Here is a 72089-nt window from a genome sequence, read left to right on the forward strand (position 1 = left end):
TATGTGCCTATGTATCAGCAAGATTTTGTGGCGACCCTTAGCGGCGCATGCATGGAGATGGAGGCTTGGCATACGCACAAGCCGACTAACCGAGAGAGGAGGAGAGGTGGACGATTGATCTGGCGGCGGAGAGCGCGGCCTTCTTCCCGGCATCGGGGACGAGGACGGGCGACGCTCCGAAAAGGAATGATAGGCGCGTGGGCAGCAGCTTCTCCTCGCGATCTGCAGCAAGATGAGAAGGATCTCTTTCTCTTAGAAAGTGCAAGAGCAGAAGGATGGGAGACGGGGGGGAGGAAGAGAGGGATGACCTCGTTTATCATGGAATTTGTCTTGGGCGAGCTTGTAGGCGGCGAGGATATGCGGGTTGGCGCGCATGTCTACCTCCTTGGGGAGGTAGGGCTCGCGGAGCGGAGACGAGATCTCCAACTCCTCGTCGCCACCGTTGCCGTCGTCTTCCTCCGTCGCCAGAGTGGTCCTCATCTTCTTGGCGTCCCTCTCCTCGTCCTGCACGTCGGCACCACCGGTGGTCTTGGATCGCTCCTCCGGCGATCGGGTCGCAGCAGCCGTGTCCGCCGCCATCGCTAAGAGCAGATCGAGCAGTAGTCGGCAGCCGCGATCGAGGATGGTGATCGATTAGATTGAGTCAACAGCTAACCGACCACTAGCCTGGGAACCAATCAATCAGGAAGAGCAATAACCGGGATCCGTAACTGATTAATTTGGTGGGTCATACTATATGTTTGTGATTTCGGGTCCACATGCATATGCATGCACGACGTAGCAACACACATCGGACCAGGACTAGCTCCAGCTCGACATGTTCAGTTTACTTTCACGGTGCATTTTCCAGATGATTTTTCACTCTGAATTCGGGTCTGCAATGAAAAGTTCACCTCTTCCACTATCATGGTTTCCTGGCAGTGCATCCAGCTTTTCTTTGTTGAATCCCATGCAGAAGAAGCGCCACCAGCATAGGTGGAAACACACGCAAACAAAGTAATATATGCACATTACGTGGTATTCTTTTTTAACTAACACCTATACTAATGTTTCCCTAATTATTAATTAATATTAATAATTAATAATTTTTTAAATAAAGGAGCTATCGCTTCTGCCCGCCCGCTCACCGTCCTAATACGCTTCCCGTACCTAAATATCGTTCGTAATACGTTTCGTACCTAAAAATCGCTTCGTTCAGTGTTTCTACCGATACAAGAACGACTCGCTTGGTTTGTTTTACGTTACTAGGCCAGGACTCTTATGGGCCAAACAGCCCAACCGCAGCTAAGGGAAAAAGTCTGAGCCCTGGGACTCTTACGGGGTCACTCTCGATCTCTCCCTCTCCCGAATGACCCCGGCCGGTAACCTCCCCATCTGCTCTGTTATTCTCAGAACTTTCTCGCCGGATCCGCTCGTCGGCGTGGCTGCCATCAGAACTTCTTCCTCATATCACGATTTCATGCGCTATGCATCCTGCTTGCCCATAGCAACAGCAACACCATCACCTTTGATTGGAATTACCTTATTAGTGAATTTGGTTTGATTGGAATTACCTTATTTGTGCAATTTGGTCAAGCGTGTTCACGTATGATGCCACTGAGCCTGGGAATGAGGTGGATTGATCCTGCCTAGGCACCAGCTCCTGTGATTAGATGGAAATCAGAGTGTATGATTTATTCTTACAGAAAACTTTTCATGCAAACTGGATGTCCACATGTGTCCTTTCAGTACCATGATTGCAATTCATTTCAGCAAATTATGTAAGGGCCAAAAACAGACATGCTGCTGCAGATGTACTACTTCTTCAGTTACATGAATATATAGAGCTAAAAATATAGTATTCTATAACTGATTTTGGAGTGTCGCACTGTCAATTTCAATAAATCTGCATTACAAGCTAAAGGTGTGCTATCTAATACAGATCAATGAACAGATCCTTCAAAGTACCAGTTGTAATGCAGCAGCCGGCCATATATTGGTACAAAGAAACCATATAAACTGGATTCAGTCACAAAAAAGATCATGTCCATATAAGTTCTCTTATCTCTTGGTGTGGATTTTCTTTACGAACTTACTTGGTGTGAAATTACGTTCCTGCTTTAATAGCCAAATCAATATCAACAGCTATATATTCCAGTATTTACTCCTTTCCACTTCTGTTCTACTAATGTGTGCCTACTTTTGTACAATGCTTTTAACTGAAATTGGTTGGTCATGCAGACGGTAGGTGCACGAGCCCATGGCCGGTTGCACCGGCAATCGGGTTGGAGCGCACAATAGTGACATCAACCTGACTGCTGGCTGTTAAGCATCGTCTTCGACGTCCATACTACCACACATCTTATTTAGTTTGACCTTCCCTGAGGATGAGGGCTTCGTGTCTCACATGATAGTGTTCTCTCCCAATCTCATGAGGCTACCACAATCATAAGCCATCATGTTCATTAGGGAAATAGAGGTTCAGAAAAAGAAGATGGTTTGGGGAAACGCGAATATGTTGGAGGCATAGTAAAGCTGCAGATCTAAATGCGTGGAAGATATCTCCTGCAGTTTTGATTCATTTTTATTCAGGTAACTGCTCCAGGTGAGAATGATATGCTGCTGGTCATGCCAAAGGGTGTGATACATTTTTTTGATGATAGTATGAATTGATTGATGATGCATCACAAGTAGCACAAGTTCTGCAGTATCCATTTCAGTAAGAAGTTTGCATTGAGTAATTATTTTCAAGAAGAAGCTTACCATGCACAACTAGCTAGCGAATACTTTCATTCTTCGGTGGAAGATATAGCATATAATTACCTTGAGCACATCCATACAAGATTTTCTAGCATCAAGTATTGTTCATGGTTCACTCATAATGTGTGTTCTGTCCACTTTTCAACTTAATTTTATTAAAATTTCTTGTTATCACTGCAGGAGGTGCACCAGAGTCAACGAGGGAAGTCTGCATTGCAGACTGTGTTAACTGTTCCAGATTTTATCAACATTAAATTGTGCATTGCCATTGCCATTGCCATTTCTTGCATCACCTACCTTGAAGTTGAGAGGATTGATTTTTCTGCAATTGTTCGATTGGAAGTAAAAAAATCAACTCTGCATGCTTACATGAAGCTAGATTCCTGAAAATTAGCTGTTTTCACACAGTATATCAGTATTTTGTTTCCCGATCTAACAAAAGATGTGTCTGAGCCTGACACAAGAGTTTGGCTAATATGCAGTATGACTCATTAGTAGTATTTTCTTAGACATGTTGAATCATTCCTCTATCCCAGTATTCAAAATTTACATATTGTGATATTGTCACAACTGTCAAGTGTAGGTTCCGCAACCAAGCAGAAGCTGTCACCAAAGGTCAAGGTGGAAATAGGTAAAACCGGTATTTACATGTTACACATCTGCATCCGTAGGATGAACTGCCACAGACTCCTGACCAACTATCCCACACACACGACTCTTTAAAAGGATGTTCTTCCTCTGTCTCTCCATGTCGTGTTTTATTCCATCCCAGATTTCATGGTTCCATCCACACTGGATTCCCAACAAGGAGAACGTGATTCGGTCCATCTATGTCTTCCCCTTCTCATATTCAAGGTTTTGCATTACAGGATGATTGATGCGTCAGATGAGGATCCACAATAATATGAAGGAAGCGACATCGGTAGTTGAGGCTGTCAAGTGGAGGAATATATTGGATTGGTGGTGGCACACAAATCACACTCTAAATCCAATTGGAGTTCATCTATTCTACCATATCCCCCATCCTAAATCCCTCTGTTATCAGGTTGTTGGATTTATAACACAAATCACACTAGGCATTTGTAAGATGAAGAAATATAGTATTTGGCAAAATGATTGTGTATTCGTCTTTTGGATGCAGTTCCTTCCATTGTACAAAAATACACTTGGAAGACATGAAGCAGCGCAAACGCAACATAGTCACTCCGAGTCAGAGTTCGAGTCTGAGTCAACTTGTTCAGGTGACATCGCAGCAGAAAACCCTTCTCCATTAGTGACAGGATAATAAGCTACAAAAGAAAACAAATAGCATTGTTAAAAAGAAGGTCGTATATATATGTATACTGCCAAATGTACACATGCAAGTACAGTTCAATATACATTCTTACATAATGGCATGGACCTATAAGCTAGTGCTAGGAATCGTACGGCATCGACATACCAACAAGTGCATGCATTATCTCAGTCCAAAAGCAATGCCAAGTGGATGCAAAAAATCAGACATGCATGGATGCTTTGCACTAAAAGCATATTACTCTAAATTAGTGATACACATAATAAATCTACTAATTTAGTGAAAACAAATTTCTCCATAGTATGTTAACCATCATGGCTATAAATACGAAAATCACAAAAAGGACCAACTAGGTAGTACACGTTCAGTTACAACTTCCCCTTCGGTAGTAACAATGGAATTTCACAAACTATGGGTGCAGTTGAGTATCATAGCTAAGCAGCTCATGAAAAATTCTAGGTTAGTAGTAGTGGAGCAGCACAAAAAGCATCACCTAAATACTTAGCACGCACGATGCAAGCTAACTATACCAAAGAATTAAAAAAACAAGAATAATTCCCTGAGACCCCACTTCTTGGGGCAAGACTTGCAACTGACAAAAAACATTACACAACAAGATGGGAGCTATACAAGAAGATAGATCCTTTGGAGTATCAGGATGCAATTACTAAGGTTTATGGGTTTTCTAATCTCAGCGTTTAAATGAGCATTATATGATAATTTGTGGGAAAGCATAGCTATTAGCATAAAAAACTAGTAAGCAAATCTAGATAGACATGCATTCATGTGAGATGGTGAAAAAATATTTGATGATTCGTGATTTGAAAGGAATAATAATGTATGACTGCACAATATAAACAAACTATATGTAGAAAAGGGATGCAAATAGCTTGGAATTCAGAGTTCACAATCGACATAGTCCTTCCTTCCTTGAAAGAGTGTACATCCAACTTTGTTGGAGGATCAAACTATCTCAAAGTTTGACTGAGTTTGTGCAAAAATATACCATTGTTTGTGAAAGCAAACAGGTATATGATGAAAATATATTTTATCATGAATCTAATTCTACTAATTTGATGGCATAAATATTGAAGTATTATTGTATAAATATGGTCAAAGATAAAGAACTTTGACTTCCGACAAAGTTGGAAGTACAGACAGAGGGAGTAAACTTTACACAGGACTAGGTTAAAAACAGACTTGTATACCTTGTTCAATAACTTCTTTACGATCAGATACATTTACAGTTAAATTTATTGTCCTCCGGAGACGTTTGGCTGTGTGAAATACCCGGATCTGTACAGTCATGAGACTATTTTTTTCAATACAAATATTTTACAAAGAAACATTTTGTATGAACAAATGGATGGCACAGATCCAGCAAAACATGATTTCAAACAGAAGTTCAAACTTACTGAAACATCAACTTCGAGATTTCCTCTATTAAAATTGCCCATGCATATGCTCAACAACTTGTTTTCCAACTAATAATAGCAACACAAAGTAAAAAAAACAATCACAAGAAAAAAGTAATATATCACCAATAGAAATTGACATACATATTATTGATTTTAAAAATCTAATACTCCCTCTGTCTAGGTTTATAAGTCATCTTAGGTTGTGCACCGCGACCAAGGCGGAGGGGAAAACGAGAGAACTTATTGTTTTTTTGCGAATTAATTGCATTGCATGCAATGAACTAACCACTGTCGTGTTTGGTAGTCTCAAGTCATTGAAAGCATGCACGGCCCACATTTCTTATTGGTTGATATGTCATGAAAGAAGAAACGAGGTGGGAGTTAATGTACCGTGCCTAAGTGTTTAGGGATTATTTGGTTTTCGTAAGGTGACTTATACACCTAGACGGACGGAGTAGTACACATACCTCAAGTGTCGTAGAGATGCGTTCTCCATTAATGCAATCAATAATATCACCTACTCGGATTCCAATTTTCTCAGCATGGGATCCTGCTGACATCTAAGGTTTGATTGTCAATAATTATAACATGCACGAGAGGCAATGCCGAGAAATACAATAGAAAGTCAAATAAAGCAAAAGAAGAACAAAAATATATTATACCTCTTCAACAACAAGACCGTCATCAATGTTTAACTTCCGCCATATGTACTCACCACGAGTGGGATCTAGAAACTTGATGGCCTCAAATTGCAACCCAAGGTGGGGCCGAAGGATGCACCTACAAAATCGTAACATGATTTTGGATCAAGACATCAAAATAAGATTGCTTCGGCTAAAAGACACATCTATGTTAAAAAAACATAGCAGTCAATGAAGTTTTATTTATGCACTATTGAAATAATTAGTATTAACACATTCAAAAACCATTTCGGTGATCAACACTCTTTCTCCTATAAAGGTATCATCGTGAATCATCTTACTGTCATACAACGCTCCACCTAGCAACCGTTCGAAGTTCCTCTCCCAGTTATTGTCACTCACACATGATTTTGTAAATCAAATACAAAAATACATGACAGAAGTCACATGTATTGATGAGGTCATATGTATTGTTCAAGTACCAACAACAAGTTGATGAAATGATGAAGGCATTAGTTAAAAACATTGCCTAAAACTGAGCGATAATGCATACCCAAAATTCCTCCACAAATCCATGCACCCATTCAAAACAGAAGAAGGAACAAAAGGCCCTCTTCTACAACCGTTGAACATCCCCACAACCTTTCCATCAAAGTCAATAACTGGCCCTCCGCAACCGTCGTCCTAGAATGTATGTATAGAATTTTATTATAGTTGTAATGAACAAAATGTGTCAATGAATTGAGAACTGAAGGTCAAAATTACATTAATATAACTACTTAGTAGTGATGCATATAAAGTAGAATCTCACGCTTACCTTAGGTATGTATGTACTCTTCCCCCTCCATGCTCTCTCTCTCTCTTCCGTTCTTCCTCCTCCTGTGCATATGGCCTTTTGAGTAATAAAGTTTGTGCTTGTGGGGCTTTTGCCTCATAGTAAATAGTCAAAACAAAAAAGAATGTAGAATCTTAGTCACGTATAATATACTCCCTCCGTTCCAAATTACTCGTCGCAGAAATAGATGTATCTAGAACTAAAATACATCTAGATACATCCATACCTGCGACAAGTAATTCGGAATGGAGGGAGTATATAGTATTGCATACCTCATATTCGTTATCTTGGGAAAAGTACAGGAAGTGGTGTCCTGCTTTCCGTTTCACTTTGCCATGGGTTATCTTTAGATCCAAATTTTCTTCTCTTGCAAGCAACAAAGTCACTTGACCATTGTTGACTGTGTCAGCAAAAGAGGCTAGTTGAACACGTTGATCCATTGCAACCATAAAGAAAGCAATGTCGTAATGCTCCTGGTGATAGAGCAGGCGGCCCTCCGCAGTGGTTTCATCGAGCAAGTGAACAATAACCTAAAACAAGACGTCACAGGAAATAAGACTTCGAAAAAGCGAAGTGTGTTATTTTTTGTGGTTCAGTACTCACTTGAGCGTCGCGATGATACAGGTACTGGTCTTTGCACCGCCGGTGGCTTTTGACCAATGGCTTTTTGGCACGGATCAGATGTGCGGTCGTCAACACGACGCCCTTTCGGCTCCCCTCATCCCAATTGATCCAGACACCAGCGGACCGTGCCAGCGGCTCGCCACCTAATTAAGGATCCGTGCAGCTATATATCAGCAAGGTTTCATGGCGATCCTTGGCAAGAGAGGCCGCATGACATGCATGCATGAAGCAGATGGTAACGTCGCGCGTGTGTACCGCGAAAGGAGGAGAGGCCGATGAGGGATCTGGCGGCGGAGAGGACTGCCTTCTTCGCGGAGTCCGGCATGGCGAGGAGCGGCTTTTCGAAGTAATGGCGCGTGGGCAGCAGCTTCTCCACGCGATCTAATCCAAGATCGCAAGGATGAGAGTGAGAAAGAGGGGGTGGGGGTGGGGGTGGGAGGGGGGAGGGGGGGACCTTGTTTTTGAGAGAATGCGGCTTCGGCGAGCTCGTACGCGGCGAATATCTCCGGGTAGGCATGCCTGTCCATTAGCTCGTCGGGGATGTAGGGCTGAAGGGGCGGAGATGGGATCTCCAGCTCCTCCTCCCTGCCGTCGGCGGCGGCTTCCTCCGTCGCCAGATTTGTCTTCATCTTCTTGGCTTCCCTATATTCCTCGTGCTCCACGTCGTCGCCGCTGCGTGTCGTCCTGGATCGCTCCGGCGATCGGGTAACCGCCTTGTCCGCCGCCATGGAGAAGAGAAGAGCAGAACAGTAGTCGACCGCCGCAACCATGGGGAATTGTTTAAGAAGAGTAATAATCGGGATCAGTTGCTGATTTGGTGGGTGCTTTAATTTGGGACTAGTAACTAACACCACATGCATCACGTAGGAATTGGAGGGTGTCCGAACTCGTAAAGCATCAAAATGAAAATCTCCTTGCGATGAACAAAGAACGTAACTAACCTGAGCAGGGATTTGATAGGATTAGCAGCTACCACATTGTGGCTCTTTCTTGCAGCCGACCTGCCGTGCCGCGGTAGCAAAAAATGTGGTTCAGGTTTTCCATTTGCATGGTAAGTTGCCTAATATTGGCCACGATGGTTATATGTAAGTCGCCTGAATTTGAAATTTGGGTCGGCCCATTTTCGAGTGAAGGAACGAAGCACAGGAGTAAAGGAAGAAGCTCACCTTGCCAGAGAAGAAACCTCATTATCTATCTTAGGATGACAAAGATCCCATTATCTATCTTAGGGTGCAGGCTACCTCATTATCTGTCTTAGGGATGTCAAGGAGGGGGAGGGGGTGCAGGTTCACCGGGAAAAATGGTGCATGGCCGGGGTTATAGGGATGGCTGGGGGCGGCAAGCCGGCAACACGGCGGTGGGTGGACGGTTGAGTGGAGGGCGAGGCGGTGAGGCTTGCGTGGGAGCGATTAGCCTGGCAGTGGCTCGGTGGTTCTAAGCTAGAAGATGATGGCTGGAGGTTGAAGACACGCATCTGGCTGTCTATTTTCCATCGGACGGCTAGAAACCAATTGACTGACCCAAATTAGATTTCCAGTCGACTAATTTCTAGCCGGTCCCAATATTGTCTATAAAAATACGGTAATGCTAAAATCCGGCGTTAGATTTTAAGCATGGCAAATCAAACGTTTTTATGGTAAATTTAGTTGGCGTGAGGATGACAAATTTAGTTTGCGAGCATGACAATTTCCTAGCAAAAAAATGAACTGAGCCAGATTTTATATAGTTGCTAACTAAACTTGCCATCCTTGGCAAACACAAATTGCCATAAAAATCTTCGATTTGCCAAAGTCAAAAATCTGACGTCAAATTTGTAGCGGACTCCTAGAAATATACCTAGAGTTGGCAAAGCCCCCCCCCCTCCCCCGCGTCATCACCACCTTACCTCGATGATCTCATCAGATGACTATTCGCCCCGTTTACCATGTGCCGCCAGTGGTCTCGTGCGGTCCTGGTGGTCCCCACATCCTCTGTAGCGATGATGGACGTGGTGCTTGCAGGCGGCAACCCATTGATGTGGATTTTCTCGTGCTTCGGGTAGTTGCGTGTCCTGGATGGATGTGTGCGCGGATGACTGTGGTCATCCACTCCCTTGTTAGTGCTGGTTGTTGGGGCATGTCAGCTTTAGCTTGGGGCTCAAGTTATGTTCTTCCAACAACTACGGTGTCTCTGGCATCCTTCCTCCTTCTTATCAGCAGTCTGTTGATCTGGTATTATGGGGTCTGTGCCGTGAATGCTCACTTGTGTCGCTTTGGTTGACATCATGAGTGGTAGTGAAGCGGCTAGGCTAGCTCATTTTCAGTGACTTTCCCTCAGCCCTCAGAATTTTCATATCGGTTGACTGGGATTTTTTAATGTGTGGCCTAAGGAGACTCCCGTTGCTGTTAGGGCCGAAGCTAAAGGCTCATGGTTTCTCTGAACCTTTAGCTAGCACCCCCATGTTCGTAGTTCTCCTCTCTTTGCTAGATCACTACATGTCTCTTGCAAGACTGTTGAGAAAAAATGTCTCTGTTTTGCTTTGCCTTCTCGGCCACATGCTAGTCTGTGGACGGCTAGAGTGTACGCGCTTCACTTCTATTTGATGTCGCACATGTTGTAGCCACCTCCTTGCCTCAGAATATGTCTTAGATCGCTCATGTCCCATCGCTTATGAGGGTTGGCTTGGAGGGAACCAATGCAAGCCATTCTGGAGTTTCAAGTTGGTTCGGTCGCTTGATTGTTGAGGTTATTGCTCTAGAACAAGAAGTCTTGCCCGATATGGTGCGAACGACGATGAAACCCTTTGCGTCATTCTCCGCCTTATAGGCGTTATCATGGAAGTTACACTTGTCATGTTCTCTTATGTGTAGGTGAAAACCTAGATCCTTTGGGTTGGGCAACGATGGCACTTTGGTGTGGTGGCCTCCTTGGAAATGTTGATTTTTAAGGGTTGGCTATCGGGGAGTAGGGAGGCCCCCACAAACGTGTCTTTTCTTCCTCTATTTATCTCTCTCACCAGGTGGGTCCACACATAAAGCTTTTTTTCCCTTCTTTATTTCATTGTGTAAGTTCAGAAATTATGAAGTTTAATTTTTTGAAATAAAAAGTTTGAAATCCATTCTTGGAAATTTATGGAATTTCAAAAGGTTTAAAATGTACTTTTTAATTACTCTGAATGTTCAAAACTGCCTTTTTCTTACTTTTCAAATTGGTTCTGTTTAGGGCGGCTATTACTTTTGTTCTTTTATGTTTGATTGAGTCTTTTAGATGTGCAATGCTTAGGATACATCTAGATGTGCTTTAGCAAAAGTTTATGACAGTTCAAAATCCTGAAAGTCGGGATAAGTTTTTCGAAAGCTGTAGCTAGAGAATGTTTGCTAGGGAGGGCTGGGTTGCATAAGCGAACAATTTTGTGAAAGTTTTAGTTGTGAGGAAGTGGTGAGGTGTGGCATTTTTTCAGGCTACATGGCGCAGTTTCTTTCCAAGAAGACAATTTTTGTTTAAAATTTGCTGTCTTTTGATCTTTCCTCACAACCAAAACTGCCATTAAATGACGCTTGTTTGCCACCCCCTGCCAGCTGACATTCACTGGGTAACATTACCGGAAAAAACATGATGGTCTCAACTTGGGTTTTTTTTTCGAGTAAGGGTTTTTCTTGTTTTAACACTATTTTAACACTATTGTGTTGGGTTTTGCTAGGCGGGCAGGCGTCACCAATCAGATTTCTCATTATTTATTCTCCAAAAGACAGTTATGTGATGATCGAGTAGAGCAACATTTTCTAGAAAATCCAATCAAGACTTGTCGTTACGAATCATCTTCGGACGAGCGCATAGACGGAGATCATTATGACAAGGGCCATGCAGGCGGCGGCGAGCAGCATGAGCCCGGCGGAGAAGAAGGCCATCACGAAGAACCTGCTGATGTCTGTGTTGAGCTGGGTGACCTCAGGGGGAATCAGACTCCCGGTCACGGCAGCAAACCGTTCCCAGCTGCGGTATGTGTAGTCGGCGTTGCACTTCGCGTCGCCGGTGTAGCCATAGCCGGCGGCCGTGCCCGTGGCGATCAACAGTGCGAAGACCTGCACACGTAGTCGTAATGGATGGTTGGTTCGTCGCTTAAAACATACATGATTGGTGAGCAGACTGTAGAAAGCAGCACCCTAGCTAGCTAATCTAGTCTTACCCAAAGTTTTAAATAGCCGGCTATAACCAAGCTATAGCCCCGCTATACCTGTTTGAACAGGTGTCGCTAAGTGACATGACCCGCTAAACTAACGAAATAGCTGGTTATAGCCTAATTTGGAGGGCCACGGCTATCTTACATAGCCCGCTATTTAAAACCCTGTTCTTACCACGTCGACGCATATGAGGAGCAAGGCGACGCCCTCGCTGCCTCCGATCCTCGTCTTCCTTCTGGCGATGCTGACTGCCGCAAACGGTGTCTGCAGTAGGGTGTAGACGCACCCAGCAACAGCGATAGCCAACATGTACCTAAATAAGGCGAAAATAACAAGGATTTGAAACCACATGCATGCTACGTAGTAGTACCTATGTGTTAACTTACAAATCGATCTAAAATGTTGACACAAATCTAATATGCCGAGTAAAAAGGACCAAAGGAAGTACATGGCAAACACAGACAAGAGTACCTGTACGCGTAGACGTCCTTGAAGGTGATCTCCTTCGCCGGGACGTCCAGGAGAATAGCCTCGTCGTCAGAGACGTGGAACTTGTCGACCAAGATGAGGACGAGAGACCCGAGGAGGAGGGTGAGGGTGAGGAGCCGGAGCACCAGGACGGCAGACGGCAGAGCAATCTTGCTAGACGCCATTGCTTCTAGCACGCCTTAGCAGTTAGCAGCCGGCAGCAACGCAGATTTGTTCTCTGCTTCTAGCACGCCTTGTTGTCGACGCAGGAGGCTGCTAGTTTATAATACCGTGCATGCAGCTGCAGCACCCTAGGCCAGCGCATGATGGGCTGGCTGCTTTTTCTTCGGCCATGTCGCCATGGACGGACGTGTGGCTCCTTTTTGCAGCTGTAGAGGGCCGCGGCCTTTGGTTAGAGACCCGCAAATGCTACGGGGACTCTCGTACTAAATCTACGTCAAGCGATCGGTGAAATGGACCAGCCCAACAAGGTGTAGCTACCGATTTTGAGAAGCTTTCCAAGGAGCCTTTTTTAGAACCTTCCGTTTTGGTTTGGACGTTTCGGCAAGTTTAATGAGGTTTTTGTTTCTTCTCTATTGGTTTTCATCATTTTTTCTTTGGGAAAAGATTACAGTTAGCCGGCCGATCACGGCATACACTTCCGCGGACGAACAACCGGCCAGGACCTCCACCACTGAACGCGTGCCTCTACCACTTACGGTTTTTCTGTAACATTATCTGTGTTGCAGAAATCCTCTCGCAACAACATCCATGTTGCAAAGAAGTTGAGACAGAAGCAACATCATCTATGCTGCAGAAATCCTCCCCCAATAACACTCATGTTGGCAAAAAGTTAAGACAAAAAAATTCTGCAACATCATCTGTGTTACAAAAGTCCTTCTGCAATGACACTCATGTTTCAAAAGAGTTCAGAAGAAAAAAAAACTCTGCAACAGAACCTCTGTTGCAAATGTTTCTCCAACAAGAGGTATGTTGCAAAGGGTTCTGCAACACTCGCTTTGTTGCAATGGTGAGGAAGAGGCCAGGCCGCTAGATGGCCCCGATCAAATGGATGCGGAGGCGGTGGATCTTTTTGAAAGATCCGCCGGCTGACGCATAGCGTCGGCCTTTTTCTTTAGGTTTTTCTATTTCTATTTTTCCTTTTTTGTTTGTTTTTCATTTTTTTTACATTTTTGAATTCTTTGGATACACATTCAACATTTTTCACATAAATATTGGACTGTTTTAGATACACTTGAACATTTTTTTAAATACATAAATACTTGTTGAACATTTGTAAAATGGAATTTTTTAAATGCATATTGATTATTTTTTAAAATGTCATGAATATTTTTTTATAAATGTGCAAACATTTGCTAAGTGTTAGAAAATGTTTAAGCGTCACAATATTTTTTCATATGTTATGAACAATTTTTCTAAATTGCACAAACACATTTTTACATTTAATGAACTATTTTCAAAATGTCATGAAACATATTTTTGAATGCATGACTGGGGCAGGGGTGATGGAAACAGGCGCAGCGGCATGTTGCGGCGTTTGTCTTGGAGCACCTTTCGACGCTTCTCCCACCGTGCGTCCTCGGGCAGGTCTAGCCTGGCGTCATGAGAGGCTGATGTGCCCACACCAGAGGTACACTTTAGCAACTCGTCGTAATTATTGTCTTTGTCGTCGTCAAGGTCCAACTGGATGGCAGCAGGCCAGCCACGCTTGGTGGTCTTGGAGGTGTCTTCGGACCAGAACCAGACCAGCCCGGATCTTCTTGTTGTGAGTGTTGAAATATATTGCCCACCTCCCTCCATCAGTTCGGACTTTTGGATGAGTTGGCTGGAGCATGAATTCAATATGGTATTCGAGCCAAGAGGTCTTTAGTTCAAGACTCTGCCAACGCAGTATTAAATAAAACGATTATGCGGCCTACATCGATCGAATTCAATAGTGAGGGTGGAGAGTCGAGGCTGGCTGCCCAAGTCCTCCACGGCTATGACAACGAGCAAATTATCACCAACAGGAGAACAATTCTGGTCACCAACACAAAGTGAGATATGCGGGCAAGGGAAAGGAACATCTACCACAACCACAACATAATCAAAATTGATCATCTGTTGTACCTAGAAATAATCAGCGTGAATGAGGTTCATTCAAATTTTCTTGAAGCGCAGTTCGGGTCACGGTACATTAATGTTGTGCTAGCAGGTTTTGCAAAACTAGTTTTGTGCCATCACCTCATTAACGAGGCCTTTCCATATATATTCTTTAGTACAGTACAATTTGCAAACAAGGTGCAAAACAGTCCATTTCTACAACCCTAGAACTTTTTGTTTGTCTACGAATCAAATCTCAATTCTAAAACCGGCCAAAATATACCCTGAACTCTGAAAACCGATCAGGATTCAACCTCTGCTCCCATGACCATGGTTTTGATCATGTGCCAGGTTTCACCCCATGGACCCTCCAGTCAGGCTAGTCATGAGGTGAAGAAGACAAATCCCAACCAGTTAGTTACATGTGTGCATAGTTTTAAAAACCAAAACCGATTGTTTATCCATCATTTTCCTAACTGGAAATTTCATTGTTATACACTCTAGTTCCTCACAGTATGTTCCATGTCCATTTGCAACAAGATTGTGCTTAATATAGAGGCAAATAAATGGCATGCATGTCATCTGTCTAAACCTCATAGGGGCACTAAGCAAGCATGAACAAAAACATCTAGTTAAACAACCCACCTTATCAAAACCAGTGATGTCCTTTGATGAACTTTGCGGGCGTTTTTGCAACAAATAAGACACCAGTGGATCCATCAAGGTCTGAATTCTATATAATCTTTCGCTAATAATAAAGCACGCATTGACTTTGTCGGGTTCACCGTCACAATACGCTTTTTCTCGTGAATTTACGCTTTCAGTTTCAATTTAAAACATATACGCGAGGTTGTAATAATAGTTTGTGCCGGTGTGATTTTATTCCTGTCCGTTCTATCGCCATCCGCATGATGTCCAATTGGAGCCAGCCGCTCCACCGTTGCCATCCTCCTGTGGACAGCAGCGACGACCATTCCGAGACAACAGCTCGACAGGTTAGGTAGGGCACCAGAAAGCCACAAGCTCGCCCGCGATGAGCAGGGCCGGTGCTCAGCTCGGTGCTACGTCGACGACCATTCCGAGACAACAGCTCGACATGTTAGGCAGGGCACCAGGCAGCCACAAGCTCGCCCGCGATGAGCAGGGCCGGTGCTCAGGTCGGTGCTACGGCGAGCCCTAGTACAAGGTCCAGTCTGGCTCTCCGGCCCCGGCGGCGATGGTCACGGCTAGGTTGGCCCAGGATGTGGCGGCATCAGCGTCGGGAACCATGTCCTGGAGGTGGAGGAGGAGAAGCACAACGGGGGCGGCGTCGGTCACTGAAGCGGGCACCCTGACCACGACTCCACGAGCAGCATGAGAGCTGGCGACCGTGCATAAGTGCGCTCGGTGACGGAGGCATAGGTGGGCTCGGAGGGTGCAGACAGCGGTGCGTGCGCTCGGTGTACGACGGCTTGGCGAGTTGGCGGGCTGGCGGCGTCCAGCACCGCGTTCGATGGATGCGAGCTTGTAGCGTGCGTACGCTAGCGGCGGCGGCACAGTGGATGGGATGAGGCAGTTTACGCCGGCAGGTTTCAACGGCAGCGGCATGGTGAGGACGGGATCTGGTCGAGGAGGCCACGGATGCGCGGGATCCGGCGGCGTTACGGAGCTGCGGCGGGGTGGAGGTCCTTCGGGCGGCGCTGCACATTCGGGCGGCCATGCGGGCTCCTGCGGGATGGGAGAGAGAGAGGGAAGAAGGTAGGAGAAGAACAGGTAGGAGAAGGAAGGGGAAGCAGCGCACCGGCAGGCTTACCTGCTGGTCTCACCGGCAGCAGCGGCCACAGGATCGGGGACGCGAGGAGACGCGGTTCCGGGCGTGAGCTGCTCGGGCACTTCGTTGAATCCGGGCGAACGTACGTTCTGCTGGGTCAAGCTTCGTTGGGCTGCCTTTTTACCAATGTAATTTTTTTACGGTATATTAATTTTTTTTACCAACATAGATGGGTTGGGATCTTCCCTTATTTTATTTACCACGGATCAGGCCGTCTTTTTTGCCCGTCTCGTAAACCCGCCGGGCAAAAAACGCCCTGTTGAGGTTATACCGGATCTGATAGAGATGCTCTTAGTTACCACCAGTCCCAAATTAAAAGCACGCATCAAATAATTAACGAATCCCGATTATTACGCTTATGGATTCCTTGGATAGCTGTTGGCCCAATCGATCACCATCGTCGCGGCGGCCGACTACTGCACGCTCCTCGCAATGGCGGCGGACACGGCGATGACCGGATCGCGGGAGCAATCCAAGACGACCTACGGCGGGGACGACGCGGAAGAGGACGCAACAACACCACACCATCCTGCTTTCTGCATCCATGCGGGTGTGACTCCACGGCAAAACCTAGCTAGCTGATACATAGATGCGTGAATTATAGAATGGCGAGCCACTGAGGCATTCAGCCGGTCTCTGGATTGACTCGGATGAGGCGAGCGGAACCGGCATCGTTCTCACGTCCGCGAATCTGATCCGCGCCAACAAGCCATTGGCCAAAGACCAAAGACCGGTACGAGTATCATCCAGGCGCTCAAGTGAGTATAACTCAAGGACCAAGGAAACGAGCATATATAGCAGATTGCTTTACCAATTCATGTTTCTTCTAATTCTAATAACCCCGCCTTACTTACTTTCCCGGCCGACGCTTTGTTTCAGGTTACGGTTCACTTGCTTGATGACACCACTGCGGAGGGCCGTCTGCTCTACCATCAGGAGCATTACCGAATTGCTTTATTTAAGGTTGCGGTGGATCATCGTGTTGAATTAGCCTCCTTTGCTGACACGGTTGATGATGGTCAAGAGGTTTTGCGGCTTGGAAGACAAGAAGATTTTAATCTAAAGATAACCCGGGGCGCGGTAGAGTACCGGAATCCAGAACTAGATGAAGGACACCACTACATGTACTTCTCCCGAGATAAAAAATATGTGGTAAAATATATTACATCGTGGCTTTGTGAGATTCTACATTTCTTTTGACTAGCTATATACTTCAAGGCAAATGCCCCGCCCCTCCACCAGCTTTAATACTAAAGAAAAATTACATGTACAGGAGAACGATGAACGACATGGAAAGAATGTGTGGATGGCAAGGGGAAAGGGTCTGTACATCCGGCCTAAGGTAAGCGTGAGATTCTACTTAATATATATGCATCATTTTCCAGTTTTGTCTTATATTTAATGTAATTTTGCCCTTTATTTGCAATTTGTTGGTAACACTTTTATTTATTATAATAAAATCATTTACATATGTTTTAGTGTGACGATGGTGGAGACCCCGTCATTGATATTGCTGGAAAGGTTGTGGAAATGACCAACCATTGTGGAAGTTGGTATTTTGTTCCTTCTTCCATTTTGAATGTGTGCATCGATTTGTGGAGAAATTTTGGGTATGCATTCTTCTCCAATTATATGGAAATCTATTCTTCATCAGTTTTTCAACTGCTGTTGGTAATTGAATAATATGTATGACTTCAACAACAAAGATAAAAACATGCATTTAAATTGTTCAAAATGTTGTGAATTTTGATGCTCTATGTTTATAACATTCGATAATATTTTTGTATCTCTTGTTACAAATTCATGTGTGAGCGAGACTAGATTAGGGGTGTAACTTTGAACGGGGGTGAGGTGGAACATTGTAAGATTGTAAGGTGAATCATGACAATAACTTTCTAGCGCAAAGAGTGTTGGTCGCTGAGGTAATGCGCCAGTGTTCTAGTACTACCTATATTGACATTGCACGATTGTAAGATGATTCGCGATGACCCCACGATTGTAAGATGATTCACGATGACCCCTTTATAGGGGAAACGGTGTTGGTTGCTGAGATAGTTCGTGAGTGTTCTAGTGCTACTTATATGTACGAGTGCATAATTAAAATTTCGCTGAATCATAGGTTTTATGTTAACTTAAAGGCCCCTTTTAATCGTAGCAATACTTTGTCGATGGCTACATGTAAAATCATGTTAGGACTTTATAGGTGCATCCCTCGGCCCCTCCTTGGTTTGCAGTTTGAGGCCATAAAGTTTCTAGGTCCAACACATGCTGAATATATATGGCGCAAGTTAAACATTGATGATGGTCTTGTTGTTGAGGAGGTATGTACAATTTATGTTTTGTAATTCTATTTTCATGCATGTTATCAAGTAGTATTACTTATTGCCAACTAACCTAGGTGTCAACTGCGTCGCATGCTGAGGAAGTTGGAATCCGAGTAGGTGATATTATTCAATACATTAATGGAGAACGCATTTCTACCACAACTGAGGTAGGTGTATTATGATTTTGGTAGACTATAAATACAATAAAAAATGTAACTATTGTTATTGTTATTATTATTATTATTATTATTATTTTCTTTTCTTCTTGTAACTTATTGTTTTCTTGGTGCTATTATCAGTTGGAAAACAAGTTACTGAGCATATGTAGGGGTAATTTTGATAGAGGAACTGACATTAATGCCAAAGTGGATGTTTCTGTAAGTTCAAACTAGTGTTTAAAATCATGCTTCCCTCGACCTGTGCTATCCATTCTTTCATACAAAATAGTGAATTGTAGAATATTAACACTAAGAAATTGTTGCACTAACTATATAGGTACGGGTATTTCACACGGCCAACCGTCTCTGGAGAACACAACATTTAACTGTAAATGTATCTGGTCACCGAGAAGTTGTGGAACGAGGTATACATCAACGTCTTTTTCAATTTGGTCTCACTAAATTTGAAGTGGATTGTTACTGCTGAGTCTCAAGTTTTGCATCCATTTTCTATAGATTCGCTTACATATAATGTGCAATCATATGTCACATCCACTAGATATTATGAATATCACCATATACATGAAGTATACAAGTCACCATTTTGGAGTTGTCGAATGTACAACATTCATCATGTTCATGTCTACGGGTTCTTCTTTTTTATGCCAAAGCATACGTGTTTGATTTTTTTCTTGTTTTTTGCACCTGACACTGTTTTGGACCCATAGAATGCATGTACTTGTTGGCGTGTTCATGCCTTACAATTCTTAGCACTAGCTTAGAGGCGCCTTTCATTATGTAAGAATATATATTGTACTGTACTTGCATGCGTACTTTTTGTAGTATACATGGAAGCTTATTATCCTATCACAAATGGAGAAGAGTTTTCTGCTCAGGTGTCACCTGAACAAGTTCACTCTGACTCGGACTCGGATTTGCGCTGCTTCATGTGATGGTTCATATCATCTGGTAACTTTAGTATGATGGAAGGGATAAAATCAATATGAAGAAGACTAGATTGTTTAAGTCATATACTCTGTAAGTGAAGAGTATATAAGATCTTACAAATGCTTACATTTTTTGGGAGACCGAGACCAGGAGTTTCCGTGCTAAAAGGAAGCTCTTATAAAGTCTAGGCAAACCCACCACATGTAATATTATCGTTGTTGTACATATGTCTACATGCACCTCGTAGGACTTGTCTTACATTAAAAATTTAACTATAGGTCCTAAAAGGAATATCACCAAATGCACATTTCTTACTTTGTATTTGCATGTGCCTAGTGTTTGTGCTGTGTACTTGCCCTTTGCAGGTTAAACTGATGGAATCAATGAAATTGGGAGGAAAGCAGTTCACGTTTGATGTTGCATGTGATTGAACGCAGCAAGCACGATGCTCCAAGCTAGATTGTTACGTAAAGTAGATGATACATTATAGCTTGTACATCGTTTTGTCCGTGCAGAGCTCCATCCATGAAAGAATGCAAGTCCTCGTCAAAAAAGCCTACCCCCCGTTTTGGTTTTTTCCATATATGACTTCCTTCTAATTCAAGTGAAAATAACGTTTTGTGCCATGCGACCTCCTGCATCGCCCTCTTCTCCATCCACTTCTGTCGCCGCCCCAACTCCTCTTCCATTGACACCCCCGCCTTTGGCACCGCAGGCCCGCTCCTGCCCCTTCTTCTCTCTTCCTCCGCTTCCGCCTCCCCTCCCTCCACAATTCTTGATACCACAAGATCTACCTCACCATGGATGCCGTCAGGGACGGAGGCACTAAGAAAAGCCTATTGCAGTGGCTGCCAAGTGTAAGACCGCCTTCAAGGCGACGCCCAGAGACAAGGAGAGAAGCCCCCTCAAAAACAGGTGGCTCCTGGAAATCCCCATGTTCCTTTGTTTCACTAGCAAAAATGCCCGAGAAAGAAATCCTTTTACACGTCCCTACTGACCCATCTGCATTACCACTTCTTCCCTTCGCCATCATTGTTGATGGTGGTCTTGTTGTGCGAATATTCACAACAAACATGATCAATCCCAAGACGATGAGCTTGATCATCATACTTGAGCATGCTGTTTTGAGAGCCGCTTCCCGTGCCGACTTGTAATTTTGCCAACATGTAATGTTGGTGAGTTATTTTCTCAACCACACTTGGTGCCCGTGCGTTGCAACGGGAGAAAAATATATTGTTCCATGTTATCTGGTGTGTCCATGCGTTGTCATGGAAGCACACTCTCATATGTGATGCCATCAAGATTCGTCCAACGGGAGAAAAAATATATTGTTCCATGTTATCTGGTGTGTCAATGCGTTGTCATGGAAGCACACTCTCATATGTGATGCCATCAAGATTCGTCCTAACCAAAAACTGAATTATCCATTTGTTAAAGTATCATACATGCACAATACATGCATTTGCCTATATAAAGAGATGCGTAGTTGAATGACCATACATTGCTATGGCGAAAAAAAATCAACTGATTGCAACTTTCTCATTTCTCAATTAAACCTAGGCACCTTTGACCACCCTGAACTCTCTTGTGTCTTGTCACCCAAACAACATAACAATATTATGATACACGGAGTATTAACTTCGCTCACATATTTTATTGTCATAATTGATTGATGTCGGAGGCCTCCAATTATGTGGCTCCCTGTGTGATAAGGTAGTGCACTTCTGCGCTCGCAGGAAGCCTATACTTGCATTGCACACACGCACATCAATTTAAGCTTAGCTAGATCCAGCGCAGGAAACATTGTACTGCCCAAAATTGGGTAAAGCTTGTACTCACATAATGAAGGATTCTCCAAACCCATTGTCATTTTAGCTTATTTGCGAGCATGAATGTGAGCATTTCTATAGGGAAAGTATATATATGCAAAATATCTCTTTAAAACCTACACAAACTTCGACGTACAAAAAACATTTCACAAGGAGAATTGCGGCGATCTAAAGGACTGCGCCAATGATTTTTTTGCTCATATATATTCATAGATGGCAATGTCGTTGTTGTTAGTTAACTATATGCTGAAAGAAAAGAGCCTAAGCTATGAATTAGAATACCAGAATTAAAAGATAGAAAAACTTAGTTCTATACTATATAGAAATGGAGCTTACTTTTCTTCTACAGAACTTATTTGCTTTACATAACATCTGTCCTTGCAAAATTATTCAGTGTATTGTTGGGAACAGCAACATAAGAATGGTTATGTATTTTCTACTAGCGCTATTATACATACTGCCGTTCTAGTTTGTAACACAAGCCAAAACAGTAATGATGTATTTGCTTGTGACATATTGGATCATCATTTTGTCAGTATGCTCAACAGATTATGGAAATCAATGTCAGGCATCTCTCCGTATTTTACTGTATCCCTAAAAATGATATGCCCCATTGACATGACTCTTATAAAAGCGAGAAGTTCACTTTAGCTCGTAGTCTTAGATGGACCCATGGTCTAAATACACATTTTAAAAAGGTCAAAAAATCAAGAAAAAAAATCCCGCATGTACATCCGGACATTATATGTTTGTGCACAAGGTTTCGGAGAAAATGGATTTTTTGTGGCTTGTGTAAAAAAGATAATTTCGATGCTTGATTATAACTATTCAGGAGATATTTTTTTATATTTTTTATACATGCCACAAAAAATATTCTTTCTTTGCGAAAATTTGCGTGCGAAGTCCGGATGTACACGCGAAATTATTGTTCGGAATTTTTTAACATTTTGAAATGTGTGTGTGTGTATAGTAATACTATTCATCACCTAGGTTGCAGAATAATTTATTCTTCACCCGAGGTAATCTTACGATCGCTTCATAAATAAATTACGTTTGGAATACAAATAGTTACATTCATATTGATTCACTACGTAAAATTTGGTATAAAAAACAAAAAGATAGGTTATAAGACCAGAAATATCGCATTTTATGTATGTTTTTACGTTCGTAATTTTAGTAACATAAAATATTTTTTACGGTGAGTATATGATTTCTTATGTTCTCATTTTACGTATGAAATAAGACAAAATTTATGAAATCTAAAAATACGGTGCATTGACGTCAAAATAGAGAGGGGTGAAGAATAACTATTCCTCACCCAGGGTGACGAATAGCGTGTTCATGCCTTAGTATATGGGACATGTGGGGTAGCTATCCCTCAGTGGTAGGATGTATTTTTCCTACTTAGGTAAACCATCTTTTTTTTCTTATTGATTTTATTCCTTCCATCATACAAAAATTACTTGGATGACATGAACCATCACATGAAGCGGCTCAAGTTCGACTCTGAGTCAGAGTCAGAGTCAACTTGTTCAGGTGACACCGGAGCAGAATACTCTTCTCTATTTGTGATAGGATAATAAGCTACAAAATGAAAATTAGCATTGTTAAGAGAAGGTTTTGTATCCATGTATACTGAATAAAGTACGGATGCAAGTAGAGTTCAGTATATATTCTTCATAATGAAAGGCGTCTCTAAGCTAGTGCTAAGAATTGTAAGGCATGAACACGCCAACAAGTGCATGCATTCTATTGGTCCAATGCAATGTCAAGTGCTAACAAAACAAACAAGAATAGTTTGGCATAAAAAAAGAACCCGTTGACCTGAAAATAATGAATCTTGTACATTCAACAAGTCCAAAAGGGTGACTTTTTATACTGCATGTATACTGTGATATTCAAAACATCTAGTGGGTGTAACATATGACTGCACAATATATGTTACTGAATCTAAAAGAAAATAGGTGCAAAAAACTTGAGATTCAGAATTAACAATCCACATAAAATTTAGATGGGACCAGGTTTAAAAAGACGGATATGTATACCTCGTTCAACAACTTCTCGGCGGTCAGATACATTTACACTTAAATGTTGTGTTCTCCAGACACGGTTGGCCGTGTGAAATACACGTACCTATATAATTAGTGTGACAATTCATTAGTGCTAATATTTTACAAATCATTATTATTTATGAAAGAATGTATGACACATGTTGAGGGAAGCACGATTTTAAACACAAATTTGAACTTACAGAAACATCCACTTTGGCATTAATGTCAGTTCCTCTATCAAAATTGCCCCTACATATGCCCAACAACTTGTTTTCCAACTGATAATAGCACCAACAAAACAAGAAATTACAAGAATAAAATAACAATAACAATAATAATTATTACATTTTTAGTTTATTTATAATCTAACAAAATCATGATACACCCACCTCAGTTGTGGTAGAAATGTGCTCTCCATTAATGCATTGAATAATATCACCTACTCGGATTCCAACTTCCTCAGCATGTGATTCAGTCGACACCTAGGTTAGTTGGCAGTAAGTAATACTACTTGATATTATGCATGAAAATGGAATTACAGAACATAAATTGTACATACCTCCTCGACAATAAGACCATCATCAATGTTTAACTTGCGCCATATATATTCAGCATGTGTTGGATCTAGAAGCTTTATGGCCTCAAACTGCAAACCAAGGAGGGGCCAAGGGATGCAATTATAAAGACCTAACATGAGTTTACATGAAGCCATTGACAAAGTATTGCTATGATTAAAATGGGCCTTTAAGTTATCATTCATCTAAATTTCGATTATGCACTGATATAAAACACTCGTAAATTATCTCAGTAACCAACACCCTTTCCCCTATAAAGGGATCGTCGTGAAGCATCTTACAATCTTGCAACATCAATATAGGTAGTACTAAAGCACTCACCAATTACCTCAGCAACCAACACTCTTTGCCCTATAAAGGTATCGTCATGATTCATCTTACAATGTTCCACCTAGCCCCCGTTCAAAGTTTGAACAATTTAAACGTATATTTAATCTCTGTTGATGAAATCATACATATTATTCAATTACCAACAGCATGCTGAAAAACTGATGAAGAATAAATTTCCATAAAAACGAGGGAGAATGCGTACCCAAAATTTCTCCACAAATCGATGCACCCATTCAAAACAGAAGAGGGAAGAAAATACCAGCTTTCACAACGGTTGGTCATCCCCACAACCTTTCCACCAAAATCAATGATGGGGTCTCCATCATCTTCACACTACATATAATAGGTTTAATGGATTGCCAAATAGAAGGTCAAATTAAGTTATATTAAATATAACTCAAAATTGGGAAATGATGCATATAAAGTAGAATCTCATGATTACCCTAGGTAGGACGTAAAAACCCTTTACCTTTGACCTCCACTCATTTTCTCTCCTTCGTGTACAATGCATTTTTTATTAATAAAGTTGGTAGGGCTTTGGAGCTTTTGCCTCGAGGTATATATATAGTGAAAAGATAAGCGTAATCTCATAAAATCACAAATAAAATATACTTTAATTACCTCATATTTTCCATGTCGAGAAAAGTGCATGTAGTGGTGTCCCTCATCTGGTATTGGATTATTCTGATACTCGACCGTGCCACGGACTATCTTTAGATTCAAATTTTGTTCTCTTCCAAGGCGCAAAGCCTCTTGACCATCACCGACCGTGTCAGCAAAAGAGACTGGTTGAACACGTTCATCCACTGCAACCTTGAAGAAAGCAACGTCATAATGCTCCTGGTGGTACAGCAGATGGCCCTCCGCAGTGGTGTCATCAAGCAAGTGAACCGTAACCTGAAACAAAACATCGGGAAGGTCGAGTAGAAATAGGTCGGGTAAAGTAAGGCAAAATTCATAGAACATTGAGAAAGCGAAGTGCTTTTTCTTTTCACGTTTCCCTCCCTCATTGATCAGTACTTACTTGAGCACCAGGGTGATAGTGGTACGGGCCTTTGCGCCACCGGCGGCCTTTCGTGTAAGGCTTTTTGGCGCGGATCAGATGCGCAGTCGTCAGAAGGATGCCGGTTCTGCTCTCCTCATCCTAGTCGATCCAAAGACCGGCAGAATGCCCCAGCGGCTCGCCATCTATGAATTCACGCATCTATGTAAGTATCAGCTAGCTAGCTAGCTAGCTAGGTTTTGCCATGGAGTGACGCCGGCATGGATGCAGAAAGCAGGATGGAGTGGTGTTGGCGCGTCATACCTAGAGAGGAGGAGAAACGGATGAGGGATCTCGCGGTGGAGAGCGTGGCCTTCCTTCCGGGGTCAGGGACGTGGAGGACCGGCGAATGGAAATATTTGCGCGTCGGCAGGTTATTCAGGCGACCTGCGGCAAGATAGGAAGGATGAGACATGAGGGCATCTCCAATGCAGGGGCGCCTGTGTGGGCGCTTGTGTAAAAAATAAAATAAAATTACGATGGAGCACCGGTGTAAAAGTCTGGTCTTCCAACGCAGGAATGCTAGATTGGGCGCTTATCTATATTTTTTTTTCTTCCGGACGACATTCTCAAGCGCCGGCCTCTCCAACGCAGGAAATAAGCATCGGTGCCCACCGATCCAACCGAACACGAACCGGTCAGCTGCGCCAGTCCTCACTCAGCTCACTCTGCTCTCAGCTTAGCTCCCTCTGCTCCCTTCTCTCGAACTCTCCACACCCTTGACCCTCGTCAGATCCAGCGAGCCGAAGGAGAACTCCAGGCCGAACTCCCACACCCTCAGATGCCGGCCACGGTAAACGGCGGCGCGGGGGCGGAGTAGGTAGCAGCCCGCGTCTTCCTTCCCATGGAGATGAGACCGGCGCAGCTGTCGGCGAGGCCGACGGACATGAAGAGGGCGGTGCGCGAGCGGATGAGGCAGCAGCAGCCGGGGCTTCCCACATGAAGACGAAGCCGGAGGAGCTACCGCGGCGCTGACGGACGGGAGGGGGAGGGAGCCGTGGAGCAGAGGAGGCAGCAGCCGCGCCTTCCCCCATGGGAACGAGGCCGGAGGAGCTCTTGGCGATTGATGTACCAATTGCTGCGCGCGTACAATATGCGCGTTCAAGATGAACAAGCTTACCCGACATCTGAGGTAATTCCCTACCGATTGTTGTACCAATCGCTGGTAAATTTAGTTGACTGCTGCCGAGATGCACACATGTGTGTATGGTGATCTGAGTCCGTCATGTTCTTCCCGAGGGAAATTTTAATTATCGTAGGAGAATAATATGTGTTGATATACAGTTTTGACAGGTTCCAAACTGACTGATCCTGAATTCACATAGTCCTAAAAAGAAATTTAGGGAGTAGAGCTTCGAATAAGAACAACAATTTCCTATATAAATCATGGCTGTTTGACTTGACAGTACATCCCATTCCACACATGTGTGAAATATGAGCAGGATTGTCTTGTGTGTGACCAAATAATTTTGAGATGTGCGTGCAACTGGAACCTGCAAGTAGGACTATATATAATGAGATAGCTTGACTGCATGCATGATTTAGTCAGCATTGCATGCACGATTTAGCTAGTCCGTATGACTGAATGAATGGTTGTAGTTAATTGATTTTTTTTCTTGCTAACTCACCGTGCTTTCAGGTTTGAACATCGGAATTCCCCCCCCCCCCCTGTTGAACCAGCTTCACATTCACATGCATTTCATTTTTGGCATTTTTTTATTGTAAGTATTCAGGTCCCATGGAGAATTATTATAGATATAAACGACCTCCATATTTTATTGTAGATTATTTTTGTGCGTGAAGAGAAAGAAAACACATATTTTTTTGAACCAAGAAATATATTTTTTTGTGTAGCTGCAAAAGAAAATCAGGTGAGTTAGTTGCGTATAGCTGGCTCCGTTCAGCAAAGACCAGCTGAGGTAGTTGAGCCGTTGCAGATTTGTAGCGCTCCAAGGAGCGCCCGGTGCCAGATTGGGCGTGGGGTGGGGAGTGGAATATGACCTTCTTTTTCAGAGAATTCGGCTCTCGCGAGCTCGTAGGCGGCGGATATCCCCCGGTAGCGGTAGGGGTCGTCCAGCTCGTCGGGGATGTAGGGCTCGCAGAGCGGAGACGAGATCTCCAACTCCTCGTCCCCATCGTCGTCCCTGGCGGCGGCTTCCACCGACGCTGGATTGGTCTTCATCTTCTTGGCCTCCCTCTCCTGAGTCTCCTCCTCTTCTACGTCGTCGCTGCCGCCCGTCGTCTTGGATTTCTCCGGCGATCGGGTCACCGTCGTGTCCGCCGGCATCGTGAGGAGCGTGCGGTAGTCGGCGGCCGCGACGATGGTGATCGATTGGGCCACCACCCAGCAGAATCCAGAAGCGTAATAATCGGGATTAGTTAATTATTTGATGGGTGGTTTTAATTTGGGACTAGTAACTAACACCACACCGCGCATGGGCACCATGCATGTACAACGAATTGGAGAGGGTATCTCACATGTACACCAAAATAAATGATTCAATTTTGTACTAAGTTCCATGCACAAAAAAAAAACTGTGTACTAAGTTAGTACAAAATAGAGTCACTTATTTTCGGACGAAGGAGGTAAGAATTAATAATGGTAATTTTCTACCAACATTAAAAAGTTGTGCACGCTCTTCGACCACTCATCGCATTATTTCTGAATTTATTTTAGGATTTTCGGCGATGAACTTTTAGTGGGAGTAAACATTCCCCTCAACGACGAGGCGTCTACGATGACTTTGTAAATCTCAAGATGATATGCCGGCTTAGTCTTTTGAAGGTCCTCATAGGGTAGTGTGCGTGTGTGCGTTCATAGAGGTGAGTGTATGTGTACTGTGTTAAAAAAAAGCTCGTGGGTGATATGCACATTAGTGCGTATTCGACAAAAATACATTAATATATTGTTGCCAGAAAAACAAACAAAAAAGCTCGTGACTTCACACCACTTCAGAGAGACGATCAATCCATTGATTCAATGGAGAACTACAGTTCCACCTGCACTGCACGGTCTATGCCACAAGCACGAGCCCCTTCGGTGTCTCTCCCTCCAAACCTGAGCCTCCTGCCCGCACAATGGAGGGGTCGCTCACTCTGGCCATGAATGGTAAGCCCCTTCCTTGTCTTCTTACCAAGCTTTTTTTTTGTTGCCACCACTGTCTGAAATGGATCGGTCGTCTTGGCAGACACGGGGAGCTGCATGATTTAAAGACGACGAGCCGGCAAAAAAAGCCTCTGGCACACTCACTCGATGGGTAGTGACTGCTCCGACCACAACACGACGCAACAACTTCGTCATGTTGATGCACAAGGTTATCCGCCAATGCCATCAATCACATGGCACCATTCAACATCGTTACGGTGCTCGACGTGAGTGAGAGCAATGGGTGGCAAGCTTGCTCTATCAGAAGAGGCCACCGGGTTCGTCACCGATAAGCCACCCCCCCCCCCCCCCCCCCCCCCCCCCCCCCCCCCCCCCCCCCCCCCCCCCCCCCCCCCAATAGAGCCGTCTCAAGCCCGAAGTTCAAATTAATATGCAATTTTCTTTTGCTTGATTTCTACTTTTATATGGTACGGAGGCTTGAGAAAATATCTTGTGTAATCATATGACTACACAGCATACCTTGAAGCCTCCACTGAATGAAACACCTGCAACAAAATCAGTTGTGCCATGTCTATTTTCCCCGCTCCCCTCTCTCCCACGAACAGGCAATTAGTGAGAGGAAGTTTTCACGGTTTGCACTGGAAAGGCCACGGCCACGGTTCTCTACCTTCTCCGTCCTTCGCTTTGACGACGAGGGGGGGGGGGGTCCTGGTTCTCTTCGGACCTGTAAATACTATTATGGGAGGTTGTTCTGCAGCGTCATTGGGGTGTTGGGAGTGATGCATAGGAGAATCTTTGGGATGGCGCGACTCTCTTGCAGTCCCCTAGCGACATATGAGCTCATGTAGACGGTTTCTACAAAAACCTCTTCTCATCCCCCCCTCGGGGTGGCCTTTTGCTTGCGCCTGACTACTGGACCGGCCCTCAGCAGGTCTCCCCTGTTGAAAATGCGGCCCTGACCACTCCGTTCACCGAGGGCGAGGTCTGGGAGGGGGGAGGCCATTAGGGGCATGAACCCGGCTTCGGCTCTAGGCCCCGACGGTCTTTCCGGTGTAATTCTTTCAGACTTTCTGGAATGTGATCAAACCCGAGGTCATGGCCATCTTCGACGAGTTCTTTGTGGGATCCATTGACCTCGGCTGCCCCAATTTCGGGATCATCTCGCTCATCCCGAAAGTGCCTGGGGCGTCCGACATCCGGCAGTTTCATTCGATCACGGTGATAAACGTGATCTTCTGTATCCTGGCGAAAGGGTACCCCAATAGGGTGACCCTGCTTGCGAATCGCATCACCCACCCCAATCAATCGGCCTTCATCCAAGCCCGCTATAACCTTGACGGGGTTCTCGTCCTCCACGAAGCCCTCCATGAGGTCCGCGCTAAACACCTCAAGGCAGTCTTCTTGAAGATTGATTTCCATAAGGCCTACGATATAGTCAGCTGGACTTTCCTTCGGGAGGTTTTGCTCCGAAAGGGCTTCGACAACCGTTGGGTCACCAGCGTGATGCAGATGGTCTCCTGTGGTCGCACTGCCGTTAACATCAATGGGGAGATTGGGCCCTACTTCCCCACTCTCTATGGGGTTAGACAAGGCGACCCTTTCTCCCCGTTTTTGTTCAACAAGGTGGTGGACGCACTTGCCGCCATCCTGGACAAGGTGAAGGCGGCATGCCATATTCATGGGATCACTCCCCACCTGGCCGACGGTGTTGGGATCTCCCTCCTCCAGTACGCCGATGACACCATTATTATGGTGGAAGGCTCGGATGCGGACATCTCCAATCTGATGTTCCTCCTCCTCTGCTTCCAACAGATGTCAGGTATTAAAGTCAACTTCGACAAGAGTGATGTGATGGTGATGGGCTACTCACGGGACGAATGCCGGAGCATCGCCAACCGGCTTAACTACCATTTGGGTTCCTTCCCCACGACCTATTTGGGGACTCCTATTAGTGACTCTCGGCTCTTCGTTGCAGACTTGCAGCCAACCGTGGCCAAACTGCAGCTGCGCATTGAGCCTTGACAGGGTCGGTGGCTGTCTAAGGCGGCCCGGACGATTCTCATCAACTCTTCCCTCTCCAGCCTCCTCATGTTCCTCATGAGCTTCTACAGCCTGCACAAGACTTTGCACCATGAGATCGCTAAAGTCCAGGCACGATTCTTCTGGGCGGGTGACAACAATAAACATAGATACCATATGGTTAGCTGGCCAGACATTTGCAAGCCTCAGGAGCAAGGAGGCCTTGGGATCATGTGCTCTAAGCGCATGAACATCACCCTTCTATCCCACTAGCTTTGGCGTATTGCGCAAGGGCAAGGTGGTCTCTAGCTTGACATCATCCGGAGCAAATACCTGCGTGGGCAGCCTCTTGCCTTCTGTCAGCGGTCTGGCGGCTCCCAGTTCTGGCAGTCGGTCATCCAGCTGCTCCCGGTTCTTCGCATTGGGACCTCCATCTCAGTTGGCTTTGGGGTTGCGACCCTGTTCTAGTTTGACCGTTGGGCTGGAGACACCCCCTCGCCGCGCGCTTCCCCAACCTCTTCTCCATCGTTGTTGATCCCTAGATCTCCGTCGGGAGGGCCCTTATTGACTTAGGGCACCTCGCCTTCCAAAGGCCGTTTGGGCCTCCGGATTCAACCGCCTGGCATGAGTTGCTTGACTGCATTACACTCCACGAATCAAATCTAGAAGCGGGCCCGGATCATGTTCGATGGCATGTGGAGCCGTCGGGCCAATTCTCCACCAAGTCCCTCTACCGGGCCATTGCTCCCTCCTCCGCCCCCTTCCCCTTACGACGGTGTGGTCCATTCGCCTTCTTGGGGAACGTAGTATTTCAAAAATTTCCTACAATCACGCAAGATCTATTTAGAAGAAGCATAGCAACGAGCGGGGAGAGTGTGTCCACGCACCCTCGTAGACCGAAAGCGGAAGCGTTAAGAAACACGGTTGATGTAGTCGAACATCTTCGTGATCCAACCGATCAAGTACCGAACACACGAGACCTCCGCGATCTGCACATGTTCAGCTCGATGACGTCCCTCGTACTCTTGATCCAGTTGAGTCCGAGGGAGAGTTTCGTCAGCACGATGGCGTGTTGACGGTGATGATGAAGTTACCAACGCATGACTTCGCCTAAGCACTACGACAATATGACCGAGATGGAAATCTGTGGAGGGGGGCACCGCACACGGCTAAGAAATCAACTTGTGTTGACTATGGGGTGCCCCTGGCCACGTATATAAAGGAGGGGGGAAGAGGAGGCCGGCCTAGGAGGGGCGCGCCTATAGGGGGAGTCCAACTAGGATTCCCAATCCTAGTTGGAGTCCCCTTCCTTTTTCAAGACGGGAGAGAGGGAAGGAGTAGGAGAGGGAGAAGGAAAGAGTGGGGGGCGCCGCCCCCTCCCTAGTCCAATTCGGACTTTCCATGGGGGGGGGGGTGCGCGGCCACCCCTTGAGGCCCCTTTCTCCTTTCCCATATGGCCCATTAAGGCCCGCTACTTCCCCCGGCGAATTCCCGTAACTCTGCGGTACTCCGAAAAATACGCAAACTACTCAAAACATTTCCGATGTCCGAATATAGCCTTCCAATATATCGATCTTTACGTCTCGACCATTTCGAGACTCCTCATCATGTCCGTGATCTCATCCGGGACTCCAAACAAACTTCGGTCATCACATCACATAACTCATGATACAAATCGTCATCGAACGTTAAGCGTGCGAACCCTACGAGTTCGAGAACTATGTAGACATGAACGAGACACATCTCCGGTCAATAACCAATAGCGGAACTTGGATGCTCATATTGGCATCTATATTCTACGAAGATCTTTATCGGTCAAACCGCATAACAACATACGTTGTTTCCTTTGTCATCAGTATGTTACTTGTCCGAGATTCGATCGTCGGTATCACCATACCTAGTTCAATCTTGTTATCAGCAAATCTCTTTACTCATTCCGTAATGCATCATCACACAACTAACTCATTAGTCACATTGCTTGCAAGGCTTATAATGATGAGCATTACCGAGAGGGCCCAGAGATACCTCTCCGATACACGGAGTGACAAATCCTAATCTCGATATGCGAACACAACAAACACCATTGGAGACACCTGTAGAGCATCTTTATAATCACCCAGTTACGTTGTGACATTTGATAGTACACAAGGTGTTCCTCCGGTATTCGGGAGTTGCATAATCTCATAGTCAGAGGAACATGTATAACTCATGATGAAAGCAATAGCAATAAAACTAAATGATCATTAATGCTAAGCTAACGGATGGGTCTTGTCCATCACATCATTCTCTAATGATGTGATCCCGTTCATCAAATGACAACACATGTCTATGGCTAGTAAACTTAACCATCTTTGATCAACGAGCTAGTCAAGTAGAGGCATACTAGTGACACTCTGTTTGTTTATGTATCCACACATGTATCATGTTTCCGGTTAATACATTTCTAGCATGAATAATAAACATTTTTCATGATATAAGGAAGTATAAATAACAACTTTATTATTGCGTCTAGGGCATATTTCCTTCACGCCTACCTCTGAAGATCCGGATCTTCATGTGGCAATGGATTCGCAGTCGGACCCCGTCTAGGGTGGAGGTCCGGAAGCGCAATGGTCCTGGTAACGGTCTTTGCCCGCTCTGTGCCGTCCCAGAAGACTCGAATCACATCTTCTTCTCCTGTGTGTCCACCCAATTTATCTGGAGGTACAACAATTTCCCCGACATATTCGCTGAACTCCAGGCCTCCCCCCCACGTACCCACCACATTAAGTGGTTGGAGATTGGGGTCCTCGCCTGGACCCTCTGGATGATCTACAATAAGCTTGTGATTCAGCGCATTCCGCTTCAACGTGCTACTGACGCTCTCTTCAAACTGTCTGGTTACTTGCAGCTTCGGCGGCCGCTTAGCCGCCCCCGGGACTGTGACGCCATCTCTGCCTTCATCGCCGACCTTCACTCGATGGTAGTCTGCTTGTCACCGCCGCTTCCGCCACCTCCTCCCGAGCCGGATTAGGAGCCGGGATGTGTTGCCCCGCCCCCCTCCTCCCTTGCTTTTGTGTTCTTCTTTTTGGGCTTGTTGAGTTGTGCCCTAAGCAGAATCTCAACACTTGTTGTCTCTCTTGTTTGCTACCTGTGTGTGTGTGGCGTGAACCTTTGTATTCTGTGTGGCTCTGGCAGTTGGCTTTATCTATAAAGTGGGGTGAAAGCCTTTTTCGGTAATAAGTCAACATCGTCTCCATTCCCACACCGACGACGTCCTATACGGTGGTGTCTCGGAGCTGTTTGCCTTGTTTGCTGGTCGTTCCTTCAGATCGACGGGATTATCTTTCTCTTGTTAACGTCAGCTAGATGATGGCAGCGACGTCTTCACCGTATGTTTGTGTCTGTTGGGGAACGTAGTAATTTCAAAAAAATTCCTACGCACACGCAAGATCATGGTGATGCATAGCAACGAGAGGGGAGAGTGTTGTCTACGTACCCTCGTAGACCGAAGCGGAAGCGTTGACGCAACGTAGAGGAAGTAGTCGTACGTCTTCCCGGTCCAACCAATCCAAGCACCGTTACTCCGGCACCTCCGAGTTCTTGACGCACGTACAGCTCGATGACGCACCCCGGGCTCCGATCCAGCAAAGCTTTCGGGGAGGAGTTTCGTCAGCACGACGGCGTGGTGACGATCTTGATGTTTAACCGTCGCAGGGCTTCGCCTAAGCACCGCTACAATATGATCGAGGTGTAATATCGTGGAGGGGGGCACCGCACACGGCTAAGGAACGATCACGAAGATCAACTTGTGTGTCCTAGGGTGCCCCCTGCCCCCGTATATAAAGGAGCCAAGGGGGGTGCGGCCGGCCCTAGTAGGAGGCGCGCAGGAGGAGTCCTACTCCTACCGGGAGTAGGACTCCCCTCCCTTTCCTTGTCCAAGTAGGAGAGGGGGAAGGAAGGGAGAGAGGAGAGGAAGGAAAGGGGGGCGCCGCCCCTCCCTCCTTGTCCAATTCGGACTAGGGGGAGAGGGGGCCCACGGCCTGCCCTGGCTGCCTTTCCTCTTCTCCACTTTAGGCCCATGAGGCCCATTAACCCCCCGGGGGATTCCGGTAACCCCCCGGTTCTCCGGTTTTATCCGAAACTTCCCCGGAACACTTCCGGTGTCCGAATATAGCCGTCCAATATATCAATCTTTATGTCTCGACCATTTCAAGACTCCTCATCATGTCCGTGATCACATCCGGGACTCCGAACAACCTTCGGTACATCAAAATACATAAACTCATAATGAAACTGTCATCGTAACTTTAAGAGTGCGGACCCTACGGTTCAAGAACAATGTAGACATGACCGAGACACGTCTCCGGTCAATAACCAACAGCGGGACCTGGATGCCCATATTGGCTCCTACATATTCTACGAAGATCTTTATCGGTCAGACCGCATAACAACATACGTTGTTCCCTTTGTCATCGGTATGTTACTTGCCCGAGTTTCGATCGTCGGTATCCAATACCTAGTTCAATCTCGTTACCGGCAAGTCTCTTTACTCGTTCCGTAATACATCATCCCGCAACTAACTCATTAGTTGCAATGCTTGCAAGGCTTAAGTGATGTGCATTACCGAGAGGGCCCAGAGATACCTCTCCGACGACCGGAGTGACAAATCCTAATCTCGAAATACGTCAACCCAACATGTACCTTTGGAGACACCTGTAGAGCACCTTTATAATCACCCAGTTACATTGTGACGTTTGGTAGCACACAAAGTGTTCTTCCGGCACACGGGAGTTACATAATCTCATAGTCATAGGAACATGTATAAGTCATGAAGAAAGCAATAGCAACATACTAAACGATTGGGTGCTAAGCTAGTGGAATGGGTCATGTCAATCAGATCATTCAACTAATGATGTGATCCCGTTAATCAAATGACAACTCTTTGTCCATGGTTAGGAAACATAACCATCTTTGATTAACGAACTAGTCAAGTAGAGGCATACTAGTGACACTTTGTTTGTCTATGTATTCACACATGTATTATGTTTCCAGTTAATACAATTCTAGCATGAATAATAAACATTTATCATGATATAAGGAAATAAATAATATCTTTATTATTGCCTCTAGGGCATATTTCCTTCAGTCTCCCACCTGCACTAGAGTCAATAATCTAGATTACACAGTAATGATTCTAACACCCATGGAGCCTTGGTGCTGATCATGTTTTGCTCGTGGAAGAGGCTTAGTCAACGGGTCTGCCACATTCAGATCCGTATGTATCTTGCCAATCTCTATGTCTCCCACCTTGACTAGATCCCGGATGGAATTAAAGCGTCTCTTGATGTGCTTGGTTCTTTTGTGAAATCTGGATTCCTTTGCCACTAGTATTGTCACAAAAGATTTTCATTGGACCCGATGCGCTAGGTATGACACCTAGATCGGATATGAACTCCTTCATCCAGACTCCTTCGTTTGCTGCTTCCCAAGCAGCTATGTACTCCGCTTCACATGTAGATCCCGCCACGACGCTTTGTTTAGAACTGCACCAACTGACAGCTCCACCGTTTAATGTAAACACGTATCCGGTTTGCGATTTAGAATCGTCCGGATCAGTGTCAAAGCTTGCATCAACGTAACCGTTTACGATGAGCTCTTTGTCACCTCCATATACGAGAAACATATCCTTAGTCCTTTTTAGGTATTTCAGGATGTTCTTGACCGTTGTCCAGTGATCCACTCCTGGATTACTTTGGTACCTCCCTGCTAAACTTATAGCAAGGCACACATCAGGTCTGGTACACAGCATTGCATACATGATAGAGCCTATGGCTGAAGCATAGGGAACATCTTTCATTTTCTCTCTATCTTCTGCAGTGGTCGGGCATTGAGTCTGACTCAACTTCACACCTTGTAACACAGGCAAGAACCCTTTCTTTGCTTGATCCATTTTGAACTTCTTCAAAATCTTGTCAAGGTATGTGCTTTGTGAAAGTCCAATTAAGCGTCTTGATCTATCTCTATAGATCTTTATTCCTAATATGTAAGCAGCTTCACCGAGGTCTTTCATTGAAAAACTCTTATTCAAGTATCCCTTTATGCTATCCAGAAATTCTATATCATTTCCAATCAGTAATATGTCATCCACATATAATATCAGAAATGCTACAGAGCTCCCACTCACTTTCTTGTAAATACAGACTTCTCCGAAAGTCTGTATAAAACCAAATGCTTTGATCACACTATCAAAGCGTTTATTCCAACTCCGGGAGGTTTGCACCAGTCCATAAATGGATTGCTAGAGCTTGCACACTTTGTGAGCTCCCTTTGGATCGACAAAACCTTCCGGTTGCATCATATACAACTCTTCTTCCAGAAATCCATTTAGGAATGCAGTTTTGACATCCATCTGCCAAATTTCATAATCATAAAATGCGGCAATTGCTAACATGATTCGGACAGACTTAAGCATCGCTACGGGTGAGAAGGTCTCATCGTAGTCAACCCCTTGAACTTGTCGAAAACCTTTTGCGACAAGTCGAGCTTTGAAGACAGTAATATTACCGTCAGCGTCAGTCTTCTTCTTGAAGATCCATTTATTCTCAATTGCTTGCCGATCATCGGGCAAGTCAACCAAAGTCCATACTTTGTTTTCATACATGGATCCCATCTCAGATTTCATGGCTTCAAGCCATTTCGCGGAATCTGGGCTCACCATCGCTTCTTCATAGTTCGTAGGTTCATCATGATCTAGTAGCATGATTTCCAGAACAGGATTACCGTACCACTCTGGTGCGGATCTTACTCTGGTTGACCTACGAGGCTCAGTAGTAACTTGATCTGAAATTTCATGATCATCATCATTAAATTCCTCACCAATTGGTGTAGGTGTCGCAGAAACCGATTTCTGTGATGAACTACTTTCCAACAAGGGAGCAGGTACAGTTACCTCATCAAGTTCTACTTTCCTGCCACTCACTTCTTTCGAGAGAAACTCCTTCTCTAGAAAGGATCCATTCTTAGCAACGAATGTCTTGCCTTCGGATCTGTGATAGGAGGTGTACCCAACAGTCTCCTTTGGGTATCCTATGAAGACACATTTCTCCGATTTGGGTTCGAGCTTATCAGGTTGAAGCTTTTTCACATAAGCATCGCAGCCCCAAACTTTAAGAAACGATAACTTTGGTTTCTTGCCAAACCATAGTTCATAAGGCGTCGTCTCAACGGATTTTGATGGTGCCCTATTTAACGTGAATGCGGCCGTCTCTAAAGCATAACCCCAAAACGATAGCCGTAAATCAGTAAGAGACATCATAGATAGCACCATATCTAGTAAAGTACGATTACGACGTTCGGACACACCATTACGCTGTGGTGTTCCGGGTGGCGTGAGTTGCGAAACTATTCCGTATTGTTTCAAATGTACACCAAGCTCGTAACTCAAATATTCTCCTCCACGATCAGATCATAGAAACTTTATTTTCTTGTTACGATGATTTTCAACTTCACTCTGAAATTCTTTGAACTTTTCAAATGTTTCAGACTTATGTTTCATTAAGTAGATATAACCATATCTGCTTAAGTCATCTGTGAAGGTAAGAAAATAACGATATCCGCCACGAGCCTCAATATTCATTGGACCACATACATCTGTATGTATGATTTCCAACAAATCTATTGCTCTCTCCATAGTACCGGAGAACGGTGTTTTAGTCATCTTGCCCATGAGGCACGGTTCGCAAGTACCAAGTGATTCATAATAAAGTGGTTCCAAAAGTCCATCAGTATGGACTTTCTTCATGCGCTTTACACCGATATGACCTAAACGGCAGTGCCACAAATAAGTTGCACTATCATTATCAATTCTGCATCTTTTGGTTTCAACATTATGAATATGTGTATCACTACTATCGAGATTCATCAGAAATAGACCACTCTTTAAGGGTGCATGACCATAAAAGATATTACTCATATAAATAGAACAACCATTATTCTCTGATTTAAATGAATAACCGTCTTGCATCAAACAAGATCCAGATATAATGTTCATGCTCAAAGCTGGCACCAAATAACAATTATTTAGGTCTAATACTAATCCCGAAGGTAGATGTAGCGGTAGCGTGCCGACTGCGATCACATCGACTTTGGAACCATTTCCCACGCGCATCGTCACCTCGTCCTTTGCCAGTGTTCGCTTAATCCGTAGTCCCTGTTTCGAGTTGCAAATATTCAGGCTTAGGTCCAGACTTGGGTTTCTTCTCTTGAGCAGCAACTTGCTTGCTGTTCTTCTTGAAGTTCCCCTTCTTCCCTTTGCCCTTTTTCTTGAAACTAGTGGTCTTGTTGACCATCAACACTTGATGCTCCTTTTTGATTTCTACCTCCGCAGCTTTCAGCATTGCGAAGAGCTCAGGAATAGTCTTATTCATCCTTGCATATTATAGTTCATCACGAAGCTCTTGTAGCTTGGTGGCAGTGATTGGAGAATTCTGTCAATGACGCAATCATCTGGAAGATTGACTCCCATCTGAATCAAGTGATTATTATACCCAGACATTTTGAGTATATGCTCACTGACAGAACTGTTCTCCTCCATCTTGCAGCTATAGAACTTATTGGAGCCTTCATATCTCTCAATCCGGACATTTGCTTGAAATATTAACTTCAACTCCTGGAACATCTCATATGCTCCATGACGTTCAAAACGTCGTTGAAGTCCCGATTCTAAGCCGTAAGCATGGCACACTGAACTATCGAGTAGTCATCAGCTTTGCTCTGCCAGACGTTCATAACATCTGGTGTTGCTCCAGCAGCAGGCCTGGCACCCAGCAGTGCTTCCAGGACGTAATTCTTCTGTGCAGCAATGAGGATAATCCTCAAGTTACGGACACAGTCCGTGTAATTGCTACCATCATCTTTCAACTTTGCTTTCTCAAGGAACGCATTAAAATTTAACGGAACAATAGCATGGGCCATCTATCTACAATCAAACATATATAAGCAAGATACTATCAGGTACTAAGTTCATGATAAATTTAAGTTCAATTAATCATATTACTTAAGAAAAGAACTCCCACTTAGAAAGACATCCCTCTAATCTTCTAAGTGATCACGTGATCCAAATCAACTAAACCATAACCGATCATCACGTGAAATGGAGTAGCTTTCAATAGTGAACATCAATATCATATCTACTATATGATTCACGCTCGACCTTGCGGTCTCAGTGTTCCGGTTCCGAGGCCATATCTGCATATGCTAGGCTCGTCAAGTTTAACCTGAGTATTCTGCGTGTGCAAAACTGGCTTGCACCCGTTGTAGATGGACGTAGAGCTTATCACACCCGATCATCACGTGGTGTCTGGGCACGACGAACTTTGGCAACGGTGCATACTCAAGGAGAACACTTCTTGATAATTTAGTGAGAGATCATCTTATAATGCTACCGTCAATCAAAGCAAGATAAGATGCATAAAAGATAAACATCACATGCAATCAATATAAGTGATATGATATGGCCATCATCATCTTGTGCTTGTGATCTCCATCTCCGAAGCACCGTCATGATCACCATCGTCACCGGCGCGACACCTTGATCTCCATCGTAGCATCGTTGTCGTCTCGCCAATCTTATGCTTCTACGACTATCGCTACCGCCTAGTGATAAAGTAAAGCATTACAGAGCGATTGCATTGCATAAAATAAAGCGACAACCATATGGCTCCTGCCAGTTGCCGATAACTCAGTTACAAAACATGATCATCTCATACAATAAAATTTAGCATCATGTCTTGACCATATCACATCACAACATGTCCTACAAAAACAAGTTAGACGTCCTCTACTTTGTTTGTTGCAAGTTTTACGTGGCTGCTACGGGCTTAAGTAAGAACCAATCTTACCTACGCATTAAAACCACAACGATAGTTTGTCAAGTTGATGTCGTTTTAACCTTCGCAAAGACCGGGCGTAGCCACACTCGGTTCAACTAAAGTTGGAGAAACTGACACCCGCCAGCCACCTGTGTGCAAAGCACGGCGGTAGAACCAGTCTCGCGTATGCGTACGCGTAATGTCAGTCCGGACCGCTTCATCCAACAATACCGCCGAACCAAAGTATGACATGCTGGTAGGCAGTATGACTTATATCGCGCACAACTCACTTGTGTTCTACACGTGCATATAACATCAAACCATAAAACCTGGCTCTGATACCACTGTTGGGGAACGTAGTAATTTCAAAAAATTTCCTACGCACACGCAAGATCATGGTGATGCATAGCAACGAGAGGGGAGAGTGTTGTCTATGTACCCTCGTAGACCGAAGCGGAAGCATTGATGCAACGTAGAGGAAGTAGTCGTACGTCTTCCCGGTCCAACCGATCCAAGCACCGTTACTCCGGCACCTCCGAGTTCTTGACGCACGTACAGCTCGATGACGCACCCCGGGCTCCGATCCAGCAAAGCTTTCGGGGAGGAGTTTCGTCAGCACGACGGCGTGGTGACGATCTTGATGTTTAACCGTCGCAGGGCTTCGCCTAAGCACCGCTACAATATGATCGAGGTGTAATATCGTGGAGGGGGGCACCGCACACGGCTAAGGAACGATCACGAAGATCAACTTGTGTGTCCTAGGGTGCCCCCTGCCGCCGTATATAAAGGAGCCAAGGGGGGTGCGGCCGGCCCTAGTAGGAGGCGCGCAGGAGGAGTCCTACTCCTACCGGGAGTAGGACTCCCCTCCCTTTCCTTGTCCAAGTAGGAGAGGGGAAGGAAGGGAGAGAGGAGAGGAAGGAAAGGGGGGGCGCCGCCCCTCCCTCCTTGTCCAATTCGGACTAGGGGGAGAGGGGGCGCGCGGCCTGCCCTGGCTGCCTTTCCTCTTCTCCACTTTAGGCCCATGAGGCCCATTAACCCCCCGGGGGGTTCCGGTAACCCCCCGGTTCTCCGGTTTTATCCGAAACTTCCCCGGAACACTTCCGGTGTCCGAATATAGCCGTCCAATATATCAATCTTTATGTCTCGACCATTTCGAGACTCCTCGACATGTCCGTGATCACATCCGGGACTCCGAACAACCTTCGGTACATCAAAATACATAAACTCATAATGAAACTGTCATCGTAACTTTAAGCGTGCGGACCCTACGGTTCGAGAACAATGTAGACATGACCGAGACACGTCTCCGGTCAATAACCAACAGCGGGACCTGGATGCCCATATTGGCTCCTACATATTCTACGAAGATCTTTATCGGTCAGACCGCATAACAACATACGTTGTTCCCTTTTTCATCGGTATGTTACTTGCCCGAGATTTGATCGTCGGTATCCAATACCTAGTTCAATCTCGTTACCGGCAAGTCTCTTTACTCGTTCCGTAATACATCATCCTGCAACTAACTCATTAGTTGCAATGCTTGCAAGGCTTAAGTGATGTGCATTACCGAGAGGGCCCAGAGATACCTCTCTGACGACCGGAGTGACAAATCCTAATCTCGAAATACGTCAACCCAACATGTACCTTTGGAGACACCTGTAGAGCACCTTTATAATCACCCAGTTACGTTGTGACGTTTGGTAGCACACAAAGTGTTCTTCCGGCACACGGGAGTTACATAATCTCATAGTCATAGGAACATGTATAAGTCATGAAGAAAGCAATAGCAACATACTAAACAATCGGGTGCTAAGCTAGTGGAATGGGTCATGTCAATCAGATCATTCAACTAATGATGTGATCCCGTTAATCAAATGACAACTCTTTGTCCATGGTTAGGAAACATAACCATCTTTGATTAACGAGCTAGTCAAGTAGAGGCATACTAGTGACACTTTGTTTGTCTATGTATTCACACATGTATTATGTTTCCGGTTAATACAATTCTAGCATGAATAATAAACATTTATCATGATATAAGGAAATAAACAATATCTTTATTATTGCCTCTAGGGCATATTTCCTTCAGTGTCCTCCTTCTCCGTCCTCGTCGATGTGGCGTTCCCTCCAACGCTGTTGAGGAGCAAGGTGTCCTTGTTCAGGAGGTAACTGGCAGTTCCTACCCTTGGTGGTGGCGTTAGTGTGCGTAACAGGATGGCCTGTCTGGAACAAGTGAAGAGGTATGCGGATGGCTGGTCTTCCTCGACGACGTTGACTGGTAGTTCCGGATCCGAGGTCTGGATGGCATGAGGACAACCCCAGGCCAACATGCCACAACGTTATGTGCCCTGCCGCGTGCGGAGGGCTTGGTCTTCGGTTCACAAAGCTTTGCTGGTGATGGTACCTATCTGGCTATGGCAATGATGGAGGCCTTTCTTCTCTTTCTCCGGCGAGCGTGTCGAAGGTGTTGGAGGCTGGAGATGGTTGACGGTTCCGGCTTGTGTTAGGAATCCTTGGGTCTGTATTTCTCTCGGCTCCGTTGTGCAATGGTTCCAGGCAAGATGTCATGTTCCCGTGTGTTTCATCATTTCCATGTATATGTGTTCTCCTGTAATCTTGCTTTGTTTTAGTGGAATGCATGGTTACCTTAAAAAAAACACCTGCTACACACACTCGTAACTCGCTGACCCACACAACATGCTATGTAGTTACACACATGGGTCCAGGCCCAACACCAGCTTGACATGCTTAGTTTTGATTCACAGTGCATTTTTCAGATGATTTTTCACGTTGTGTTTGGGTGTCAAAGAAAGGTTCATCTCTTCCATCCTCCCAGTTTTCTTTTCTGACAGTACATCCTGTTTTGCCATGTTGACTCACATGCAACAGCGGCCGTCCGCACCAGGGAAAACACACGCAAACTAAGTAATAAATGCACATTTGGTGCTATTCCTTCTAAAAATGGTACCTACAACAACTTATTTATAAGGAAATAAAAAGAGAAGTCCTTTGAGGTGCCTCTAAATATTCATAGAAGTCCCCCGCCCTAACCCTCCTTGGGCACTCCCGCGGGCGACAGAGGAGGCTTCTCCCCGCCGCCGGCCCCCTCTCCTCCTCCTCTTCCCTCGCCGCCGCCCGGGCGCGCCGGCGGGCGTAGCCTGCCTGGCGTGGGCGGCGACGGGGAGCCTTCTCCTCCTCACGTGGTGAGGTCGACGTGGGTCGGTCTGGCTCGGCCAGCGCGTGGCGCTATGCGGGGCGCAGCGGCGGCGCTGGATGTCACGGCGGTGGCGTGGAGGGCTGCGGGCGGGCGGGCTCGAGCGGCTGCGCGCTGTGGTGGTTGGCGCCGGGTGGATGCGTGCCGGCCGGATCCAGCGCTGGGATCCCGGCCGACGGCGCGAGACGGGGTCAGCGGCCCGCGGGCGGCCGCCTTGCAGTGGTTGGTGGTGACGGCGGCGCAGTGGTGGTGGTGGTGGTTCGTGCCGGTGGTGGCGTTGGCGGCGGTGTGGGCTTCGGCTAACCATGCGTGCGGCGGCCGTTGGCGGGGAGGGTGGTGGCGCTGGCTCGGGACTGCCCCTCGTGGTCCCGACATGGATGTGGGATGCCACGGCGTGGTGGTGGCCCATGGTGGTGGTCTGGATCGTTTCACGGCGGCGGCTGGAGCTCTTCGGCGTCTGCCTGTCGGTGAGCACCCTTGTTGACCTTCGATTCCTCTTCCCGTCGTTCGGGCGCTACTTTCATCGGAGGATTGGCCCTATCTCAGCGGCGTCCACCGCCCGTCTCACGCCCGGCTGCGGGTCAGAGCTCGTCCCGCGCCCGGCTGCGGGTCAGAGCTCGTCCCGCGCCCGGCAACTGGACCGGTCTCGTCTCGCGCCTGGCAGCAGGACCAAGCTTGTCTTGCGCCCAAGACCTGACTTGTCTCGCTCCCGACGGTAGGACCGAGCTCGTCTCGTGCCCGGCGGCAGGGCGGGTCGATGGTGGCCAGTTTTGGCCCGCCTATTGGCTCTGACGTTGGGGACAGCTCAGGGGTGCAAAAGGTGGTTCCTTTCCACTCGTCTCTTTGGTTGAGGTAGTGGTGGATGGCGGGTGAGGTGGCGTCAAGGTCCTGGATGCCGGGGGCAGCGGCCCTGGTGGTGGTGTCGCGGTGCTCCTGGGCAAAACCCGTGGCTTGGTGCTACCTGGTGGCCATGGCCGTGTGGGCGGCGTGGTAGCCATGGTGTAGCGTTTGGTGACGGAATATCGGCCGGGGTGAAAACATGCTCTATCTTCGGACGAACTGGCAGCGGCGAAGCTCGTTCCCTTCTTGAAGGCGTCACCGCAGCTCTCACCGCCCGCCGTGTTGCTCCGGGGGAAACTCTGATCCTTGGGTCGGGCGGTGGCGGCGCTTCGATGTCGTAACCTTCCTAAAGGCACCGCCTTGGAGCCCACGGTGCGTCGTATGTAGCTTATTCTCTTCGTGTTGGCGTTTTCACGATTCAGACCCCCGGTGGCTCTTGTAGTGCTAGGGGTGATGTTGCTGCGCTCAGCGCCTATGTATCCTGCCTTGGGTGTGTGCGAGTGTTTTGATGGCATGTATTGTACTAGGTTGTTGATGATCTCTGCTTTATATATAAAGCGGGGCGAAAGCCTTTTTCGGTAATATTCATAGAAAAACGATAATATTAGTTGTGCGGGTCTGCCCTAAACTTTCTAAAAGCCCCCTCTTAGCACCGAGACTCGTGATCTCACTATCCTCCAAAAATCTAGGCATTTGTAGACCTTGAAATATAGGACTTGGCTAAACAACCTTGTCCTTCTTTTTCTAGACATTCTCCCTTCTATTGCATAAAAAAAGACTTGAAAGACATGAACCAGTGCAAGCGCAAGAAAAGTCACTCATCCGAGTTCAATTCTGAGTCCGAGTCTGAGTCAACTTGGTCAGGCGACGACACAATAGAAAACCGTTCTCCATTAGTGATAGGATAATAAGCTACAAAAGAAAAAATAGCATTGTCAAAGAGAAGGTCGTGTATCCATTCAGATTGTCAACAGCAGAAATGCAAATATGGTTCAATATACATTCAGACATAATATAAGGCACCTCTAAGCAACGTTAAGTGCAAACAAGAAGTCAAACATGGATGCTTTGGCATGTAAAAAGGCAACCCATTGGCCTAAAAACAATGAATGTTGTACATTCGACTTCTCCAAAATCATGAACTGCATTGTACTTTTATAGTGCGATATTCAAAACATCTTGTGGATGTAAAATATGATTGCACAATAGGTAAAAGTGTATCTACAAAAAACTGGGTGCAGATAACTTGAGATTCATAGTTGAAAATCCAAATCAAATATAGATGGGACTACATTGTTAAAAGAGCTATGTATACCTCGTTCAACTACTTCTTGATGATCAGATACATTTACAGTCAAATGGTTTTTCCTCCAGAGACAGTTGGCCGTGTGAAATACACGCACCTATAGAGTTAGTGCGACTATTTCTTAGTGCTAATATTTGGAAAAATATTGTTTCATATGAAGAGATGGACAACACTGGTTGAGCAAAGCATAAATTTAAACACAAAATCAAACTTACAGAAACACCCAATTTGGCATTAGTGTCATTTCCTACAGCAAAACTGCTCATTGATATGCTTAGCAACTTGTTTTCCAACTGATAATAGCAACAAAAAAGATAGAAATTACAAGAAGAAAAACAAAGGTAATAGGAAGTCCAATAGTTTCTTGGTTTTATTTAAAATCTAATAAGATCATAATATACATACCTCAATTGTGGTCGAAACGGGTTCTCCACCAATGTGTCCAATAATATCACCTACCCGGATTCCAACTTTCTCAGCATGAGATCCCATTGAAACCTAATATGTAATTGGTAACAATTAATTAATTGATAACGTGTATGAGAATAGATGATGAAAATATAATTGTAGGTGCTATTCGCGAGGCAACTGGTAAAAAATCCAATTCATTCTATTTTACCAAGAGACATAACACCGGAGGGGAGGCATAAACTTTTTTTATTGGGGTGCGGCAGAAGAATAGCGCCGCTTTGGGAGGAGGAATAAAAACAACAAACATTGGATTTAAATTCAGTGAGTGAGAGGGGAGTGAAAAAAGGGCAGCCTGGTGAATGTTGCCCCCGCTTGCGCGGGTCCAGGGAAGGGTCCGACCACTTGGGTCTATAGTATGCAACATTTTCTTACATGTCTGCAAGAGGCTATTTTCAGGACTCAAACCCGTGACCTCATGGTCACAAGGCAACAACTTTACCGCTGCGCCAAGGCTCCCATACATAATAGCAAGACAAAAGATAGGCAAAACAAAAAATTGTATACATGTTGAACAACAAGACCATCATCGATGTTTAGCTTGTGCCATATGTACTCGGCATGAGTGGGATGTAGATACTTGAGGGTCTTAAATTGCAACCCAAGGTGGGGCCGAGGGATGCACCTACAAAGTGATAACATAATTAAGTTCTAGCCATCGAAATATTATTGTTTTGATTAACTGAGTTATTTAAGTCAACAAAAGAAACATTGAATGAAATTTTATTTGCTCAATAACGATATAAAAAGTAGTAAAGCACTCAGAATTCGTCTCAATGATCAACAATTTTTCCCCTACAAAACAATTGTCGTGAAAAAGATCTTATAGTATTACAACATTGTTCCCTACCGCCCATATTCAAAGTTCCACCTCTGTTCTAGTGTAACTCAGACATGATTTTGTAAAATGAATACATAAACTTATCAAATATTATAAAGATAGAGCATGACAACAATCACATTTTTGAACTATCAAAACATATGCTTAATCTCTATTGATGAGGTCATACATGTAGTCCAACTACATACTACATGCACAAAAAAAGACAAAGAATGCATTAGCAAGAATTGTCATAAAACTGAGGAAGAATGTGTACCCGAAATTCCTCCACAAATCCATGCACCTATTCAAAATGAAAGAAGGAACAAAGGAGCCACTTTTACAACCGCTGATCATCCCTACAACCTTGCCATCAAAGTCAATGACCGGCTCTCCACCATCGTCACACTAAAATGTATGTATAAAAATGTTCTTATAATAAACAAAATAGTGTGAACGAATTACAAAATGAAGGTCAAACCTACATATAACTCAAACTTGCGAAATGATGCATATAACGCAAAACCTCACGCTTACCCTAGGTATGTACACGCCCTTTCCCCTCCGCACACTCTCACTTCTTTGTGTCTCCACCTCCTGTACACATGCTTTATTGAGTAAATAATTGGCGGGGCTTTTGTCTCACAGTAAATAGTTGAAAAAGAGTGAAATATCACAAAGTCACAATAATATTTTAGTATATTGTACCTCATATTTTTTATCTCGAGAAAAGCACATGCAATGGTGTCCGTCGTCTGGCTCCACCTTGCCATGCGTTATCCTTAGATTGAAATCTTCTTCTCTTCCGAGCCGCAAAGCCTCTTGACCAACATTGACCATGTCACCAAAAGAGGTTAATTGAACGCGTCCATCCACTGCAACCTTAAAGATTGCCAGGTCATAATGCTGCTGGTGATAGAGAAGGCGGCCATCCACAGTGGTGTCGTCGACTAAGTGAACCATAACCTGAAACAAAACATTGCATAAGTAAAGCGGGATTGTTATAGTAACTACAAAGCACTCGCATACAACATTTTTCTCATGATTACTTGATTAGTATTTAGTACTCACTAGAGCATCCGGATGATACTGGTAGCGGTCTTTGCGTCCCCAGTGGTCTTTGGGCAACGGCTTTTTGGCGCGGATCAGATGCGCGGTCGTCAGAACAACGCCGGTTCCGCTCCCCTCGTCCCACTCGATCCAAAAACCGGCGGACTGCGCCAGTGGCTCGCCACCTGGGATTCAAGCAGCTATGTATCAGCAAGGTTTTGTCCCAATTCTTAGCGATAGAGTCAGCATGTATAGCAGGTGTGGGGCACGTACCGAGAGAGGAGGAGAGGCGGAGGAGGGATCTGGCGGCGGAGAGCACGGCCTTCCTCCCGGAGTCAGGGACGGGGACGAGCCAAGCCGTTCGGAAGTATTGGCGCGTGGGCAGCAGCCTCTCCGTGCGATCTGGAGCAAGATGGCAATGATGAGAGACTGAGACGGACACAAGACACGGGAAGTGAGAGGGAGATAACCTCGTTTTTCAAGAAATTTGGTTTCGGCGCGCCGATAGGCGGCGGATATCGTCGGATGAGCCATGCCGAAGCGGTTTTTTAGCCGGTCGGGGATGTAGGGCACGCGGATCGGAGACGGGACCTCCAGCTCCTCCTCGTCGTCATCGTCGGCGTCTTCCTCCGTGTCCAGATTCGTCTTCATCTTCTTGGCCTCCCTATCCTCCTCCTGGTCGACGTCGTCGTCAGCGCGGGTCGCCTTGGACCGCTCCGGCGATCGGGTCACCGCAGTGTCCGCCGCCATTGAGATTTGAGAGGAGGATGCAGTAGCCGGCCGCCGCTACGTGATGATCGATTCGATCGGGCCAACAGTTATTCGCTAGCCAAATAAAAAAAATTAGGGTGCTAGCAAGAAAATGAAATATGGTTCTGTTTTTTTATACTATAAGTATATAAGTATATATAGGGTTCTGTTACCCGAGCGAGAATAGGGTGTATTATTTAGGAATTGGGACGTAGCGCTCACAGTCACAACTCACAACGGAGACGAGACCTCGAAGTCCTCATCGTCTTCCTCCGTCCCCGGATCGAGCTTAATCTTCTTGCTGCTCCTCCAGGGTCATGCACATGGCGGCGGTGCTGGTGCGTGCGTGCTGCAGCGGCGGACGGAGGCGCTGCTTGTCTGGAGCACGATGGCCGGAGCCTGAGGCTTCTAGGGGTTTATGCTTGGAATCGATAAGGGGCCGGTAGCCCACGGCCCATGTAGCTAGCAGGGAGTCTTTCTTCTATCTCACTCGCTCGTACGCGGCCCAGGCAGGCACACCGTGACTCCTCCTCGTCTAGTACTCCCTCCGTTCTTTTTTACTCCGCATATAAAATTTGTGTCGAGTCAAATTTAACAACTTTGACCAAATTATACAAAAGAAATATCAACATCTACAATACCAAATATACATAATATGAAACTACATTCCATAATGAATCTAAAGATATTCCTTTGGCCTTGTAAATGTTGATATTTTTTTCTATAAGTTTAGTTAAAATGGAGATACTTTAACTTTAGACAAAAGTTATATGCAGACTAAAAAAACAAAGGGAGTAATAACTTGTTGCGCTTCATGATTGAGAATGGAATAGTCTAAACTCTGAAGCTGGAAAATTTTGGATGTTCTATTTCTTTTTCCCTGGTCAGACGCATCCAGGAACAGAGCAAATCGTGAGCTAATGAAGACGTCGTTGTCGATGGTCGTGTTCCAGGAGCGACCTAACTGCTGCATGCCTAAAGAAGAATCCTTCTGGTGTGTACATAATATTTCGCTAAGTTTCAGTCTAAATCTGCCAACTTCTCTGTCTTATTTTAGTATTATCTCCAATTCATACTTTGCATATACAATGTTGTATAAAATCAGTGACAATTAATATGGATTGGAGGGAGTAGAAAAGTTGGCAATTAATTTATTTCAGTGATTCCATGGGCAGCGCAGGCACTCTAGCGTGTCTGCACATTGACAGATCATTCCATCCTGACTCTCCGGCGTTCCAATGAACTTGATCACGCGGATGGTGCACATTGAATCCACCTAATCAAGAAAAGGTCGTCGTAAGAGTGCCTATACATGGATTCGAGAAGATGTAGAGGAAAACAAAATTATACTATATAGTTCAGTATCGCCATGTCCTTTTCTCCTCGGGCCATACATGGATGTTTTGACAAGTTGTGTACGCAGCAGCTGAATAGTCGTCGGCCGTACGGCCGCCCGTACGCGCCCACGTCCGCATGTAGGCGCCCACGTCCCGCATGCACGCCCGCCCGCGTCCGCTGCGTACGCACGAGTGATTAAAAAAACGATCGGCGAACCCTATCTTCAAGACGCCTCACCCGCCTCCTCTCGCGCCGCCGCCGCCGCCACCATCTCCGGCAGTACCTGGCCGACGAAAAAAACGTACGCGCTGTGCACTACGCCGACAACCGTCTCGGTCGGGCAGACGCCTCCGCCGCCGGCAGGTCGTATCCGGCGACAACCGCCTCATGTCTGACGAAGGCAACGAGGTACGTGAGGCGCTGGCATAGTAATTTAAGAACGGATTTTAATTGAAAAGATGTTACGTGATGTTTGAATGGATATTTGATTATATATGAACGTGTATAGATTAAGGCTGAAATAGGATATGACGGTGATGATGGCGATAGCGAGGACGGATCATTGTCATTGGATGAAGACGAACATGACGGCGAAAATTATATGAGTTTGGATGAGTCTTACAGTGGCAATGTAAGTGGTCTGCATGTTCTCAACCATATTAAATACAAGCATCCGCGATGACAATAACATGTTCGACTGTGAACAGATAGGAGGGGATGATGACAATGAGGATATGGATGTAGATGATTCATATGCTGAAAGCGGAAGCCATGTAGGTTTAGAATTATGTAGGTCATTTTAAAGTGAAATTAAATACGCATCAAGTCTTACATATCATATTTACAATTTGCGCAGATGGAAGTGGAAGGGTACTATCAGTGGAATGTTTTCGATGATGCCAATGATGAAAACGATATCGATGCATCTTATAATGACAGCTCGAGCAAAGTAGTAGAAAGTGAATACATATGATAGTCCTTATACAACTACTTACTGACATATACCGTTGTTTGTATTTTTTTCAGGAAGAGGATGGTGACGCGTGCGAAAACGATGATGATGCCGATGGTGATGAGTGCAATTTTGATACTGGGTACGATGAATACCAGCAAGAATCACTGGACAGGCATTGGACGGTGATGTCCACGACGTTTAGGACAAACGAGGAGGCATATGATTTCTATAACGACTATGCAAAAAAGTGAGGCTTCAGCATTAGGAGGGACAACTTGAAATATAGTAAGGGTATCGACGCACGTAGGTGGTTGAGGAGGTTTCTCTGTTCAAGGTCTGGGAAACGACAGGCCAAGTTTTGTACCATGGAAGGGAAGAAGCGCAGGCTGAGAGCGGAGACTCGGTGCTATTGTGAGGCCCATCTAACTGTGAAGGTTGACAGAGAGCGCTCCATTTGGTATGTCAGCAGTTTCAGCGATGATCATAGTCACACTCTTGCTAGACCAGATGAAGTTATATATCTTCGATCTCATAATCAGATAAAGGAATACCAGAAGCTCGAGATCTTAGCAATGGCAGGTGCTGGGCTCAAAAAACATTGGATTTATGACAACTTTGTTAGTAGGTATGGATCATATGCACTGGCTGGTTTCGGGAGGAGGAAGCTTTATAACATGTGTTATAGGGAGAAAACGAAGTTGCTAGCAAAGGGTGATGCGGACACTGTAATTGGTATCATGATGACGAGAAAGACAAGGGATCCAGACTTTTTCTTTGAGTACACTGTTGACGCAGAAGGAAAGCTGAAGAACATGTTCTGGTGTGATTCTCAGTCACGTCGGGATTACCTTGACTTTGGTGATGTAATCGTCTTCGACAGCACTTACAAGATGAATAGGTACGGAATGCCATTCATACCTTTTGTTGGTCTAAACAATCATCGTTGCACCACTGTGTTCGGTTGTGCAGTTGTGTCAGATGAGACGGAGGATACATACGTTTGGGTGTTGCATACCTTCTTAAGAGCTCATTGTCAGAAGAAGCCGAGGTCTGTAATTACTGACGGAGACGCAGCCATGATAAGGGCCGTCAGGAAGGTCCTTACTGACGTGTGGCATCGACTTTGTTCGTGGCATATTAAGAAAAACATGCAGAAACACCTCCACCACAAGTCCCTTAAGGAGTTCAGGTCTCTTATTTATTATGCCACTACACATGATGAGTTTGAGGCGAGATGGGCAGCTTTTAGAGCTAAATGGGAGTCGGAGAAAACTGAAACATGGTTGCGTAGGATGTACCGGAAGAAAAGGCTTTGGGCTGCGTCATATCTCACCGGTGGGTTCTTCCTTGGTATGCGGAGTAACCAGAGGAGCGAGAGTCTGAACTCTTGCCTTCATATGCATCTTGACTCTGGCATGACAATTGTTGATATGGTTGTGCATTATGAGAACTGCATTGTTCGGCTCCGTGAGAACGAGTCACACGACGACTGCCTGTCCACACAGACACTCCCTGTAGCAGTACTCGACGACTTCAAATGCATTGAAAAAGCCGCTGCCCGTGACTTCACTGCGGTGAACTTTTACCTCTTGCAGAAAGAAATGAAGAAGGCAGCGGATCTTGAGATCATAGATAGACTGAGTGGAGCCGTCAGTAGGAGATTCATAGTGGCATGGAAAAATAACAGGCAACTAAGATTCAAAGTGGACTATACACCTAGTAATTCAGAAGAAACAGTGAAGTGCAGTTGTGATAGTATGAAACGTAAAGGTCTTCCATGCAAGCATGTTCTTTATGTTTTAGCCAGGTTGAATGTGCAGGACTTACCTAGGTGCTTAGTGCTGCGAAGATTCAGCAAGAATGCTAGAGGTGGACTGCCCGTGAAACGCACTAGCGATCTCTTCGCATGGGGATGGGAAGGTACTGAGGAAAGAACTAAGTACAGTGAGTTGACTATTTTGTCTGCGGAAGCAAATCACGCGGCATGTCATAAACCATTTTTATTTGATAAACTGAAGGCTGCTCTGGAGGATGTGATAGTAAATAAGGATGTTCAGGAGGAAGATTATGTGAGACAGCATACAGTTGCACATGATGATGCTTTTGTGCCGAATCAAAATCATGTTTTTGTTGGTGATCTAGAAAAAATCAATAAGAAAGGAGCACCGAAAGGGCAGAATAACAAAGGCCGTGGTAAGGAACCTGGCGTGACTACAAATGGTAGACCCAAAGGTTTTGATGAGAAACCTGTACGTCTATGCGGTTTATGCAGAGGAAAAGATCATTTCAAAAACAATTGTCCTCAGAATCCAAAGTATGTGCACACCATTTCATTAACGTTCTTTTCTTATTTAATTAATACTTTACAAAATTTTGACGTATATTACAATCTTTCTATGCAGGAACATGGCATGATGATCATAGCAAAGAAATGTTTGAATAAAAAGAACAACTTCTGATTACAGTTGACGATTTATTTGGTTGTCTTAAAGAATAGTATTTACATATTTGTTTCGTTACATTGATACGGGAGACTTGTAATCGGTGTTTACTTATGTCATATTTGTTGGCACTATACTCGTTGTTCTTAATATGATATGCGACATACAAATTTTACGTTATAATATGATATGCGTTATATAAATTTAACATGATATGTATTATATATATATATATTTGTACAAATATATGATTTTGTGAATAAATCATGCATGCTGGGCGATCGGAGGCGCTGTACAGCCGCCGGTTGCTTTAATTTAAAAAAATAACGTTAACAGGCGCCAGTAGGCGCCGCGGACGGCGATCCCGAGGCGCTGCACAGCCGCCAGTAGGCGCCGCAGGGGCGATCCCGAGGCTGACGCCGCCCTCGGGCGCAGAGGGGCACACGCGGGACGATGTAGAATCAGCCTCGATGCCGGCAACGGCCAACCCTGGGGCGACGCGCGGCGCGCGCCCGCTGCCAGATGACGCGGCCCACGTGCGCCATGTAGCGGCAAACGTGCGGCACGGGCGGCGCTCGCCTCTGAGATATCGTCATCATATATCATCGGAGTATTTTAAAACCCCAACTCGTATATTTGTGAGAACTCATTGAACATAAATTATAAATTAAATAGTAAAATAAGAAATGATAAAGTGTATTTTTAATAAATTTGCCAGGTAATATAAACTTGACATGCTAAAAATATTTGAAACTTGCATAAAAAAAATAAAGCATCCACACGTAATTCTCAGTCATGAACAAATAATATTTCGACAATCACGTAGAATTGTCGTATGATATTTTAATTTTTGTTTACTCTTCGCAAGTCGAATTACTTTGTTCTTCATTTCTGTAAGCTTATTTTCGGGGGACATAATAATTCCAGTTATCATTCTTTCTCTCGAACTATCAATAGATTCCTGAAAAGTAATAAAAATAATATTATTTTCATCACTTATATATGATATAATGTATTAATTTTTCATACTTAAAATGTACCCACCTGAGAAATAGGAGTAATAAATTTTTCTCCGTCCCAGTATTGAAAACAACGAAGGACGAACAGTCCACATGAGTTCCTGTGTTAAAAAAACATAAGTGCAATTTTGAAAGCACGTTAAGTAACATAGCACTTGACCAATTAATGTATTTAAAAAGCACATGCTACATGTAACTCACCCATCTTCTTGTTGAGGCATGTTGTAGGGGACTATAGGCCATGCGGACACATCCGGAAACGACATAATAACACTGTCATTTGCATCTTGAATATCTCCTGCAAGCTGCTCTCTCTGACAAAAAAATATGAACACGTTGACTACATACGGTAAACAAATTATATCGTTAATTGTACACACATGAATACGAAACTTACAAAATTTTCAACGAATTTCCTGGTAGCTTCAGAGATATTTACTTCCCCCCTCAAAGAATCAAGAATTTGGAACTCTTTCTTTCTAGTGTGCAAAACACATGTAATCCAATGGTTTTATCCTTATTTAAAGCAAAATAAGCCTATTTCATAACTTAAATATTGTTAGTAAGCTCGGCTTTCACATAAGATAGTAATGAAAATACAATTCTGCAATACAAACGATACCTTTGGTTTTGCAAAATATTCTGTCATGCATCTGTTGAGAGGTTCATTTGCATGTGCTAAACCTTCTGGATCGTCTACCGACTTCCCGCGTCTTACTGACTTTGACCGAGTGTTCAGTAACTAGTAAGATCTATATGTGGGTACAATATACCTGTCTTTGACGATACTTGAATCCGATATGTACGTCGCATAAGCGTCAATTACCTGAAATAAATGAGTAAATTTAAGATGTATGCAATATACTTAACGCATGACATAAGCATGACAATAAAAATACATACATCACCGGATATCCATGCATGGTTAAGTATCTGGCAAACTCGGTCCGCAGAAAGTCCTTCATCTTTACCGTTGTTGAATATTTCATGGTTCTTATGTTTTGGTGAGTGCTCGTACGCTTTCACGTACTGCACAGCGGCACACACCATATCATCCACAGAATGATCAAATTGAGGGGTTGTTTCATTAAACAGTTCTACAACACAAGTCAATAAAGTTAAAGTACAAATTTATACTACATTATTTCCAAAAATATATTCATAGCATGTTTAACTTACTCGTTTTCGTGGAACGTTTCGCACGTTTTCTCGGAGTCTTTTTAACATAAGGAGATTTCGTGTACTTTGACGCACACCGCTTTTGCTTCGCTGGAATCACCACCTTCTTCTCTTCTACCTCGCTATTACCATCTAACAAGGCCTGTGACACTTCTTGCTTATTTTGAGGGACTTTCCATCTTCTAGCTTCTATTTTATCGGTTTTTAGAGATGATGCTTCTTTTTTTTCTGACTGCTCCGGGACATCTATAGGATCCTCCTTCTCATCTTTAAAGCTACTCAAGTGACCAGTACTGAATTTGAACGAATCCCCTTCTTCAGAATCCAAATCATAATTCCCACTGCCATTTCGGCCATTAGGTGTGTGTTTGTCATCATACTGAATTTTTTTTTAGGATACTTGTTTTCATACCTAGACTCACTATTCTGTCCATACAGATTTTCTTCCTCCTCTGCAATTGTGACCGGTTTGTACCGTACACCTGTTTTATTCATTTTCTCTAACACTCTCTGCAAAAGTAAGCTCAGTCACATGTTATATCTTTTTATTAATTTATCGAGTTTAATAAAGTGCATACCAGAGTTGTTACATTTTTACCTGTGCGCATAACTCCGGCATATGAAACAATTCCTTACGAATTTCCTTCATATCATTCATAACCCGGTCCATAAAAGGCATTAGATTAGCAGGGACCTCGGACACATTGTCCACTTTTTTCTTTCCCGTAACGGATGACTTTCGGCTACTATGTTTCTTACTGCTTTTAGCTTGTTCATCTGCAAGTTTTTTCATTATATACTCCTTCGTAATGCAGTCATCAATCTGCAAAGTGAGTATGCAATGACAACATGAGTACATAACATTCTCAATGCATAATCAATGTATAAGTAAATAAGCATTATAATATTACCAATCCATGGCCACGACCATTTTCCAGGTCGTACTTGTCTCGTTTCTCCGCTTTAGATTCAGTCCAATTTTTCATTAGGGGAACTTGCAACGACAACGGGTCATTTTTCGGGCCGGTGGTTGACTGCACCTTCTCCCAATATAAGTACTACAAAACAAAAGACAAAATAAGTTACGAACACATAAATTAAAGGAATATGAAATAGCATTAATTAATAGCATACCTGGAGTAGGGCTAGGTTGCCACATGCTCATTGCCTCACACGGCCGTCTTGCTTGAGTTTACCAATCTCCGTCAAACAAGTTCGCAAAGTGAACACGTTAAAATTCAACGAGCTTATCCACTTCACGTCATGCACCAACGCGTAGTACTCCTTTGGTATGGAGACAGCCGACATGGGTGCAATAATGGTCCCCAGCAAAACAAGAACAACCATCCGAAGAAATTCATCGTCGGCGGATTTATTCCTCATAATTTTTTGAATCAAGTCATCTATCATTATGTGACCATTTTTTTGTGAACGTACTGAATAGGAATTTTCTTTATTAACTCTTTTCCTTCCGTCGCAAGAATGCCAAAAACATCCTCACCTTCATTCTTAAACCCAAATATTGAAAACACATCGTCCGGTCTAAGTGAAATAAGGCCTTTACTGCCACTATTTTCTTGTATCATGAATTTTTTGCTGTTTGGTTTATAACCTAACAACATAAAATGCAGCAAAAAATCTCTCATTTGTACTGACGGAATGATCAACATATCTTCCAAGACTGTTTCGAAGAACCTAAATCACTGAGCGGTGGTAAATCTTTCAACGAGACTTATCCACTTCTCTATGGAACATGGAATCACACCATCGATGTCCATACTGCATGTTAATTTTTTCCTGTTAATACATATGATTACGCAATAGCATCGACAGAAATTGTTTGAGGTGGGAAACGTGACCTTAATCCGGGCGACAGCCGCCGAACAACGGCTGTGGCGGAGCCGAAAGCAGGCTGCCCAGCGTCGGCGATCTGCGCCTGCGGGCGTGGGGCAGTCTGTGCCAACGAGCGCCGTTGACTGTGGACGGCGATGGACGGCGCCGCACGTGCGGCGAGATCATTGCGCGCCTGAGGGCGATCGTGGTAGGGCGACTGGGGCACGGGGCGGCGTACGAGGGGCGAATGGTGTGGATAGGGTTCCGCCATGCGTGGCAGTATACGACAATGGAAAAGGAAAAAAAATTATTTGTTCGCCATCTGGGCCTAGGCCCGATACCGCCGAACCTATAGCGCCCAACCTATAGCGACAGCGGCCACCGCCGAACATGCTAATGTTTAGTCCCACATTGCTTCCCGTCGTGCTAATTCACCTGTTTAAATACCGTAGTCTGCTTGCAATGTCAAGTCCTCTAGTGTGGCGGTATCACTTAAGGAGGCTAACATAAATTATGCTCTGGCACTCCATAATCATGGAGTGTCACAGCAATAATTCACTTTAATCTTCTTAAGTGAGTTCGTCCGCAATATGGGACTTTTTATATTTTTGTTTATTTTGTATTATTTTTTCATGAAACGCCGCCATGTTTTTTTGACACGCCTGTAAAATTTGGGTGTGTTTCGACATTTTATGAATTTACTACGATTTTCTCCGTGAAAATATCCAGAAAACGTCTCCCAACGTGACGCGACTTCCGTTTGTACTCCGATTCCGTTATAATCTGAAATGCGAGACCTTGGGGGTCACTCACACTCGCATGCAAAAGTTAGGTGCGTTTCGTCCATGTTGACATGTACTCACAGTACAAACCTGAGGTGTCGGTCTGGGTGTGACATGCATTCAATATGTGTTCTCTTTCGCAAAGCCATGAAACGTCGGGATTTTTTTTCACACGCTACAGTGTGGCACACAAGCACACCTGCAAATTTTGGGTGTGTTTCGACACTCGATGCATTTACTATGATTTTCTCTGTGAAAATACCCAGAAAACGTCTCCCGACGTGACGCGACTTCCGCTCGTACTCCGATTCCGTCGTAATCTCAAATGCGAGAGCGTGGGGGTCACCCAGACGCGCATGAAAAAGTTGGGTGCGTTTCGTCCATGTTGACATGTTCTCACGGTACAAACCTGAGGTGTCGGTCTGGGGTGTGACATGCATTCAGTATGTGTTCCCTTTCGCAAAGCCATGAAACATTGGGATTTTTTTCACACGCTACAGTGTGGCACACAAGCACGCTTGCAAAATTTGGGTATGTTTCGACACTCGATGCATTTACTACGATTTTCTCCGTGAAAATACTCAGAAAACGTGTCCCGACGTGACGCGACTTCCGTTCGTACTCCGATTCCGTCGTAATCTGACATGCGAGATCGTGGGGGTTACTCAGACGCGCATGCAAAAGTTGGGTGCGTTTCGTCCATGTTGACATGTACTCACAGTACAAACCTGAGGTGTCGGTCTGGAGAGTGACATGCATTCAGTATGTATTCCCTTTCGCAAAGCCATTAAAGGTCGGGATTTTTTTTCACACGTTACAGTGTGGCACACAAGCACGCCTGCAAAATTTGTGTGTGTTTCGACACTTGATGCATTTACTACGATTTTCTCCATGAAAATACCCAGAAAACGTCTCCCGATGTGACGCGACTTCCGTTCGTACTCCGATTCCGTCGTAATCTGATATGCGAGATCGTGGGGGTCACTCACACGCGCATGCAAAAGTTGGGTGCGTTTCATCCATGTTGATATGTACTCATAGTACAAACCTGAGGTGTCGGTCTGGAGTGTGACATGCATTCAGTATGTGTTCCTTTTCGCAAAGCCATGAAACGTTGGGATTTTTTTTCACACGCTACAGTGTGGCACACAAGCACGCCTGCAAAATTTGGGTGTGTTTCGACACGATGCATTTACTATGATTTTCTGCGTGAAAATACCCAGAAAACGTCTCCCGACGTGACGCGACTTCCGTCCGTACTCCGATTCTATCGTAATCTGACATGCGAGACTGTGGGGGTCACTCACACGCGCAATGCAAAAGTTGGGTGTGTTTCGTCCATGTTGACATGTAATCACAGTACAAACCTGAGGTGTCGGTCTGGAGTGTGACATGCATTCAGTATGTGTTACCTTTCGCAAAGCCATGAAACGTCGGGATTTTTTTTCACACGCTACAGTGTGGCACACAAGCACGCCTGCAAAATTTGGGTGTGTTTCGACATTTTATGAATTTACTACGATTTTCTCCGTGAAAATATCCAGAAAACGTCTCCTGACGTGACGCGACTTCCGTTCGTACTCCGATTCCGTCGTAATATGAAATGCGAAATCGTGGGGGTCACTCACACGCGCATGCAAAAGTTGGGTGTGTTTCGTCCATGTTGACATGTTCTCACAGTACAAACCTGAGGTGTCGGTCTGGGGTATGACATGCATTCAGTATGTTTTCCCTTTCGCAAAGCCATGAAACGTCGGGATTTCTTTTCACACGCTATAGTGTGGCACACAAGCACGCCTGCAAAATTTAGGTGTGTTTCGACACTTGATGCATTTACTACGATTTTCTCCGTGAAAATACACAGAAAACGTCTCCCGACGTGACGCGACTTCCGTTTGTACTCCGATTCCGTCGTATTCTGAAATGCGAGACCATGGGGGTCACTCACACGTGCATGCAAAATTGGGTGCGTTTCATCCAGGTTGACATGTTCTCACAGTACAAACCTGAGGTGTCGGTTTAGGGTGTGACATGCATTCAGTATGAGTTCCTTTTTGCAAAGCCATGAAACATCGGGATTTTTTTTCACACGCTACAGTATGGCGCACAAGCACGCCCGCAAAATTTGGGTGTGTTTCGACACTCGATGCATTTACTACGATTTTCTCCGTGAAAATACCCAGAAAACGTCTCCCGACATGACGCGACTTCCGTTCGTACTCCGATTCCGTCGTAATCTGAAATGCGAGACCGTGGGGTCACTCACACGCGCATGCAAAAGTTGGATGCGTTTCGTACATGTTGACATGTTTTCATAATACAAATCTGAGGTGTCGGTCTAGGGTGTGACATGCATTCAGTATGTGTTCCCTTTCGCAAAGCCATGAAACATCGGGATTTTTTTTCACATGCTACAGTGTGGCACACAAGCACACCTGCAAAATTTGGATGTGTTTCGACACTCGATGCATTTACTACGATTTTCTGCGTGAAAATACCCAGAAAACGTCTCCCGACGTGACGCGACTTCCGTTCGTACTCCGATTTCGTCGTAATCTGAAATGCGAGACCGTGGGGGTCACTCACACGCGCATGCAATAGTTGGGTGCGTTTCGTTCATATTAACATGTACTCACAGTACAAACCTAAGGTATCGGTCTGGGGTGTGACATGCATTCAGTATGTGTTTATTTTCACAAAGCCATGAAATGTCGGGATTTTTTTCCACACGCTACAGTGTGGCACACAAGGATGCTTGCGAAATTTGGGTGTGTTTCGACATTTTATGAATTTACTACGATTTTCTCCGTGAAAGTACCCAGAAAACGTCTCCCGACGTGACGCGACTTGCGTTCGTACTTCGAATCCGCCGTAATCTGAAATGTGAGACCGTGGGGGTCACTCACACGCGCATACAAAAGTTGGGTGCGTTTCATCCATGTTGACATATACTCACAGTACAAACCTGAGGTGTCGGTCTGGAGTTACAATACGTTTTACCTTAAGTACTGCTTTTAATATAGTAACTAGCTGATTATAATTTCTTAATAAACTCAAAAATGTTAGGCAGTAACCAAAAAGTCATAATCAATTATTTTTACAAAATTGATTATTAGTACTTATAATTTATAATAAACAACTTATTATTCTTACTTATAAAGTAAATAATAAAATTGAGGTGCCATTTTCTATAAGTAGTTTTTTAATATAATTACATAATAAATTCTATATTAAGTATTGTTTTTAACATAACTACTTAATAAATTTCATATCAAGTACTTTTTTTAGGAAGAGTATTTTCAAAATTATTATTAATTATAAATTATAACAAATAACACTTTACTATTATGAAAACAACTATAGCCATTAATGCAAAACAAATAACAAATAAATAATGAACATTAAATAAATTATAAAACATTTATAACACATAAATAATGAACATTTTTTAAAGAATAAATAAATAAATTCTGTATTAAGTGCTCTTTTTAATATAATTACTTAATCTTATGTGGTAAATCCGTCAACACTACAGGTATTTTTTGACATCCTTCAAATGAATCCAATTTTGTTCCACAGTCTTGTACCATCATGAATAGGATGCATGACAAGTTTCGTGGCTTTTTGTCATTTTATGAATTTTCTATAATTTTTTCGGTCGAAACACTTTAAATGCTGACCGGACGTGACGCAACGTGCTCTTCGTATCGAAATACCATAAATTTTAGGATTATGTGTGGGAGTAGGCATACTAACTCACATGCAAAATTTCAGCATATTCTGAAGATGTCAAAAAATTGACCTTCTTAATATGATGAATGAATTTGAAACAACTAAAACGCTGACCGGACAAAAATATTACAAAACTTTATGTATTAATGAAACAAACTTTGCATAAAATGCTAAACTGTCAAAAATAAGATACATAATAATGATGTGATCTGAATTTACAATGCACTAGCAGCACTACCGCAGCTGCCCGAACAGTGTAACACTGTCCGAGCAGCTGCAAAGTCAAATCACATTATTACTATCTATCTTATCTGCTAGGGTGCATGAATCCGCTTATATAAGTCGGTCTGGGCGTCCTTCGGCGGGCGAGGTGGGACTAAACGAAACCATCCACCCCGCCCCTGCGCCCTCGACCGCTCGCAGGCGCGCCTTCCAGCGGCCCACTAGGCCTACTGAACGCACAGCGCCGCGACAGGCCGCTCGCACGCGCGCCTTACAGCGGCCCACAGAAATCGGCCCACCTAGGCGGTCCACGCGCAGCGCCGTGACAGGCGAGCTCTATCTTTAGTCCCACCTCACCTGCCGGAGCTCGCCCACACCAGTTTAAATAGCGCGCCCCGCCCTACACCGACGTGATCCGAAGTAATAGACCGCCTACTTTCACAACGCCGCCTGGTTGGGCACGTGGGCCTTGCGGGGCCGAAAAGCGTTCCCTTTCGCCGATCGGCCTGATCGGGAGCGACTTACTAAGCCTCGCTCGGCTCCGTGGCGGCGTTCTTTTTAAAAAAATATAAAATCTCTTAACTTGTTTTGCGAATATTATGTCAATTTTTTATTGTTTGGTTTTATACTTACTTTTCTAGTTTTCATAGGTTTTTTTCAATTCAAGTTTAATTTTTATCTTATTTTTTATTTTTACAATACAATTTTTTTTAAATATATCTTCTAACTTGTTTTGCGAGTATTATGTCAATTTTTTATTGTTTGGTTTTATATTTACTTTTCTACTTTTCATAGGTTTTTTTCAATTCAAGTTTACTTCTTTTCTGATTTTTATTTTTTACAATACAATAGATTTTTTTTAAATCTTCTAACTTGTTTTGCGAATATTATGTCAATTTTTTATTGTTTGGTTTTATATTTACTTTTCTAGTTTAATTCTTTTCTCATTTTTTTACAATACAACTCTTTTTAAAACTAAAATAACAGTATCGATTTAAACACTTGATTGTTCAACAACATTTAAAAACCATTCATTCAAACACTCGATATTTCATTATAGTTTTCATAGATATTTTACATAGTACTAGAAATAAAACTTAACTAAAAACATTACGAAAATAATTGAACATTACTAAACGACATTTTCAAATAAACCCTAAACTACTCGTCCTCCACGCCGCCGAAGTCTACCTCGTCATAGAGGCCGTCGCCGTTGTCGCTGTCGTCGCTGCTGCTGCTACTGTCGTCGAGGGGCACCACGGGCACGGCCGGCGCAGCCATCGAGTCCTCGAGCGCGGCGTGATACCCGGGAAAGTCCTCCGGGTCCTCCTGGTGGACGGCGCCCGGGGCGACCTGAAGGTACTCCTGAACGAGCGGCGGCGGCTGCGACATGTTCTCCGACTCCCGGAGCGCCGTCAGGTAGCCCAGCATGTCATCCGGGTCGCCGGCCTCCGCCGCCAGCCGCCTGTACTCCGCCACCAATGCCGGCTCTGGCGGCTCGGCCGGAGGGACGCGGCTGGACCCTGCGCCGTTCCTGCCCGCGGTACGGCTGGACCCTGCGCCGTTCCTGCCCGCCGTACGGTGATCGCCGGGGCCGAGGCGGACAGCGCCGCGGTCACCACCTGGGCCTCCGCGGGGCGCGGGCGGGTGCATGGCGACGAAGTCGAGGCGGGCGCGGGTCGAGCGCGCCTCGCCGCGGCGGTACAGCTCAAAGCCGTACCCCGGCGGAGCTGGCACGACGCCGGCGACCGCCTGCACGCGATACGACGCGACCACCTCCTCGAAGGTGCGGCCTTTCCAAAGCTGATGCCGCCGCGTGCGGTTGTGCTTCATGGGCGGGCGCGGGCCGGCGTAGGCGTGGAGGCGCCGCAGGTGATCGTCGGCGAGGCGGTCCGCCCAGTCGGGGTTGTTGGGGGCGTACTGGGGGGTCGGCGAGCTCCTCCGGCGACAGGCGAGCCCTGTACAGGCCGACGGCGCGGGCGAAGAGGTGGGTGTCGACCTCGGGCATCGGCGCAACGGGAACGCCGTCGACGCTCAGGCGCCACCTCGCCGGCAGGCGCACGTCGGGCGCGGCGGGGATGCCGAAGTGGGCGAGCTCCTCCGCCTCCTCAATTGTCAAGTTGGGGCGGGCCATCGTCGGCGAGAGGGAGAGGCACGGCGCGCGAGGTGGTGAAGGGCGCAAGAGGACGACGCCGGCGACAAGGGGAGAAGGAGAGGCGAGGCGAGGGTGGTGTGCGAGCCGACGGAGGGCGCGAGGCGCTTTTTATAGGGCGTAGTGGTGGGTGGGGCGGGGTGCCGGCGATCAATGCCGGTGGGCAGCCGAACGGTCAAGGGCGCAGAAGGGCAGGCGGCGGCGTGTGAATCGGCGCCGGCGATTAATGCCTGGTACGCGAGGGCGGCGTGCGCGGGGGGTCAAGCGGTGGCGTGCGCAGGCGCGCGCGGCAGGCGGTGGCGTGTGAATCCGCGCTGCCCGCGGACCGACGCCGGCGACGGGACGGCTCATTCCGGCGTTAATGGATTCGCCTAATCCGCGCCGAATTAATGGATTAGGGTTTAGTACGTGTGGGCCCGCCCTCCTCCTCACGCGGCGTACACCGCCCACGTACGGGCGTACAGCGGGCCGTACGAACACGCGCCTCGCTACGCTGCGGTACGCCTCCCCCACCTTAATTTTCCATCCTACCCCTACTCACTTATTCTCACGAAAGGGTATCTTTTAATCTGGACCGTTGATGTGTCAGGGGGGGTTGTACCGAAGAAGAAGTGTATATCATATTAAGTAATCACTTTAAACATATTAACACACAACAAATTTGATACCCGCGCAATACTCTGCTAGTTAAAAAAACGAAATTCAGAATGACTACACCATTAGCAGAGTATAGACCCGCGCATGATCGCAGGTGGTGGCGACGGTGGACGGCCGGGAGCGCTCTTCACTTATTTGGGCGTCGTTTTTCTATCTAGTTTGTGCCTTACCGCTGCCACCACAGTTGACGTTGATGGTGGGGCATGTGGTGCAGTTAAAGGTTGGGCAGCACTTACAAACCAGGCTCGGCTCACATTTCGGGCAGCAGCACGATGGGATGCACGGGCAGCAGCACGATGTGATGCTGTCTGGGCAGCAGCACGATGGGATGCATGGGCAGCAGTTTCCCATCAGTTATCAGCTGTCTCTACGAGTTTGTTGGTGGCTTTTGTCACTAGGAGCTAGGGTTTGCGGTCTCTCTATGTGGGTGCAGTTCGATCATTTATACAGGTCTGAGGGGTACACATGCTCGTAAAGAACAAGATGATTAACAAGTATAGTCGTACCAATTAATGGAGTATATGTGCTTTTGCTAGTCAATTCAAATTAAGGACCACTGTACCGGTGAGAGAATTGGATGCAAGCCAGTGATGCAGGCAGTTCAGAAGTCACAACTTTGGCTGCGAATATAAAAAGGGTGGAACAAGTCATGTCACCATTATCGAAAGAATTGTCACTTCAAAATTTCAGAATATATGCCTAAGCTCATGCAATAGTCTGTCGATTTCCAATGATTAACTATACTACTACTATAAAGAAAAGTTTGCCACGACGTCATCAAAGAACGTTTGCCACGACGTCATCAAAGATGGCCGGTTGCCTAATCATAGATGGCTTTGTAGGAATATATGCCTAAGCTCATGCAATGGTCTGCCATGTACATGAACGTGTGCTTGAAGCATTACATATGTACTATAGTGAAGCACTTGTGTCACTACCAGAATAATTGTTGCTGCCGACGGCTTTATCTACGCCGACGGCCCCCGTCGGCATAGATGACGGTATGCCGACGGCCGCAGGAAGACCGTAGGCATAGAAAAGCCGTCGGCATACCGTCATCTATGCCGACGGGGGCCATCGGCGTAAAAAGGCCGTCGGCGTAGAAAGGCCGTCGGCGTATCTTCCACTATGCCGACATGTGGTGGTGAGAGCTACGAAGGAAGCACGTCTTGTGATAGGTGGAAACATGCTTTAATAAATTCCTAAGCAAATCTGAACTTCAAAAAAAATCTAAGCAAATCACTTAAACTACGTGCAAGTACAGAAGTACTTGCGTGGTAGTAAGGGCTAGCAATTGAACAATTCATTTTGTTTCCGTCGGCTAGAGAATTTGCTTCCATGTCAATCAAAGATTGTTTAGATTTGGTGAAATTTTACGTCCAGTGCACCTGTGTATATTTTTTTGCGGCACGGTAAAATATATATTTCAAAGGACCAGAGAATTGTTTCCAATGTACCATTAAATTGCTTCCAAGGAAACAAATATGTGTTTCCAAGCAGAATTATTTTTACCATTGAAACACTGCATTGGTTTGAAACAAAATGAGCTATTGCTTCCAAAGAAACTAGAATATACATACAAAGAAATCAGGTTTGCTTCCATAAAACAAAATGTGACATATAGAGTTAGGTTTGTGCCACCTAGGCGCAATGCAGACATCACCGGCCGATGTTTGCCACGCTTCCTTAGGATGTTGTACATGCCTCCTTTCGATGTTGTCCATGCTTCCTTCTATCGCCACATGGTGAGCGGCATAAACAGATTAACGGTGTACCGTTGATGCACCGTTCGCCAAGGGTATCATTGATAATGAAGTATGTCAATTGAGGAGATGAATCATAACCTAGTTCAGTTGAGGACGTGAAGCGGCCAAAGATTGTTCAACATGGGCAGCGTGGCTCCTATGGAGTACTCATGGTGGCCATGAGGCGATATAAGATCTGCCGTGACGTTGGACTATTGCACGCTTGCCGGTGCCACCCACGGAATTACGATGGCTCACTGCTTCAGTCTCATCCCCACCATCTCCAACTAGCACTACCACCAAAATGAAATAAAAAATTAATCACATTGAATCAGGCGAATGAATCAGTCATCAAAATTCACAACCTGCAGCCTCGTATGGCTAGCTAGTTCCCTAATTAACAGATCGAACGAATTATAAATCAAAATTCACATCCTGGAGCCTCGTATGGCTGTTTCCCTAATTAACACTTGCATTTCCCTATGAGGTCCACCGTGTATTGTCAGCCCTCTGTATGTACCGTGTATTGTCAGCCCTCTATAAGAGTCACTTATGAACATATGTATATATGTTGCGATAGACTGATGTCTCAAAATGCAACGCGTCCATATCCATTGGTAAACTGACTAGAAAGGGGGTCTTGTTGTAGTGACGTTAAGATAACTTGGTTTAATGGTATGCTTATGGTCGGTAAGATAACTTAGCTTAATGGTATATATGCTTACGGTTCAATTTTTTATTGTTTAATGGTATGCTGAATCGATATGCAACCAACACAGGTTATGCCCTCACATGCCTTTTCACCTTTCTGTCAAAATCCGACAGCATAACAATGCCCTATGGCCTGGTCTTCGTCTTCATAAGTATTGTATATTTTATGTGAGGTTCCGTAGACATCACATTGATTTCACTAGCTAGCTAGCTTCCTAACTCACATGTAGAATCTTTGGAACTAGTGCTACAGTAAGAAAGATTTGATGCCATGATTTCATCATGAATTATCCTTAGACTTTCATGCGAGAAGGAATAAGTTTGAAGGTTCTCAATCACCGACCGTTTTTGCTATGGAGATTAGGGATGAGAAGGTATATATCCCCATACTAGCGTACTTAAGAAGGGAGAATAAGATCCTAGCTAGCTATCTCTGCGCGAGTTAGGTAATATACCAACATTTGTTATAAAAGCAAGATTATAAATATCTTAGATTACCATGTGTATGTGCCTTAAGTCCACCATGTGTATCACCGTAGTACAAAATCTAGAGAAAAGACCATGAGTAGCTCTATGAAATACAGACTACAACTATTTTATCTATGTCAGAACATTTCAGTAGGGGCATGAAGTGAAAACTTGGCAATAACAACACTTCAATTTCCACCTGAGGAAAAATTTGTGAAGAGCGTGCCCCTGATAATTGCGTCGTTGTGCCTATGAGGGCTCTCACTGCGTGAGCCTCTGCTTCATCTACGACTACCTTCCAAGCAAAGCACTGGCATGGCCGGCCTCTATCTCCAGCTGGATCTGAGATGGGGAGGGAGATGATTAACAGTCGGAGGACCAGTACACACAGACATGAAGAAGATATTTGGGTGTCGCGCGACTGTCTCGCTTTACTCTTTCTATTCATCTCCTTTTATAGATAAAATACAAATAAGATCGACGGTGCTACACAGCAACCCAGAATATCTATATCTAGACTAATGGGACCCGGATCGTGTGCTCCTCACACCCGAGTGGAACTGACATCCGGCGTCTGACTGAGCTACCAGTCGGCATGCCCCTACCCAACCGAGTCAACACATTCAGTCGGGTTGGTCACTAGACGTGCTACCCATGCCCGAGTACCAAACTCCATCCGACTGAAGAGTCAGTCCGATTGCCTACCCTGAGTGAACATCCTTGTCCAACCACAGTGAACATTGGTTTATACAACATATTGCAACAGATGGATTATACAAGATGGTGAAAAGTTGCACTTGAAGTACAAGAATTGTAACATTTGATCCTCCTCAAGTCAAACTGCATAATCTTTGTTAGAGAGCAAGATAGTTTCGTCGTCATCTCAAATTCTTAATTTTTATGTAACTATATTATGTATAACCTTACAATTTTTCAAACACAAAACTCATGTGTATGCACTCACTATATTTTTTTTGTTAAAATTAGTTTGTCAGGGTATGGCACCCATTGCAAGCCACACATGACAATTATATTTATTTTCTTTTATATTTCAACAGCTACATAAAGAACTATGAAGTCGATTTGCTAGTACGTTCCATGAAGGATTCCATGTAACAACACTTGTACTTCTGTTTTTGAAGAAGTATACACATACATTCATCACTTCTAATGAACAAAAGCAGGCCGGCTCCAACAAGACCCAAACAGTTAACCACTTCACAGCATAAACATGGAAAGACCACCCTAGACATGCATGCATGATTGCATATGGGTAGATGTACGACGTCAGTTCGGAGTCCGATTGCGCCGGAAGGCGATGGCCGCTACATTTTTCCCAGGCGTCTTGTGGCCCTCTTTCAAGGCTTCTGTTCCTTCGCATCGCCGCCTCCGCCTCCTCCACCACAGCACGCCGGGCACTTTGGGACCTGGGGATTGCAGTTGATGTTAATGTTCTCTGGGCATGGCGTGTAGTGTATATTCGGGCAGCATCCGCATGCCATTTTTGCCTCTGGGCATTTCTGGATGCACGGGCAGCAGCAGCAGCAGCATGCTGCTGGGAGGCAGTTTCCCATCGGCTATCACTTCCCTTCGCAAGTGTTCTGGTGCCTCCTAATTTGCCGCTATGGTTGTGATGTGTGTCCAACTCTAGGCTTTTGTGGCTAACTTGATGCTATATATGTATGCTGTTTAGGAGCCTGGGAGGCATGATCATTTATACAGGTTCTATCGGTACCCAGTCCACACACATGCCAATCACGAGCAATAGTACTAACACTAATGCGATCGCCAATCAGTTAGAAGTATTGGATGCCATTGCTTGGTGATTAGAGAATCCAGGATTACTTACGTACATATGTAGTCTATATATTTTGGTAGTGACTCGAGTCCCGCCAATCAGTTGGAAGAATTGGATGCCATTGCTTGGTGATTAGAGAATCCAGGACCACTTACGTATGAAGTGTATATATATTCTGTAGTGACTCCGACCAACTCGGAAAGAGAAATAATGATTTGCTCCTCTCTCTAGTTTTTTTTGTCACAGTGCAAGTAGCATATTTTCTTTTTGAGTGCATACCACTGGAATTGGCAACTTTGCCGCTGCCGTACGTTTGCCAAGTGCTTTTTATCAGGACCTCGGCAATGAGAACAGCTTGCCAAGTGCGAGGCAGAAAAAACTCGGCAACTCCACCCAACTCGGCAATGAAAACCGTTTTCCCGGTGCATGAAAAAAGTTACTCGGTAACGGTAAGAAAGTCAGCAAAGTCTAATCTTTTTTTTAGAGCAGCAAAGTCTAATCTTTGCCGAGTGCTGGATAAAAAAAACACGACAAAGACCTGACCAAGTGGCCCCACACGAAACAGACGACGGCACAGTGATGGCGAGGCTCCCTTTGCTGAATGCCCCCTAACGAAAACTCGTCAAAAAATTTATCATTATCTATTTTTAAATGCAGAAATTCAGGAGTCACTAGCAGTCGCCACATGGCACTCTTTGCCGAGTTTAGCCCATAAGGACTCTGCAGACCTATCCTCCAGAAATCACTAGTGTGGCGCTTTTTGCTAAGCGTGGCATGTAGGAACTTAGCAAAGGCTAGCAGGAGTTACTAGCGTGTGCCACGTAGTACCTTTGCCAAGTTGTCTCTATGGGGCGCTCAGCAAAATTGGCTTTGTTTTTCTTTTTAAAAAAGAAGGATGACCCACCGCCTCTGCATTTGGGAAATGCATGCGGCCACTTTATTATTTATTCTCGAGAACCTTACAAAGTATTACAACAATATGTCTGAATCCGCCATCTTGGTAACATTTGCCGTTACTCCTATCCAAATGATGAAGGCGTGCTAGCTGAGCCACTACCCAGCCACTCATCTAAGCCTAACATCAAAATGATGAAGGGGTGCTAGCTGGACCACTACCCAGACCACTCACCTAAACCTAACATCAAAAGCCGGCAGCCCCAGCCGAGCCACATACCGGGTCTGGGGTACAAACCGGTCCGACGCACTCGTGTGTCGTCGTCGCCATCTTCCACAGGTCCACCTTCAGAGCAAATATTGAGGCTTCTACCTTGTCTGGCCACTCAGCCATCGACGTCACCACGACGCCAGACAGCTTCGTCCTCCTGCGCGAGTCCATCGCCACACATCGGACGCCGAATCTCCACTGCGCCACGCCGCCGAGATACGCCGCCATCAATGAGTAGGATGAAGCACCGCTCCGCCTAGTCCGGCAGGGCTACTGAAGACCAAGCACCGTGGAAGAAGGACTCCGAGGCTGAGCACATAGGCGGCAGAGCGCCAACGCACCGCCACCAGACGGACTCCGACCACGCCACCACACATTGGCAAATAGTGTTTTTGTTTGCATATTGAAATAGCCCTGCAATTCAAATCATGTATGTATGCAAGCACCATATAGTATACATCAAATGTATTCCATACAAGCTAGCAACAAGTCAATTATCATAAGGATCACATATAGTTCATAACAACATTTACACATAACAATCTCCGTAGCAACATATAAAGTTCACAAGCATCATACAAGTCACATAGGGAAAGTTCATAAGCAAAATAGAAAGTTCGCAAGTAGTTTGCCAACACTAGGCATGATCACATAAGATCAACTCCGTAGACATGACCTCTACTGTTGCGGAGGAGGAGGATGCGTCATAGCCACCACACATTAAGGAAGCGCCTGCAGATATTTTTATTAGCATTGTACACTAGTACATGAACCCCGCCCACTAGCGGTGTGCCGCCCACACTCCGCTAGTAAGTGGTTACTAGCGGTGTGTAGGCGGCATGCCACTATTAAGTTACTTACTAGTGGCGTGTCAGCTGCATACCGTTGATAAGACACATACTAGCAATACATGTTTGGCTTTAGGGTGCTGGCTCGGTTGTGGGGCGGCGGGTAGGAGGTAGAACTGTTGAAGTTGCGGTCAACAAACATGTGAGACATTGTAATTAAGAGAACAAATATCAGTAAAGAACTAAAGATCATATCAAACATATAGCAACATACATAAAAAAAGTCTTCTCTATGAACTTAGATACCAAACATAGCACATGGCAACACATA

At 45.0% G+C, this 72089-nt stretch overlaps 2 protein-coding genes and 2 pseudogenes across 2 annotated transcripts; 1 reads left to right on the plus strand and 3 right to left on the minus strand.

The window, feature by feature from the left end:
* Nucleotides 1-5221: 5221 nt before the first annotated feature.
* Nucleotides 5222-8279, minus strand: LOC125527295 (serine protease Do-like HtrA). The gene is made up of 9 exons (XM_048691826.1): nt 8006-8279; nt 7807-7932; nt 7531-7694; nt 7200-7457; nt 6646-6776; nt 6114-6231; nt 5919-6011; nt 5449-5517; nt 5222-5329 (listed from the first exon to the last, which is right to left on the minus strand). Exons 1-9 carry the CDS (start codon nt 8277-8279, stop codon nt 5222-5224), a joined length of 1341 nt encoding a protein of 446 aa, XP_048547783.1.
* Nucleotides 8280-16524: 8245 nt separating this feature from the next.
* Nucleotides 16525-19953, plus strand: LOC125527296 (annotated as a pseudogene).
* Nucleotides 19954-22831: 2878 nt separating this feature from the next.
* On the minus strand, nt 22832-27636 carry LOC125527297 (annotated as a pseudogene).
* Nucleotides 27637-45193: 17557 nt separating this feature from the next.
* LOC125527298 lies at nt 45194-50269 on the minus strand. Its single transcript, XM_048691828.1, has 12 exons — nt 50168-50269; nt 48494-48809; nt 48297-48425; nt 48045-48208; nt 47682-47939; nt 47511-47570; nt 47251-47381; nt 46661-46778; nt 46091-46183; nt 45901-45978; nt 45695-45782; nt 45194-45291 (listed from the first exon to the last, which is right to left on the minus strand). The coding sequence occupies exons 1-12, from the start codon at nt 50267-50269 to the stop codon at nt 45194-45196; spliced, it is 1635 nt and encodes a 544-aa protein (XP_048547785.1).
* Between the last annotated feature and the right edge of the window lie 21820 nt (nt 50270-72089).

Source organism: Triticum urartu, unplaced genomic scaffold (genome assembly GCF_003073215.2).
Source record: "Triticum urartu cultivar G1812 unplaced genomic scaffold, Tu2.1 TuUngrouped_contig_352, whole genome shotgun sequence".
Lineage (NCBI taxonomy): Eukaryota > Viridiplantae > Streptophyta > Magnoliopsida > Poales > Poaceae > Triticum > Triticum urartu.

Coding starts and splice junctions, on each gene's coding strand:
- LOC125527298 (XM_048691828.1), bottom strand. CDS start 50,269: ATGCGGGACGTGGGCGCCTACATGCGGACGTGGGCGCGTACGGGCGGC. Junction 48,209..48,296: donor CCGCCTCTCCTCCTCTCTCG/GTACGTGCCCCA, acceptor CTTGAATCCCAG/GTGGCGAGCCACTGGCGCAG. Junction 47,940..48,044: donor AGTATCATCCGGATGCTCTA/GTGAGTACTAAA, acceptor GTTTTGTTTCAG/GTTATGGTTCACTTAGTCGA.
- LOC125527295 (XM_048691826.1), bottom strand. CDS start 8,279: ATGGCGGCGGACAAGGCGGTTACCCGATCGCCGGAGCGATCCAGGACG. Junction 6,232..6,645: donor GATTTGTGGAGGAATTTTGG/GTATGCATTATC, acceptor ACGATTTTGTAG/GTGCATCCTTCGGCCCCACC. Junction 5,518..5,918: donor GCATCTCTACGACACTTGAG/GTATGTGTACTA, acceptor TGCTATTATTAG/TTGGAAAACAAGTTGTTGAG.